This window comes from Canis lupus, chromosome 18 (genome assembly GCF_011100685.1).
Source record: "Canis lupus familiaris isolate Mischka breed German Shepherd chromosome 18, alternate assembly UU_Cfam_GSD_1.0, whole genome shotgun sequence".
In the NCBI taxonomy this organism is placed as follows: domain Eukaryota; kingdom Metazoa; phylum Chordata; class Mammalia; order Carnivora; family Canidae; genus Canis; species Canis lupus.
In genome coordinates, this window is record NC_049239.1 from 7,319,432 (window position 1) to 7,390,348 (window position 70,917).

The 70,917-nt window shown below is 42.7% G+C and overlaps 3 protein-coding genes and 1 long non-coding RNA gene across 11 annotated transcripts; 2 read left to right on the forward strand and 2 right to left on the reverse strand.

Moving 5' to 3' along the window:
• Positions 1-5,259: 5,259 nt before the first annotated feature.
• On the reverse strand, positions 5,260-10,665 carry MRPL32 (mitochondrial ribosomal protein L32). Its single transcript, XM_038562652.1, has 3 exons — positions 10,501-10,665; positions 8,230-8,411; positions 5,260-5,799 (listed from the first exon to the last, which is right to left on the reverse strand). Exons 1-3 carry the CDS (start codon positions 10,628-10,630, stop codon positions 5,545-5,547), a joined length of 567 nt encoding a protein of 188 aa, XP_038418580.1. The 5' UTR covers positions 10,631-10,665; the 3' UTR covers positions 5,260-5,544.
• Positions 10,666-10,834: 169 nt separating this feature from the next.
• Positions 10,835-21,439, forward strand: PSMA2 (proteasome 20S subunit alpha 2). Its single transcript, XM_038562651.1, has 8 exons — positions 10,835-10,919; positions 14,913-14,989; positions 15,684-15,816; positions 17,241-17,363; positions 18,085-18,166; positions 19,657-19,730; positions 21,007-21,064; positions 21,152-21,439. Exons 1-8 carry the CDS (start codon positions 10,879-10,881, stop codon positions 21,266-21,268), a joined length of 705 nt encoding a protein of 234 aa, XP_038418579.1. The 5' UTR covers positions 10,835-10,878; the 3' UTR covers positions 21,269-21,439.
• Positions 17,359-26,626, reverse strand: LOC102152203. 5 transcript variants are annotated; one of them, XR_005373062.1, is made up of 4 exons: positions 26,605-26,626; positions 24,601-24,691; positions 22,251-22,437; positions 17,359-18,710 (listed from the first exon to the last, which is right to left on the reverse strand). It is a non-coding gene; the product is annotated as an uncharacterized LOC102152203 (long non-coding RNA). The 5 variants fall into 5 exon arrangements; XR_005373058.1 differs by lacking the exon at positions 26,605-26,626 and adding an exon at positions 25,466-25,661; XR_005373060.1 differs by lacking the exon at positions 26,605-26,626 and adding an exon at positions 25,532-25,647.
• On the forward strand, positions 25,438-29,511 carry C18H7orf25 (chromosome 18 C7orf25 homolog). 4 transcript variants are annotated; one of them, XM_038562650.1, is made up of 2 exons: positions 25,438-25,573; positions 27,345-29,511. In XM_038562650.1, exon 2 carries the CDS (start codon positions 27,366-27,368, stop codon positions 28,629-28,631), a length of 1,266 nt encoding a protein of 421 aa, XP_038418578.1. In that variant the 5' UTR covers positions 25,438-25,573; positions 27,345-27,365; the 3' UTR covers positions 28,632-29,511. The 4 variants fall into 4 exon arrangements, with proteins under 4 accessions (XP_038418578.1, XP_038418575.1, XP_038418577.1 ...); XM_038562647.1 differs by lacking the exon at positions 25,438-25,573 and adding an exon at positions 25,869-26,015; XM_038562649.1 differs by lacking the exon at positions 25,438-25,573 and adding an exon at positions 26,573-26,699.
• The last annotated feature ends 41,406 nt before the right edge of the window (positions 29,512-70,917 follow it).

Genomic DNA, 70,917 nt, shown 5'->3' on the forward strand with positions numbered 1-70,917 from the left:
ATCTAGTGGTAGGAAAAGCAAAAGTACAGATCGAGCTGTGGTGAGGATTCAGAGACCTAGGCTTCTAGGCATATTCCAGAAAAGTATGAAAATGAATCGGTCTTCTCAGATTTCTTCCAGCTCTGGTCCCACTTCAGTGAACAATCCGTGTCTGAGGGAGGTGGAGGCACTCTGGCTAACTGTTGGAACACAATCTCTTCTCCACTGCCAACAGTTTGAGTCAAGGCCATTGGGGTGGCCCTTCCAATGAACGTGCAGGACTAGGTGAGGAAAACCAAAGAACCTTCATTAAGACTAGGAAATAAGATTGGAGTAAGTACAGAAAAATACCGTGTTGCTGTGTGGAAAGACTATGCCAAATTCATTAAGTTTTAGGGTTTTTATCTTGTGCAAACTCTCGAATACAGAAGTAGACCGCTGTCTGTTCTTCATTTTGTCAGCAGTCTCTTCTTTTACTGGGTGATTCCCATGAGCATAAGCACACGTTTGAGCTCTAGGTTTGCGTGTGTGCATACACTGGCCCCTTTGTGCCCTCTCCTCCTCTAGCTTTGACTTCATCTCTCTGCTGCCTTGCAGAGGAAAGCTTTCGGAAAGAACTATCCAGGAACAGTTTCCCTCCTCAGTGCACCCATGCTTCAATCCACTTCAATCTGGCTCCTGCCATCAATCCTCAAATGCTATGGGTTTTGTCAGGTCACAAGTGAGATTTGTCATGATCCTGGGGCCTCTTCTAGCCTCATCCCGGTTGCTGCATTTGACAGAAGGGAAAACTCTTCTTGACATGCTCTCCTCTCTTAGAGTCTATTGTGGCTGGACAATCTCCTGATTTCCTCCTTAGCTTAAGGTTCTCTCATCTCTCTTGAGTACGTGCTCAAGAGATAATCTTATTCATTTCCATGGCTTTAAATATGTGGCTTTGGTAGAAATGTCTCCTGCAATGCAGGATGAAATGTCTCCTGCAATGCAGGACCTGATGGGCTAGTAGTTCTCTGGAGAGGACGCAATGCAGTTCACCTGCTGCCCCCTAGTGAGGCGGCTTGGGATGCCTGGTAAGTTGTAGGTTTGGTTTCCAGGCTGAAACCCTCAAGCTGGTCCTCAGCTTCAGTAACCGGGTCCAGGAGACGAGATCATATTGGCCTCCTTGCTTTCCTCCTGTCCTGGCTCCAAACGGCATCCCTAACACTCACAAACATGGAGAAGGGGAAGGCACAGGAGGTCAAGGGGACAGGAGAGGAGCAGGGTGACCCCAGGGCATGGCTACTGCAGGAAGCATTTCCAATATAGTAAAAATAGCCCCTGGCACCAGAACAGGCTCTTTGTTGCCCTCTGCTGTAGAGACGAGTGAAGGCTGCAACTGGAAGAGACTTCACTCCATTAGAGGCACAAGCTGAAATGGTTCACGCGATATAGGCCACAGGATGACACTGCTCCTTGCAAGCTGCAGTAAAGGCAGGGCATCTATTTTTGTGTGTGTGCCAGGGAAAGAAACACTCATCATCGATAGTAGAGTTCCTGAGCACAGATTTAGAAATTCTGAGAGACTAATCCTGTCCCTGAAATATAACTGCATATGGTAGCATAGGGGCTGGAAGAGTTCTGTAAAAGGAGTAAAGTGATCCCTACGCCAGGGATGTCTGAAAGTCCCCTGTTCTTGTACTTCATAAAAGAAATCTTGAATTTATAAGTCATATCTCACGAATTATGAAAAAGTGATTCCTATTTTTAAAAAGATTTATCACGTGGGACACCTGGATGGCTTACTGGTTAAGCGTCTTCCTTTGGCTCAGGGCGTGATCCCGGGGTCCTGGGATTGAGTCCCACATCGGGCTCCCTGCATGGAGCCTGCTTCTCCCTCTGCCTGTGTCTCTGCCTCTCTGTATCTCTCATGAATAAATAAATGAAACATTAAAAAAAACTTATCACAATTTCTTTAAATGGGGAGTCATCCATAGTATACCTGTTTATCAAAACTCAGTTTACCCACAAAAATATATTACATAATGTAAATGTCCTCACATATCTGAATGTTTAAGGTTCTGAGCAAAGGAATTTGAAGAGACAGGAGTCATGACTTGCCCTGTTTTGAAAGGATTCTGGCTGCTGTGTGTTGGGGACAGACTATAGGAGACCAAGGTGGCAGCGAGGACACCAGTTAGTGGGAGACCTTGATATTCTAGACAAGATAATGGTGGCTCTGATTGGGGTGGCAGCAGTGCAAATAGTGGTGAGTGGTCAGATTTTAAGTACATTCTTAAATACAGAACCAGTGGGATTTGTGGACTTGCTCAGATTGAATGTGAGAGAGGAAGAGACAAAGAGACAGCAAAGTTAAGGACGACTGGGGTAGGTTTTGGAACTGAACAACTAGAACGGAGTTGCCATCAGCTGGGATGGAAGGGTCTAGGGAGCAGGAGAAGTAGGCCTGGGAGAGAAGGGATTCTGAGTGGAGATATGGAGTTTAAGATATCTGCTAGACATTGGACTGGAGATGCCATGTGGGCAGTGGAACATGAGCCTGCAGTGCAGGGGAGAGGCCCATGCCAGAAACATGACATTGGAAGGTGTCAGCAGAGAGTGTTACTTAGGGCATAAGACTGGATGAGATCATCAAGGATGGAGCCTTGGGCATTCCGAAGGCTAGGGAGAGGGGGAGGAACAGTAAGGGAGTTCAAAGGACCCTGAGGTGGAAGACAGTGAAGCCAAGTGGAGGCAGCGAGAGAGGGGTGAAGTCTGCTGAGGTGGTGGTCAACAGACAGCTCTGGAGGGTTGATTCCAACATTCGAGGGACGGGGTGCACACTGCACTGAGGAAGGGGGCAGACATGAGGCTTGGGCAGACTGTGAAGGCATGTGAGGGTTTAATGAGGAGGCTGGTTCAGACCAGGGGAGTGGTACAACCACAAGTGTGCTTCAAAGTACCTTGTGGCAGTGTGACGTATAGAAGCATATATATCAGGTAGTGTGGTGTCAGGTGTAGTGGCAGAGAAAGGATGTGTAACTTTTCTTATGTACTTTGCATTGCTTCATTAACTATAATGACAACACTTTTGCAATTTAAAAGGTATTAAAGAAAATTAGAAATAGGAGAGAAGTGGAAACTAATAATTAGAAAGTATATGGTAACAACAGCTCAGGAGAGAGATGATGGGGTTCAAATGAGGACACTGGCAAGGAGATGGTATGAAGTCAGACACCAGAGTTTTAGAAACTGGTAATCTGCTAGGACCTGGGTAAAGAGGAGCCAGGAAGATGGAGGGGAGTACCATTACGCTCGGAGGGGACATGCAGCTCCTCGCCAGCATCTCCCAACCATAACATGACTTGAATGCTGTGGAGACTTGTTCTCCAAAGTGCCTGGTAAAATGTCTCCACATCTTGAGGGCAGGGGGCAGACAGGGAGGAGGATAATTTCCAATGTTCAGAAAAATTAACAAATCAGTATACATGATTTAATTCAAATTCATCATGCTTTCTTTCCTGATAGTAAAACCTGGTAGTATGAAATAATAAAATGTATTTCAAAGAGAACTTTTAAGGGGACAACGTCTTCAACAAAATGACAAACACTCCCTTTTAGGACATGGTTTCCTAGGAGAAACTAGACATCCCATTTTGCTAATTTGGGGATGTACTTCATAGAACGTTTATCTGTCCAAACAAAAGCATATCCACATATGCTCACTAGGTCTACCTGCATGTAGAACAGGCCGCTAACTCAAAGGACAATGTGTTAGCGAGGGGCGCCCTGTGCAACGATCTGCTAACCAGTCAGCTGAGATGCGGAGTAGGCCTGGAAGATTCAGGGGTGTACTGAGCTGGCCTCAGCTTTCATGAATCACGGATTCAACCTGAAGTATATTTACGTTTGACACACTGTACTGCTAAAGCTTGTCAGAGTTTAAGAAATAATTATCTGTGGAGGATTGCCTTAGTATGAATACCGGATAACCAGTCCCTCTAGGATCCCAATTTGATGCTTACATAGAGCCAAACTTTGCAAGAGTTATTTAGTGGGATTCCAATACTTTGGAAGTTTTAAGGATTTGCTTTTACTAAATTGTACTTCAACACAGTATTGGTCTATACTGTACCTCATAAAATGGATTCATTTTACTTCTAGGAATACTAACATGGATTACTCCACCATGGAATCGTCATTATGAAGTCCCATGGGAGAAATAGCCCTCAGTTTCTAGTAGCAAGATAGTTGTATATTTCTGGAAGATGTGTCTAACCTTATGAAGATTTATCCATGAAGGTTCTTTCAAGGAAAAGAAAATTTAATTGAATTCATTGCCTATTTCCAGTAACTATTCAGGCTAATGTGGCATGTGTTTTATTTAAATATATCTTTAGGCTTTATATTATTTTACCTACTGATTTTCCATTTAACTGTAAGTCCCTTACTTACAAAACTCAGTGTGTGTATGTGTGTGTGTGTGTGTGTGTGTGTGTTTTAAAGATTCAAGAGAGCCAGCATGCGCACAAATGGGGAAAGGGGCAGGAGGGGCTCTTAAGGATGCCCCACTGAGCACAGAGCAGGGCTCATCTCAGAACCCTGAGATCATGACCGGAGTCAAAACCAAGAGTCTGATGCTTAATTGACTGCGCCACCCAGTGGCGCCTCTCAGTGTGCTTTAATAACTTCTCTCACCTCCCTCCCCACCCCCAATGAGGCAGGAAACATAAAATAGCAAACTTTCGCTTCCGGATAAATACAAGAATGGGGTAGAGAGAGGGAAATTTTAAATGAATTACGTTAAGTTAAAAAGGGCATCGCTTTATAGTAAATTATAAAAATAATAAAATAAAAAACAAACTAAAAGGATAAACTAGAAGAAAAATGAAACACACAACATTCGTAATACATGTTCTGTATACTAGTGAATTTACTCACATTTCCTTTTAAAAACCTCTTCCCAAACTATAAAATACAAATCCCATGAGCCATCTAATGAATTCTGAATGTCATTTTGATTTAGTGTAAAATGTGAAGAGCTATTTCTAAGTAAATTAACAGTAATACAGCCCATATAAAGCGAATTCTACCAAAGGCAATTTTAACTTGCTAAAACAAAACTGAACAGAACACAACACAACCGTCCTCTTACTGCCACAACCACCATCTTAAAAAAAAAAAAAAAGAAAAAACTATAATTCAAATAATAACCTACTTCTAAGTGTTACTTAAATGAAAGTATCTGTGTATTTTTGTGTAAGAAAAATCACTGGCAGACAAAATCAGAACCAAAACACGTAATTCTTATTATGAATTTTAAATCATTTATTTTCTGTACTGGAAATTTTATATTCAGTATAACAGAAACATATTACTCTGTTGTGTCTCTGTATAAACCATTATTTTCAGAGTTTACTCCTGGTTTATTCTTCAAATTACCCAAACAAAACTAACTGCTTCGAGAGATGTTTTAAACTAGATTGATGATTTAAAAACAAGCACAAAACCAACAAGAGAATAAAAATCTTTCCTCCCTTTCAGGACAAATGTTTTATATGAAGTTATCCTCTTCAAACCTCTTTGGTCTTAATTCTGGGTGAACCAGGATGGTCGCTTCCTGTCTCGTTCAATGATTCTCTTACCCTGATCTTGTATAGACGGTGCCTCTCCTGTGTACAGCACCACAGTCTCCACGGGAGGAGCCTTGAAAGGGCCCCCTTCTTGTTTCCCTATCTGTCTTCTGATTTCTGCAGTCTCCTTGCACACCTTCTCATAGCAAAAGCCGCAAAGGACATGTTTCAGTTTCAGGTGACCACATTCAGGACAAACGTCAATATTGTTCTTTAAAAAAACAAAAAACAACGAAAACATATTTTAACAAGCAAAATAATGCACATGTGACCATGCACAGGAATCATGCTTACACTTGAACTTTCTTGGGCTGCTCATGTTGCATAAGGTCATATGCCATCTAGTTCAACCTTACTTTATTTTTAAGCAGGTTCCAGGCCCAGCACAGAGCCCAACATGGGGTTTCAACTCATGGTGCTGAGATCAAGACCTGAGATGAGATCAAGAGTTGCACACCCAACCAACTGAACCACCCAGGTGCCCCTCAATGTCATTTTAATAAGGGAACTGAGGACAAACAAGTTTGAATTAATAGAAAAAGTGGGATAGAACTCAGCTCTACCAACTATGAACTTGGTACATTTTTACTTAAATACAGCAATCATATTATGTAAAATGATACTCTATTTCCCCACCTTCAAATACTAAACATCTAATAGGGAGTCCTTCAACACAATGGGGCAATCTATATAGTTAGCAAATTAGTAAGAGACCAGGGAAAGGGAACTCCCTTTTTCCTTCAATCTACCCCTGGGGAAAACAAGGTGACAAACATTACAGTTGGCTGCCCCTAATTCATCACTGTAACTTAAATTCCTGTATGAAGCCTATGGTGTAGTATAATATATGTATTAATAGTTGTTACATGGTGTCTTTTTTCTTTTTATGAATGAATACCGATTACTCCTTAATGTAAAAATCCCTTAAATATGCTACAATTTGAGAATGAGTTTTTACACACATCTACCCAACTTTAATAGGACAGTTGCAACCTTTAAAGAAATCTTTTCAGTATGTTCTAAAAGTAGATTTAAAGTAGAAAAGAAAATATTGTAAATAGGAACATCAAAGAAAGTCCAAACACTTCTTAAGATTAACATACAAACCTTTGTGAGGCAATGACAAAAAAGAATTTCATTTTCTGAAAGGAGGAAAAAAAAATCTCACAAATGACATGCCTCCCCAATTTCGACCCCAGGTCTAATTGGAAGTATGGGAGCCATACCCACAGTTAGTGCTCTCCTCCTCATTAAAGCACTAGCATTAATATACTATGTGTGGCCAGAAACAATTCAGTGAAGAAAATGAATCCACAGGGTACCGTTCTTTTCCCTCAGAATAAATGCAGTGAAGGGAATCATGAAACAGATTGGTATAAGCTCTCATTCCTAAAATCATAAATTCTCTCAACCAAATTGCATATATTATTATTTTAATGACAAACTTTTCAGTTCCAGACTTTAAGTCGAGTTCCAAATGTGACTCAGTAGTACTTTTTGGCTTAAGTTCTAAGGGTGAGGTTTAATACTGAAATGCTGGAAGTTTATGAAGTCAGTTCTCTGTTCTTGAGCTTCATCTACACTGTGCTGCTGCTGCGGAGTGTCATGGGGCAAAAAGTAACTCAAATCATGGCTGTGAAAGCCATAAGTTAACAAATGAAAGGTAATAAACACTATAATTTCTGTTTATTAGATCACTGAAGAGTATATCCATGGGGCAGGGAGAGAGGGAGAATGGGTGTGGAGATCTGGAATTGTCTGAGGACAGGAACACACCAGAAAGTTCTAAGAGAAAAATGTTAAGTTCAAGAATCAGACTGCCTAGCTTCACATCCTGGCTCTGCCACTTAGTTGTTTGTGACTACAGCCAAATTCTTTTTGCCATAGTTTCTTCATCCTAAAAATCAGCAGAGCTATATGTACTTTGGAAGGCTGTTTTGAGGATCTGGTGAGGTATAAAGCGCTTAGATACGTCACAAGCACTTAAATGATGTTAGCTATTTTTATTACCTACCTAAGGATTTTCTTTCACAGTATTTTGTCACAGTGAAGAACATAATAAATATGTAACAGTTAGTAAAACTTGAGATCCATAATACCTACCGCTGTTCTGACTTTAATTTTAGGCTCTAAGGATGCCTGGGTGGCTAAGTGGTTGGGCGTCTGCCTTCAGCTCAGGGCAGCTCAGAGCGTGATCCTGAAGTCCCAGGATCAAGTCTTGCATCAGGCTCCTTGCATGGAGCCTGCTTCTCCCTCTACCTGTCTCTGCCTCTCTCTCTCTGTGTCTCTCATGAATAAATAAATAAAAATCTTAAAAAAAAAATAACAATTTTAGGCTCTGCCATTATTAAGATGTTTACCCATATATGACTCCAAAACACCAGCTCATAACACACGTCACATGGGTTATTCACAACCTAATCCTCTGTCCAGACTCCAAACTCTCTCCTTGACTGTGGTCCTAATATTTAGGCTATAGGACAGCAGGCATATAAACATAGACAATGAAAATGCTCTTATTTAGGCCAGAGGAAAGTACACACAGAAGCTCTAAGAATGATTTACTCATAGGCTACGTAAGTACAAAGAGATGCAGCGATGGATAAGAGAGAAAGCACACCCACAAAAATCAATGTATTACCTTAACTTTAATAAGCTTCTGTGGGTTTCTTCTCCTACAGCGGTTAACTTCAATGCTGCGCCTGTTCTTTGGAGCTGCCATCCAGAAGATACTATCCAAAAGGCTGGAAATCTCCTTACTTCCACTGGTGTCATGTGCCGGTTCTGTAAATACAGCCGGACCTTGGACTGCTAATGCGGGTCCTACAAAAACATAACATGGAAATATCGGATGGATTTCTAGTTTCTAAATGACTCTACATCTATCATTCTCCTTAACAATCAACAGTGATACAGCAACAGACATATGTAAAATTCATAACATTACACTCAACAGACATTTGACAGAAGCCTTAGCTACTAACATACACTAAAACTCATACAGAAAGCAATATTAAACAACGCGAATCGACTTTTTTCTTAGGGGCACTGGCTGAAATGAATCTCTGAAATTTTACCAAGTTTCTTACCTTCTGAAATACAGACCCCAGGGGTTTAGTAGTAAACATGAATAAACCACTCAAACTGTCCACGTTCTACTCGGTAGGCAGTTCCTATTTACCTTACAAGGAAATCTAAGCTTGCGATTTCCAAAATGTATTTCCACCCTGGCCTCAGACAACTGCCTCCTGGCCCCTTTTTATTATATTCCAACTGAGCTGGTTCCTTTGTCATACAGTGGGTAGGCCCTTTAAGTCACTTAGCTCTTCTTATGAAGAAGAATAGAATATTATTCTATTAAGAATAATAATTCTATTAAGAATAATGTTCCATTTAGAATAATAGAATATTATTATTCTATTACTGTCGGTTCCCTGAAGAAAGGGACTGGCTCACCACTCTGCATAATATTTACTTATATGAGTTATCAGTTTCAGTTTTTTTTCTAAATTGTCTATAAAATCAAAGACCTTTTATCCTTTCCTTGTTCTTCCTCAGACCTGGAATCCTTTAGGAACTCTTAAAGATCCACAAAGCTACCAGTTAGCAACCGGTATTCCTTTCCAATTCACCTGTTAAAAATAACTGCTAAGCCTAGCTAAGTGGTTAACAGCACGGGCCCCATCCGCTGGCCTGTGTGACCTTGGGGACCTTCATGAGCCTCCTCCTTCGGCCCAAAAGTGGTGCTTCCTAACAGGATGGTGTGGAGATTTCCCAGGAAGCACTTTGGCATATCATGGGCTCTCCATTCACACTCCCTCGGTGTTATGTTCAGGATACCTTGGAAATAAGGGTAAAGGGGATCTCTGGGTGGGTGGCTCAGTGGTTTGGCGCCTGCCTTCCGCCCACGGTGTGATCCTGGGGTCCCTGATCGAGTCCCACGTCGGGCTCCCTGCATGGAGCCTGCTTCTCCCTCTGCCTGTGTCTCTGCCTCTCTCTCTCTCTCATGAATAAATAAATTTAAAAAAAAAGAAAAGAAAGAAAAGAAAGAAAGAAAAGAAGGGGAGGAAAGGAAGGGGAGGGAGGGAAGGGAAGGGAAGGAAGGGAAGGGCCTTCCATCCCCCCCTAAAAACCGCACCAGCTCCCCCCCCTCCCCTCACCTCCCCCACTACCCAGCCCTCCCCTCCCCTCCCCTCCCCGCCCCCTCCCCTCCCTCCCCTCCACCAGCACAAAAGAAAACAACACACAGGGTAGAATGGGGGCAGCCCGGGTGGGCCAGCGGTTTAGTGCCACCTTCAGCCCAGGTCGACCCCCGAGGTCGCAGGATCAAGTCCCACGTCGGGCTCCCTGCATGGAGCCTGCTTCTCCCTCTGCCTGTGTCTGTGTCTCTCTTGAATAAATAAATAAAATCTTTTAAAAAAAACTTAAATAAAAATATTTTTTAAAAAAATCAGAGAGTGCGCGGCGACCCTATACTCTGAATTGATAGGCTTGGGTTACATTCTCTCTCTGTTTTTTAATGCAGGACTTTATTTGCCTGAGATGGGGAGATGGTGAGATGGAGGGAGCGGGAGCGAGAGCGAGAGCGAGAGCGAGCCCGCGGCGGGGCCCGACCGCACGACCCCACGACCCCGGGGGCGCGACCCCACGACCTGAGCCCGAGGCAGACGCTGGCCGGACCCAGCCACCCAGGCGCCCTGCTTCAGCTACGCTCTGTGCGTGCACTGGGCCACGCAGAGGGCTTTTTCTGTTTTTAGGGTTGGGGGCGGGGGGTGGCCAAACCAGCTGCTTGTAGTCTCAGGTGGGGAGTCCGGCCTGGGGACGTCCCCTCCCGCGGTTATACGCCGCGTCCGCCAGGCTGCCCGGAGCCCCCTCCTCCCATTCCTCCCCCTCCGCGGCCTCTCTTACGTACCCCACGGAGGCCCGGGGAGGCCTGGCCGGCTCTGCTGAAGCGTCCGCAGTAGCAGCTCCCAACCGTTCCTGAGCAGCCCCCGGGCCGCCGGCCACCGCGGGACCACAAGCACCAGCATGGGCGACGCCATCTTTCCGGCCCGGAGACCACGCCCACCGGGCTGCTGGGGCCGCCCCCCCGCTCCCAGCCTCGAGCATGCGCACAGGCGCAGAGTCGGCCAACTTGACGGCTGGAACTACAACTCCCAGCATGTCCCTGGAGCGGCTCTTGACTCTCCTCCAATCAGAGAGAGAGAACGGGAGGAGCGGGGCGGGGAAATGGGAAGCAAGCGGCTCCAGTGCGCATGTGTGCGGCTGTGCTCTGGCACTCCAGGCAAAGATGGCGGAGCGCGGTTACAGCTTTTCGCTGACTACATTCAGGTATGGAAGGAGCCCCCGGGTCCTCCGTGGGGCCGGGGTTGTAGGAGCTCCCCCCTTGCCCGGTGTTTTTCCGTTCTAGCCTCGGGCTTGATGCTTCCCGGGCGCATTGCAGTAGGAAATAGGGACGGAAATGCGACTTTGCAAAGTCATTTGCGTGGCCCGCCCGCGGCCTGGGAGCAGCGGCGCCGGGAAGCCGGGGAGACCTTGGGGCCGCGGCGGGGAAGGCCAACACCAAGGGTTTACTCTCGCTCCGGGGAGCAGAGAATAAGGCACTTTGCGGGGGCGGCTGCCTCCGCGTGTCCCGTTGGGAACTCAGGATCGCCTCCCTAAGCCGAGTAGGCCTGGCGGGGGGGCTTCTGGATGGAGCTCGGGACCTTGGCCAAGCGCCCCGGGCCCCTCTTTCCATTCGGGGAATCTCCTCGTTGCAGTTTGGGGTGAGCCCCCAGCCTCTGGCGCTTCGAAGCCTCTTCCCGCTTCGGGCTCCCCCCACCCCCGCCAGTAGAAGTTTAAGGACTGAAGACGAGCGCGCTCATCCCGTCGCCCCTGGTGTCCGGGCCCCGACCCCTGGGCCGCTTGGCCTTTGGGGGGGGGGAGGGGACGGCGAGGGGTATGTTCACTTTACAGAAGGTCGCAGGCTTTTCCTTATTTCAGAACAGTGGGCCGAGAAGTATGTTTTTTTCGAACTGCACAGTTGAGATGGACTCCTGTTCCCAATGTAAGGAAACCCACGAGTGAAGGGTTTTTAACACATCGACCTGGTGATGCTTCAGTTGGACCGCTTTCCTTACAGATCCGAAGTCTCCTGTTGGGTTGACGGGTAGTTCTTCTCTCTGACAGCCGAAGGCTAAGCGGGATCCGACTTGTTGAGTTCTTGCGGGGCGGGTGCGACTTAACCTGCCCATGTCTTCTACTACCCTGTGGGATGTGAACGTTATTTCAGCGAATTACGGGTGAACTAACCCACAGGTCGAACGCATTATTACATAGCTCGTCCAAGGTCCTAGATGAGCAGCTGAGTTCACGTTGAAACTGAGTTTTCTTTCTTTTTTTTTTTTAAGATATTTATTTATAGAAACTGAGTTTTCTTTTTTTTTAAGATATTTATTTATTTACTCATTCATTCATTCATTCATTCATTCATGAGAGACAGAGAGAGAAGCAGAGACACAGGCAGAGGGAGAAGCAGGCTCCATGCGGGGAGCCCGACATGGGGAGCCCAACGTGGGACTAGATCCTGGGACCCCGCAGTCACGCCCTGGGCTGAAAGCAGACGCTCAACCTCTGAGCCCCTCCGGGCTGCCCCCCTGAGTTCTTTACAATGACAAGATTAATACACTATTATCACCACATGTGTCTTCTTAAAATACTCTCCTTACACTTGGCAGTTTTCAATAATAAATGAGGGCTTTTTTTTTTAAACCTTTGTCTGTAATGATACACAATGGTAGAGAATAAGAGTTGCTAAATAATCACTTCATACTTCTGGAAAAAGCAAACGTGGTTCTTTATCTTGAAGAAAGCATAAATCCTTTCTTTAGAATACGTGAAGCGGACACATAAAATAGCATCAGGGACTGAATCCATCTGTAATAATGTATTAAATTTGTTTTTTTAACATAATGGTTCAGTCGGTTTCATTTATGTATATGTATATTTAAAGATTTTATTTATTCATAGAGACACAGAGAGAGAGAGTGGCAGAGACACAGACAGAGAGAGAAGCAGGATCCACGCAGGGAGCCCCATGGGACTCCATCCCGTGTCTCCAGGATCACACCCCCGGCTGCAGGTGGCGCTAAACCGCCACCCCACCGGGGCTGCCTTGGTTCAGTCTGTTTTAGATTCAAAAATTTTGTTTCTAGCCTGTTGGTGATCAGAACTAAACTATTAATGAAAGGCGCTATATTATATTCTAGGATGAAAAAGTGTTGTTATGGATTACGTTCAGTTGAGGATATTAACAATGAATGAGTGAACAAATTGGTGTCTACTAATTCATTCTGAAAAAAAAGTTTTCAGGAATTTACTCTTACTCAGGAATTTTTATTAAAAGAGTAAAAAGAAGAAATATAACTTTAGATTGGATAGTCAGGAAAAGCCAATGCTTGGAGGTGAATTTTGAGACTAGAAGGTGGAAAAAAAAAAGCCAACTATTTGAAGACTTAGGGGTAGAGAGACTGGTGGACAGAGAAAAGAGGATTATGTAAAAATCCTGAAGCATAGTGAGCAAGGAGTCAGTGCGGGTAGGGCCACTCTTGCAGAGCCCGTAGGCCAGAATAAGAAGTTTGTATTTTAAGTGAACCAGGAAGTTATTACAGGATTTAAGTGAAAGGAGATATGGTACAATGTAGCTTTGGCTGGGGGGAGTGAAGTGGGGGTGGAATAGAGGAAAACTAGTTAGAAGGCTGTATCAAGTATCCCAGATAGGGATGCCGGTACTTGAATGAGCTGCTGGCGTAACTACAAAGATGGTTGGTTGATTGCTCTGTGAGCTCACAGACTGGTGAGCTGTCATATAGGAAGATGCAGTGGTAGATGTGTATGCAGGTGATTGTGCGAACGGAGAGGAGGTATATTAAAGCTTACCTGAGCCCTTAAAATGTTCCCCAGGAATATTTGAGCTAGATGTTGAACAATAATTGAAAGCTGCATGGATCCAGTGAGTCACGATACAATTGTTGAAATAGTGACTAATAACAGGAAAACATGTACAGCTTAATTTTAAAAATTTAAAGACCTATTGATGTTATTTCACTCAAGTTAACAAATTTTGTCATTTAAGACTCGTTAGACTGCCACACCTAGGCTTATTCCATAAGTAGGTCTAGTTGTGTTTCTGTCAGCCAGATGATTGTGACCCCTGGCACTAGGTTATATGCTAGAGGACTGACCAGTCACTGTTCCTCACGCTCTGTGGAGAATAATGGAAGCTTGATAAGTCTTAGCCAGAGAGCAAGTATGGAATTCAGTCTATTCTGAATGGTCAGGACGGCTTCTCTAAGAACGTGAAGTTTCTGCGCAAGAGTGAAGGATGACCAGGAGAGAGCTCCCCTGACAAGAGTGAATTGCATTACAGACAGAAGTGTTAACCTGTCAAAGGGGTTTTTGAATTCTGAGAGTGGTCTGTGTGTCTGGAACAGAGTTGAGGCTTGAGTGACAGAGTTTCCAATAATTTTATGAAGATGAAATGAATGACCTTCTGAAACTCAAGGTTATATTTTCACTAGTACACGGAGCTATGAAGCAAGCTAGGTCACTTTAGACAAATTACTTTCACTCAAAAACTTTATCTATAAAATTAAGTCTGTGACGTTTGATTTTAATTCAACAACTGGTGAAACAAAGTATGATTTTAAAAGCCATTTCAGGGCTAGTATTTGGCTATGAAATCCATGCAATCTGCTATGTTAAGTATCACCAGCTCATAGCTTTCTGTAGAAAATGTTTTGTCCTGGGTGATAAGTAGGTCTTACCTCTCCGGCCATGCCTACTTTCTAAAATGTGTAACTCCACCCATACAAAACATATGCTGTTGTTTGGTATTTAACAGGTACGTGTCTTAATAACATTACCATTTAGTATTTACTGACTGCTAATTTTGTGCCAGGAACAAAAGACATCACTTTATTTCATCTTCACAACAATTTTTTGATAGTACTATACTATCCCCCATTTTATGGATGTGAAAACTGAGACACAGTGGGGTTAAATAACTTGCCTGAAGTCACTGGTTGTGATGTGGTAAAAGGCAACGGTAATGATGCTGCTGCCTTAGGAAGCAGAGAAGTGGGAAAAAAGGAAAGATAACATGCTTCACTATGTGTTCAAACTGCCTGGTAAACTCCATTTCTGTACAGCAACAATATGTGAAAGCCCAGTTATTCCTTGGTATCTGGTTAATGGATTTGACCTATGTGTCTGCTCTAAGAAATATTTCTATTATACATATTTGAAAATACGTGGATTTAGCAAATGCCTTTGTTTCTTTTTAAGCCCATCTGGTAAACTTGTCCAGATTGAATATGCATTGGCTGCTGTAGCTGGAGGAGCCCCTTCAGTTGGAATTAAAGGTAATTAAATGCTTCATTTATTTCAGAGGCCTGTTAACAGTTATCCTAAAGTTCTTTTGGAATTAATGAGTAATTAATACAAATAAATAGCTGGGGGAGCATAATTTTTAACAGTTCTTTCTGTTGATTTATAGTATTTTGAAGTTTAAAGAAAGTAATAAGCCTAAGAAGCCTAAGTAATAAGTCTAAGAAGATGATTAATTTTTTTCAAAATAAACATAGCTCCTTTATCTCTTAGTTATAATAACCAACAGTCTTTCTGAATATTGAGAGAACTGAATATTCTTTTGTATTTCCACTGATATATACATCATTATTCTCTGGCAGTTTTTATCCTTTATATAACAGAAAATGTTAATTATAAAACTTAATCTAAAGATACCCTTTTTGAAGTCTGTATCATTAAATTTCAGATTATAAGAACAATAGCCAAATAGGCAGAAGTCTTTTAAAACACATGGACTCCTAGATGTCCTGGAATACTTTAAGAGATGTTAGGTAATGCATTTAGCTACAAGGATTCCTTAGCACAATATAGATGACCAGTAAGGGGAAAATGGATTTACCATTTCTTAGGTTTTATAAATAAGAGGAAATAAAGAGGTTTGGGTGAATTGCATCCGTAATTAGAAAACTGTGGAAGCAGGGTCTTTAAGTGATTAAACGTTTAGCACTTTTTTTTTTTTTTTTTAAGCCGCAAATGGTGTGGTATTAGCAACTGAGAAGAAACAGAAATCCATTCTGTATGATGAGCGAAGTGTCCACAAAGTGGAACCAATTACCAAGCACATAGGCCTGGTGTATAGTGGCATGGGCCCAGATTACAGGTACTTTTATACTATTTTTTTTTCACCACTTTATGAACTGTTTATGATTTGTACTTTGAGGAGAAAAATCAGGGATGTTTTTCCTTTAATCTCCCAACTCTTTATTTTTGTACTTTGTTTACCAACAGCAGCATCGTTAGCAACCGAATTTAGCTTGTGTGCAAGGAATACACTAAGGGTTGCTTTAAGGATAACTCAGTGCCGCACTGTGATAAAAGAGGAGATCAGTACTTCTCTTAACCTCTGTTTAGTGATCACAACCCCTCTTCTATCATCCAAAGGCTGTGCTGTGCTCTAATGCATTTTAAAAACAAAAGCAATACAAGTTTATAATAAACTATATTTTTAAAAAAGTTAACAGGAGCAAAAGAAAGCATTACCATTCAGAGGTAACCCCATTATATTTATTTTTGTTCTTAGCAAAGGAACAGAATTTACAAAGGCCACTGAAACGAAACATCAGGGCCTTTATGTCAGGGCACCAGCAAGTTGAAAGAGATTGGCAGCTTTCTATGTTTGTCATTTAACAAGTAAAAGGAGTATTATCACTTCATTCCTGATTTTTTGGAAACAACACAGGTAGAACCAAATTTTCACTTTAATGAGTCAGAAAAAGCAATAGTATTGCTTGAATGTGGTCAGGCTTCACTACAGTAGATGCTGTTGCTATTGTGTGGAAGGGATACCACAGCGTACTGATGGAATACACTGAGAGGACGGGAATCTTACAGACGGGTAATGTCCATGGGTCATGTCCGCAGTACAGGAGTGGGTAAAGGTACATCCTATTTGTCTTGCTAATGTAGTTGATTACTATGTGGAGTAGTAATATTTTTTAATGAAATTTTTAAACTTATGAATAGTTTCTGGCCGTTCCTTAATATCTGAAAGGTACTCTTTTGAAGTGCAGACTGTGGAAAGGATTGAAGCAGAGTGAGAAACATACGTCCCAGGTTGTGGGTTGTGGGACGTCCAGGTGTGTGTGTGTGTGTGTGTGTGTGTGTGTGTGTGTGTGTTTACACATACATACGTGCACCGTCATATGGGCATTTGTTTTGGCTTGACTGAGATAGCAAAACAGGATGACTACCCTTGGGAAACGGGGTAGAAGCCATGGAGGAAGGGAAAGTTCCCATTGTGTACACTAAATCTATTCCTGAGCTGCCTGGTACCCGTTGTCCTTAGTTTTCTTCCTTTTGCCTTATCCCTGTCCCATTTCCTATGGCTCAGCTCCTCTGTGTTGCTGTGATGTTTTCTTGTTAACTGGAATCAGATGTCAGAGCAAGACTAGCTTTGAGCTGATCGTTCCCATTACATAGATACATGTAAGACTTGTGCTGCAGGTATATGCCTATAAGAGAAGAGTCATTAGGTAGCCAAGTATAGAGGTTTTAATGAAATCTTATTTCTTCCTTGTCTGTTAGAGTGCTCGTGCACAGAGCTCGAAAACTTGCTCAGCAATACTATCTCGTTTACCAAGAACCCATTCCCACAGCTCAGCTGGTACAGAGAGTAGCTTCAGTGATGCAAGAATACACTCAGTCAGGGTAAGTTGATTTTATTTGAAATGTGTCATGAATTAGAGAAAAGAAACTGTTTTAGAAGAGTGAATATATTTAAAAAGAGGACTTAGCTCTATTTAATAAGTAAAGAAAATCACTCTGATGAATATATCTAATCTCAGTTGGATCTAGAATATTTTCTTAATGAAAAAAGTAGAGTGGTTTCTTGCTGTCAACACAATAGCAGAAGGCAGCTTCTAGATAAAGTCCTTTAGCCCAGGGATTGAAACACTTAATTATGGGAAGGCAGTTATTCCTGCTTCCAAATTTATCTTTCCAACCAGAATGATTATAAGCACATGAAGAAAGCAATAGCTCTCTGACACATCTATATTCTTTTAATTTTCTGGAATCTGGGCTACATGTGGATGAGGTAGGATAAAGGGAGTTGCTGATACGTAAAGCAAGTGGAAAAGCTGCATTTGTTGAAAGTTGTCATTCTGTTAAGACACAGAATGTTAACTCCATACTTAACTAACCCCAATATTTGTGTTCCTCCATTTACCAAAATGATTTGACTAATGTTCCTTAGCACCATAAAGAGAATTCATTTTGAATTGATTTGTTCAGAAAGGTAGGAAATACTTTTTAAGGAACTTCCAAGTCTAATTCATTCTACCTGATGATTTGCTTTATTAATACTTAAGAGGATTAGTAAATCCTTAGGTTGACTTCACACCATAATTTCATGTTTTCTTTTCTTTAGTGGTGTTCGTCCATTTGGAGTTTCCCTACTAATTTGTGGTTGGAATGAGGGGCGACCGTATTTATTTCAGTCAGATCCATCTGTAAGTATCATCAGACATATTGGAGGGATTTGTTAAAATACTCTGCACATCTAATAAAAACGACCACAAAGTTTAAAATTTAGCAGTACGTCCTTTTTTCATATTCATTGGGACTTTAGAACTATGGAGTAGTGTATATTCATTTCCATATTTAAAATGTTGGTAATTCAGTCTTCTGATGAAAAGGGTACACTAGTTCTGCCCTCAGTTCTGGTGCTTTCTCTTATCCATTAACTTCACATACTTGAATGATTTGTTGAAATAGTTATCAAATCTCTTTAAATCGGTGGAATTTTGTTACTTTGACAAATGTGGTGAAAGCTTTGTGTCTGGAGGACAGTGCTGTACTCCTTGCCATCTGTTTAATCCTGGGGCTGACTTCAATGTCTCTTCCTGCACACACACACAGATGTAACTCTTGAAGCCAATGTTTTGCAAAGTGGGTGAGTCTGTCTCCTCTAAGGCAAAAGATAGGTATCTGAGTTAGAAGGTGTTCGTAGATGCTACTCCTGCTCCAAAAGTATCCTATTTGCTATGAGGAAAACTGGAAGAAAAAATTTCATGATTAGGAATGGAATTTTTAGAATTTGTGGATCATGAAATAACTGCAAGTTCACTCTGAGTCAGTCTTACACTCTAACCTTGTAGCCTGGAAAAGAAAAGAAAAATATTTTGGTTGTTTGTTACTTAAATGAGAGCAGCATTTTGGGAGGTAACAGTGTCTGTTACCCATTTCTGAGCTGCTGAAGCTAAATGACAAACCCTCTTCCCTTCCTTTCCAGTGGGGTAACAGAAGGCACCATCCCTGGGGTCCAGGATTCTTTTTTTTGCCCTCTCCCTCCGTTCTATCTAAAAGGCGGTTATTTCTTTTAAAGTATGTTTGATATATTTCTTTCAGTATTTTTCTTGTGTGTTTGCGTGTATGTATTTTTTCAGTAGATTAGGCCATGTTATATAAAATAAATTGCTGTTTGCATTTAACGTTAGATTACAAAATATCAAAACTATGAAATATTTTTAACGAAATGCCCTCTTTTTAATTTATCCAGCAATAATAAAGACTTGCTCACCGTTTTTCATCAGACTTTTATTAGAGTCCTTCAACCATCCTAGTAAGCTGAAATAATACTTTTGCTTATTTGCCTTAGGTTAACCTGTTCCTTTAACTGACTTTTTCACATAAATTGTACCATAAATTACACATATACAGAGTGTACAATTTGATGAGTTTTGATAGGTGTAAATACCTGAATACAATCAAAATAACTGAAGTTCCTCCATAACCTCCAGAAGTTTCTTCATGTCTCTTTGTTACTTTCCTTTTCTAAAAATAGCCTATTTTCTGACATTATCCATTGCATTCCACTAAATATTCTGTGAACTTAGAAGTCAGATACAAATTTATAGAACAAAAAAAGAAATGGCAGGGTGCTATAATTAGATTAAGGATTTAAAATATGGTTTTATGGTTGTCTTCTCTTCCTGATTAGGGAGCTTACTTTGCCTGGAAAGCCACAGCAATGGGAAAGAACTATGTGAATGGGAAGACTTTCCTTGAGAAAAGGTAGGCTTACGGTAACTAGATTGAGCAAGCTTACTTTATGGTTCTCAATTCTCTTTAAATAATTAATATCATGAATCTGATAAACAGATTTTTTTTTTACTTTATATTCAAACACTCATTTGTATAGTGTGGTTATAAATAAACAAAAACTTCTCTCCACCTTGGCTCCCTGGTCTTCAATATATTAAGTGGTAATATTATATATTTTTTAAGAAATTTTCTTCATTCTTACAGTTGTTTCCTAAATGTTGTTTCTATTTTGACTTTGTTTCTCCTCCTATAATCTAAAAAGATTTGGAGTAAAGAATGTGGGAGGAAAGTTTAAGTGAGTTAAGTGATAACAGTTTACAGTATAGCAATTATAGAAAATAATTGTGAAGCCAAATACCTGGTATTCATGGTAGATTAAATATATGATGTATGTGCTTGAGAAATAGTGAGGAATTATGTAAAACTCCGCTGTCACTACCCTAGCACAACAAATTGCTCTTCCTTCCAGCTGTATTCAGACTCAGCATTAGTAGCCCAAAGCATGTCTACATTTCGAATGGCAGAAGTTTGTAATTGCCTGTAACCCACAGATGAACCTTCTCAGTACATTTTTCACATAATGTTGAGATTACTAAAAATTGGGGCACGTGGGGGGCTCAGTTGGTTAAGCATTTGCCTTCGGCTCAGGTCATAATCTCGGGGTCCTGGGATCGAGCCCCATGGCAGGCTTCCTGCTCAGTGGGGAGCCTGCTTCTTCCTCTCTTCCCTACTTATGCTTTATCTCAGTATCTCTGTCTCTTTCTCTCAAATAAATGAATAAAACCTTTAAGGAAAAAAAATTACTAAAAATCTTAAACCTGAGGTTAATTGGTAAATTTAAATAATTCTAAAATCTTTTTTTAAAGCACCTTAATAGTGAGCCTTTAAACATTTCTAAGAAAAAAATAAAAGAAATTTTAGCAAAGGTCTGATTTCTTTATTTAAAACAATTACCATATTGCCACCACATTCTGATTACATTAAAATATTTATACTCCTGTTATGGTTACAAGCTTCATGATAGGAATGCATGTCAAATAATTGTCAGTTTCTTATTTGGGGACAGCTTATTTCAGTGAATGGACTAAAAGAATTAATCTGTAGCTTATTTTTAGGAGTGTTTTAGATTTTTAAGAATTCTTATGCTGCTGCTGTCAGGTTGAAATAATCATAAAAAAAGTAAATTGTGCCATAAATCATTGTTTTTCTGTTTTTTGTTTTTTGTTTTTTCAAAAAAATTCTTTAGATATAATGAAGACCTGGAACTTGAAGATGCCATTCACACAGCCATATTAACCCTAAAGGTTAGCACAGTTTCTAACAATGGGACTTACAATGAGTTTATAATGAAGTGCTTGGAAAACTGACCTTTTGCCCTCTCTCTTCAATAGGAAAGCTTTGAAGGGCAAATGACAGAAGACAACATAGAGGTTGGAATCTGCAATGAAGCTGGATTCAGAAGGCTCACTCCGACTGAAGTTAAGGATTACTTGGCTGCCATAGCATAATAACCAAGTGACTGAAAAATCTGGAATTTCAGATAATCCCTCTACCTAAACATGTTTAAAGTATGTTTTGTTTTGCAGACTTTTTGCATACTTATTTCTACATGGTTTAATGGACTGATGTTTTTAAAATGATACTTATAAATCATAATAAACTGTTAAATCCAACTTCTAGCTTTTTAGGAGTTAGTAAAATTTTAAAATAGTGATTTCCTGCTTTTTATCACAGTTGACTTCTGGAAACTACACTGCAGAGCAGAAGGGTGAACTCATTCTTCATGCAATTTTGGTTCAGTCAAGTCTTGTTACATTCTTTACTGTCAGATATTTTCAGTCAGTAAAGCAGAATGCTGATTTTAGTAAACATCATTGCATTTAGAGCTGAGAGAAGCTCTAAGATTCATGAGATAAGACAGATAGCATAGGTGTTTTGTAGGCATCGTTAGATGTGGATCAGTGAAACCCCAGGACTGCACTAGAGCTGTGAAGGGTGCTAGGCTGAAGGGTTTCCTATGGGAGATCCGTGATGTAAGTAAATAAAAAATGGTGTATTGGTTCACGTTGGTTTCTCCATCGCAAGTAGGTAAATATTTAAAAAGAGCCCCTCAGATTCTACTAGACTTCTTACACCCAAGGATGAACGTTAAGTGCTGGAAATAAAATCCTAATACTTAAACATCAAAACCATGGCTTAAGGCTCTCCCTCATTCATGTAACCACAGTGTAATCAGAACCTTTACTGCAAATTAAGGCCCATACAAGCAGGCAAATAATGTGAACTCTGTTTTCATTATACGTGAAGACATACTGCTTAAGTTTTTTTTTAAAAGGCATTTTAGGATAAGTTATAAGTCCGGTCCACGGAACAGAGTTTATGAATATCATCATTTCTTACCAACAAACATAAAGTAGGCAGTTCCATGATTTGAATGTGGCTCAAAAAGTTTTAAGATTTAGCTGAGTGTAGGAGAAAAGTCTTACTTACCTTGGAGGATTTTGGTCAGGATTCCCAATTCTCCTTACTGTCACGAAGCCTCCTTATCTTACTTAGTACAGGTGACAGCAGCATTATTATGGGAGATGGCAATTTGATCTTTGATGTCAAAATGTTTTTCTTGAAGGCCCTATCTCATCTCTCCTATAGGCTCTTGGTCTATTAAGACTCTGGCACACTAGAAGGAGAACATAGTAAAAAGGAATGGCTTTTGGGTCAGGTCTTAACTCTTCCACTTACTGGCTGAATGACCATACAAAGTAATTATCTCAGAGGGTTTTCTAAGGACAAAATTGATGATGCAAATGAAAGGCCTGTAGGGTTCATGGCCAAGTACTCTGTAAGGTTGAGCTGTCTTTGACTTTGTTTTTAAATCTCTATTCAAAAACCAGAAGAGTGCCAAGAAAGGGAAAGAGAAGGCAGGCACGTTAAGGACATGTAGATTTCCTACTGGGGACTAACAGAAAAAGTCCACAGAATAAAGGGAGGAAGAATTCACTGAAGCAGATCTATGTCTGTCCATGTTCTGTTCTCTGGCTCTTGCTCCATTAAACGCAAAGCCTCATTCAATTGAAGCTGCCTAGAACACTTCTACCTTTTTCTCAGTTGATTTCTTTTCATTGACTCTAAATTTAAGCCCTTCCTTTCTATCCCAGTTCTTGGGGAACTCCGTTCTTTGGTCTTGTGATCCCCCTGCATCCCTGAATGTTCAACTCCTCAGTCATTCTAGCTTGTGCAGTTGGGCTGCTTCAGTCTCCTTAATCACCACAGTGTTCCTAATGTTCATAGCCTCTCTCTGTTCTTCATTTGTTTTGTATCTTCCCACTCTTAAGAATTTTGCCCCCATTTGTTCTGTCCTTTCTTTTCTAGTTCCTCACTAAACTGCGAATTTTAAGCTTGCAAAATAATTATTTAGTTATGAAACATGGAATATGTTTAAAATTCACATGTAGGGGCAGGAGGGAGCTGGAAAGGGGGAATAAGGAAGGGGAATAATACTGATCTTTATAATTATTGAGTGCTGGTTCACTGGGCTGTGGGTGATAAGGATCAAAGGAGTTTTCATCTGTTCAGTCATGTTTATGGACCCAAAGCACCACCTCAGTCCTTAACCTCACTTCTTTTTCAACACCCAAGTGAACGATAGCTTCCTAAGCGTGAGCATATTTGAAAAAGTTGGATAATTCTAACACCTCATTAAAGGCCATGCCCCTGAATTTCATGACTTTTAACTTTTTATGTATTCCAGCAGGTATTTTCCTCCATATTTTAAATAGGCTTAATCCGGTTCTCTTTGGATTCCTGAAGGTTAGCCAATACGTAAATTTTATATTCTGCAAGATGAGAATTTAGAACTCACAACTTCCTACCCCCCGCTTTCTCTCTGCCTCACTTTAATTAGATCACAATGTTGAGTTTAGAAGTTTTTATTATGGCTAGGTAAGTACACCGTGATTACACTTCCTGAATAATTTTCCTGGAGGTGATAATTGCCTCACTTTTTTGTATTCTGTGTAGCAGTCACCAAATCTCAGATTTCCCCAAAAGGACTGTAAAATCTTTTGCATACTGTTTTCCTCAGTATATCACATCAAGTGATCCTAACTGTTCTCTCCCTAATCCTCTAGCACCCCCCTCCTCTCCAAACACCTCCAGAAATTTCTCTCTTGGAACCCTCATTCTCTTTAATCCAGGCTAGTTACTGGTTTGAAACTATATTCTCTCCTAATTAGCTGGGTTTAAAAATTCTAGGTTAGAAATGATCTCCACGTTTTGCAGGCATTACTCCTAGATTCCAGTGTTGCTGATGAGAAACCTAATGCAGTTGTGTATTTGTGCCAAGTTCTTTATAACTTATTTTCCCCCTCTGAAGTTCTTAGGACCTTTTATCTGCAGCATTCTGAAATTTCGGTGACGTGTCATCCTATGGGTTTCGTAACATTGTGCTGAGCATACAGTAGGCTTGTCCACTGTAGAAACCAAGCTCTTTGTTTTGGTAAATTTCCTAGTGTTTGAGAAATTTCCTTTTTTGCTCTATTTTTCACCTGTCTTTTTTTTTTTTTTTTTCACCTGTCTTTATTGTACATTCTAGTGCAGTCTTACCCACCCTTTTCTACTCTTATTGATACATTAAAATTGGGGATATCATTTTTAATTTTGAAAAACTTTCTTACACTGTTACCTCCTCTTAAAGTCCTCATGTTTCATGAATGATATACCTTTTATCTGAGGATGCTAGTTATGGAATACTTGTAAGAACCATTTTGTTCTGCTTTCTGGTTTACTTCAAATTCCAAACAAAAATGTTTGGAAGTGCCATGTTTGTGAGCCCCAAACCTACCTACTGTGGGGATGCTGCTATAAGCCATTTCTCTCTGGTCTTTCATTTGCTCAGTTCTCCAGAGAAAAATCAGGTTTGGGGAGAGGAGTTTCTGGGAGGGGCACAGAAAACTGTCATTATTAATGTGTCCAGAGCCCCTCTGACTCCCTGCCTTCAGCATGGTAAACTCCAGGCTTCTGCCAGGGGAAGGATGGCTAACCGCCCAGCTGCACTGAACCTGAGGGAGGACCCAGGTGTTTGTTCTTGTAAGCAGACCTGTAAGCAGTGCCCATTTTCACTCCTGCCTCACTGCTTGCCCCCCATCTACCTTCTAGGCACCTGCAGTTCTAAAGCCTTTCTGGGTTCTGCTTTGTGAGTCACTTGCTGCAGATACTTCACTCCATGGTGGTGCGAGCTCCTCCATTTACAGAGACACTGCCTGGAGTTTGGTGGACTTAGCTTTAAAATAGATCTTTGTGAAGAGGATTAAATAAGTCCCTATGTGAAAAGCACTTAGAATAACGCCTGCCATACGATAACTATCCAGTAAGTGTTACTATTGCTCTTTGTCTAACAAAAATGTGTTGACAGCTCACGTGCAGTCATTTGTTTTTGCGAGTTTCTTCCGTTTCCTTTCCTAAAGCGGTCAAGTAAGGTTTGGAAGCAGGGACACGCAGGATTGTTAATTTGCAGTCCCTTTCAGTTTTTACAATCCGCCTACTAGGCTAATACAAGCTTCTCCCTTCCCTTGTCCTTATCAGAAAGGCAGCGCAGGTCTGGTCTCCTCCCACTTTGTGGGAAGAGCCCAGAATTGTGCAGGAGGAAGTGCTGGCTTGGAATCCCGAGTCCCCGCTCTAGCACCTAACCGCCCTAACCGCCCGGAGACCTCAGACGAGCTTTCTGCCTGTTTCCTCTTCTATTAAAACGAGCCCAACATTTTTGCAGGACCGACCCCTGCCTGCCATTCGGCAGGGGTGTAAGCTCGACAGCGGAAGTAGGTGGCCGGGCGCTCCCGGGACGGGGTCCACCAAACCGCACGACCTGTGCCCCGAGGGCGCGGGGTCAGCCCGCCCCGCGGTCCGCGAGCTTCGGCTGCGCTCCTCCCCCCGGCGGGGCGGCCGCGAAACCGCAGCCTCAGCCCGCGGCGGGAGGGGGCGGAGCCGCCTGCCCTCAACAAACATGGCGGCCGCGTTAGCGTCAGCCACGCTCGGGAGGCCACGCAGCCGCCGGGGACTCGCGGATTCGGCGTCACCCGGCGCCGGGCCACGTGACGCAGGAGGCTCCGGCGGCGGCGGCGGCGGCGGCGTTCGCGCGGGCTGAGCGGCGCGGCGGCCGGAGCGGGGTGGGGTCTCCCGGCGGGGCTTCCCGGCGGGTCCCGGCCTCGCGCGCACGTGCCTCGTGCCTGCCTGCTCGCGCTCGCGGTCCCGGCGCTGCCGGTGAGGAGCCCGGGAGGAGCCGGGGAGGAGCCGGGGAGGAGCCGGGGAGGCGCCGGGGAGGCGAGGCGGAGGGAGGGAGGGAGCGGGCCGCGGCGCCCCTTCCGAGGCCCGGCGGGGGTGGGCCGGCCTGGCCGGGCGGGGGCCGCGAGGGGCCGAGGGGGTGGGGGGGCAGGGATGGGGGGGAGGCTGGCCGCGAGGGGGGAACGTGGGGGGCCGCGGGGGGGGGGTGGGGGGGTCGCGAGGGGGTGGGGGGGCTGGGCGGGGGCCGCGAGGGGGGACGTGGGGGGGCCGCCATGGGGCCCGTGAGGGGGGACCGCGAGGGAGGGGGCCCTCCCCCTGTCCTCCCCTCCGCCCGCCCCCGTCCTGCTCCGCCTCTCCTTGTCCTCCCTCAGTCCTTCCTTCTTCCCCCTCCCCTCCCCCTGTCCCCCCTCCCGTCCTGCTCCCCCTCCCCTCGTCCTCCCCCTCCTCCCTCCCCTCCCCTCCCTCCTCCCCTTCCCGTCCTCCTCCCCCTCCCTGTCCTCTCCCCCCCTCCTCCCTCCCCCCTCCTCCCCTCTCCTTCCAAGCCCCCCTCCAGGAAGGCCCCGCCGACCTCCTCCTCCTCCGGGTGTCCGCTCCCTGGCGTTGGCCTGGCCGGTGGGCTGCAGCCAGTCCTCGGGCTCTTCCTGCCCTTGGGCGGGAGCCGAGGTGGGCGGGGCCCTCGGTCTTGCAGGCGTCCCAGGGGGACGTGGAGCGGGTTCCCTGGGGGGGGGGGGGCGGGACACCGGGGTACCGAGTGCCCGTGGGCAGCGCGAGGCCGTTGGGCCAGGGGACCCGCTCCCGCAGGAGGAGACGAGGACACGGTCGGGAGGGCTTCGACTGGTCCCCGTGGTCCCCGATTCTGGTTTGGACAGTTTGCTGACCAGCTAGCCGTGTGCATGTTGTAATGTAATCACGTTCTCTTCACTTTCCAAGCCTTTTTATTAAAATTGCTCTACCAGCAAACAGTAAAGCTGCTGCTGAGGGAAGCCCTCGTGTCGTAGATTGCCTATGACATAAACTCCCGCGGTTTATTCGGACTGGAACGCGTTGAACAGGACTTTCAAAGGGAAGAAATAAAGCTCTAAAAAGTGTGTCAGAACCCCGCATACCGGAAAAAAAGAGTTCAGGAGTAGAGGAGTTACCCTGTCCTGTTGTCAGAGGAGGGAGTCACTCCAGAAGCCGTCGTGCAGAAGTCTAGGTTCATAGACTCAGACCCGTTGCTAGATGGAAGTTTTATAATCTTCAGTGAGGAGTCCATTGCCCTAATTGTTGGGACTGTTTCGATTTCCCTTGTTTCTTTTCTTCTCATAGGAAAGGAATAATGCTGTCAGCATGTCTGCACACTCCATGCTCTGTGAACGAATCGCCATTGCCAAGGAACTGATCAAGAGAGCAGAGTCCCTTTCTAGATCAAGAAAAGGCGGCATCGAAGGTGGTGCAAAGCTGTGCAGCAAATTGAAGGCAGAATTGAAATTCTTACAGAAAGTGGAAGCTGGGAAAGTAGCTATTAAGGAATCCCATTTACAGAGCACCAATCTAACACACCTACGAGCCATTGTGGAATCAGCAGAAAACTTGGAAGAAGTTGTTAGTGTCCTTCACGTCTTCGGCTACACAGATTCCTTGGGAGAGAAGCAGACCCTCGTCGTGGATGTCGTCGCAAATGGTGGTCATACGTGGGTGAAGGCCATTGGCCGAAAGGCAGAAGCTCTCCACAACATTTGGCTGGGCAGGGGCCAGTATGGCGACAAAAGTGTCATTGAACAGGCTGAAGACTTCCTCCAGGCCAGTCACCAGCAGCCGGTGCAGTATAGCAATCCTCACATCATCTTTGCATTTTACAACAGTGTCTCCAGCCCCATGGCAGAGAAGCTCAAAGAAATGGGCATATCTGTGAGAGGAGACATAGTAGCGGTTAACTCTCTGTTAGATCACCCTGAGGAGCTCCAGCCCAGTGAGAGCGAGTCGGATGACGAAGGCCCAGAACTTTTGCAGGTGACCAGAGTGGACCGAGAAAATATTCTAGCAAGTGTTGCATTTCCAACAGAAATTAAGGTCGATGTGTGCAAAAGAGTCAATCTGGACATTACTACTTTAATTACATATGTATCTGCCCTTAGCTATGGAGGCTGCCACTTTATCTTCAAAGAGAAAGTGCTTACTGAACAAGCAGAGCAAGAGAGGAAAGAGCAGGTTTTGCCGCAGCTGGAGGCATTTATGAAGGACAAGGAGTTGTTTGCTTGTGAATCTGCTGTCAAGGACTTTCAGTCTATTCTAGATACCTTAGGAGGACCCGGGGAGAGAGAGAGGGCCACTATGCTAATTAAGCAGATTAATGTGGTGCCAGACCAGCCTTCTGAGCGTGCCTTGAGACTAGTGGCCAGTTCAAAAATCAATAGCCGCTCATTAACCATTTTTGGGACAGGAGACACTCTAAAAGCCATCACAATGACTGCCAATAGTGGTTTTGTCAGAGCTGCCAACAACCAGGGTGTTAAATTTAGTGTGTTTATCCATCAGCCCAGAGCACTTACTGAAAGCAAAGAGGCTCTAGCCACCCCCTTACCAAAAGACTACACAACTGACAATGAACACTAATGATAGCCTTTAACTATTGTCATGGAAATAAGTTATTTATACCAAAGGCTGGGTCTTCCCGTCTTTAAATGGGGAGGAAGAAAAGGTCTATAGTAAAAATAATACTTAAAGCTCTTAAACCAGTGGAGTGGATTGTGTGTCATCTCTAAAATATATAATCTAAAGTAGAAAAAGCACAAGAGGCAAGCTTATTTATCAAAGTGTCTACATTATAGCAATTAAGAACAGAAATACATCTATATAAAGCTTTTAGCTGTATTGCAGTACTTTTATTTGACTCAGTAAGGGCAACAACCCCCTAGTGGTAATCAGCATTTCTTGGAATAGGGCTACACCGCGTCTCACATTAAATATCTGGAGAAAACTGAAGCTTGTTTTTCGTTATATTGGTTCATCAGTTGGTCGAGGCTGGGAAGTAATAGTTGATAATTAATTTTAGATTATAAGGTTTTGGCTATTAATGAAAAACTTCCTTGATTGCTATGTGTCAGGCATACACTTGTTGGTGCATTTACAAAGAGTACAATAACAGAAGAAAATAAAGTGAATACTGGTCTTGTGAGTCCCATGAACCTATGGATACACCTTTGTGAAAAGATAGTCCCACTACTATAAAACTGGGACATTTAATGTAAAATGTTAATTTGAATAAATTGTAAAAGAATCATAAAAACAATTTTAAAAGAATTCAAATTTTACGTTTAAGTACAAATAGTTCCCATACTGCAAGTATTTGACTTATAAATACTGCCTTTACTCTTTGTTTTGCAAGTGCAAGTGACAACTGCATTACTTCACTCTTGTGAAACGGTGGTAGGGGAGATTCCATGCCTGTTGCATGACAAGTTGTAATTAAAAATAAATTTTTTTTAAGTCCACATTGCCCTAGGTGCTTTATTTGCAACAAAACAAAATAGATTAGCAAAGTAGATATGTATTGACCGTATTTTAAAAATTGGGACATTTAGTCCTAGAGCTTAAGTATTAATGCAAAGCCAAGTATAGGAGCCAGTATCAGAACACATTGCCACAGCCTGACCTCTTTGGTGCCAACTTTGCTATTTTGTGAGAAGGGAACTCAGTTTCCAGCCACAGTGTTGGGTGGGGAGGGTCGAGGAAGGGGTAGAATTGATTATAGAATGTCCATGAGCACTGAAATGAAATGAAAAAGTAAACTTGGGGATGTTTCTCTTGGGAGAGATTGCATTACTAGCTCAGAACACAAATCCTGGGGGAAAAGGCTGTGATTGGGATTCCAATTTAGTATACCTTGTATTGCAATGGAAATTTTACACTGTTAAAATTGGGCTTGGACCTCTTGGAGCAGCTATTAAGGTACTAAGGTGCTTGGTACTGAGCATTATAATAGTTTGATCTGAAAGAAAATGAATAATTGGTCTTTGCTCTAAGGAATTGTTAGTCTGAAATGGAGTTGAACAATTGAAGTGTAATTAGTTTATTGAGTGTTGTCATGCACCAGGCACAGTACAAAAGGCTGAGCTTTCAAGGAGTAACAGAAGGTAGATTTCTATCCCTTTCCACTATGAATTAATATCAAAGGACTTGAATCTTTGCCAACTAGAATGTGTACAACCACAGTGCTCTTTGAGGAAACATTTCTGAAGTGGCCATGGCTGTGGTTCTCCCATGATCATTTTCCTTTTCTAGACATTCAGTGATTACAGTTCCTAACAATATAATCAATAATGCAAGGGATAGATATGGACACCTGGTGGGACCTTGAATCCTGGAATATAAAGAAAGGATTAGTACCTTCTCTAGAAACACACATGGACTTGACCCACACATATCCTAGACCTGTCACTGACCAAAATTTGTATATATAAAGATAATAAAAGAATGTTGTCAAATACCAGTTTAAAACTGTCAAGTTTAAGGAATCATATGAATCATATGGCTATAAAGCAAAGCAAATGTCCAAAAGATTATGAAATGTGAAGATGTGTAACGTAAAAGCAATGGTTAGGACCAAGACTTGGAAGTGGTGGGTGAAAGTAAAAGCGTGTTAAAAAAAATCCTCATCTTATTTAAAAAGGAGTTAACAACTTGATGATTTTTGCCTCTGAAAAATAGCACAATGTAATTTGAGGTGTCAAACAGGAAATGTGACTGATGGTACAAGTTAAACCAAGCTGATCTCGCTTTCAAATGAATGGTGAATTTGGAGAATAAATGCAGTCCATATAGGGAAAGACAAATCATAGGAGTTCTCAAGGAAGAATAAAAGCCAGGAAGCATAAAGTAAGAGACATAAAAGATCAAGAAGGGCATAAAATAGCTGGGGAGAAGATACGGAAGTCTCAATAAAATAGGAATTAGAATGGAAGAAAGAGAAAATGTAAATAACCAATAGCCATTGGAAAAAAATGTTAAAGTTATTAAGTAACCACCTCTAAGAAATGTCCAGGTCCAGTTAGCTTCATTAGATAAGTTTTTGCTTATTTTTAAATATCAATTAATGCCTTGCTTTAAAAAGTAATGTGGAGCACCACACCATTAGGGTGGTCAGTATTCAATATGGTGGCTATGTTCTTACCGCTCCGCCTCTGTCCTAAGAGGAGAACTGTGGCCCACTCCTGCTTGAGATCAGAGCCTCCGTGGAAGACTGGAGCCCGTTTGTGTAATAGGCTGGTCATCTCAGATCATTGCTGTACTGGGAATGTTTTCAGATTCATTTTATGGAACATAAGCATAACTCTGATACTCAAACCTTGACTGGTATCCTAAAAGAGGAAAGTTGCAGCAAAATCTCAGTTTAAGAAGATAGGCACAAACATCCCAGTTAAAAGGGAACCCAGGCAGAGAACACCTCACCCTATGGGAGTTTTGTTTCCCAGAGGATGAAAGGCAGAGATGAGTCCCCGACCTTAACTCTGGGGGGCTTGAGGATTAACCTCCGTGCTGGGATAGAATCAGAGACATAAGGCTCACTTGAGCCGAAGTAATCCCAAGACCCCTGCGTGAAGCCAGAACCTTTGAAAATCTGCGGCTCTCATGAAAGAAGATCTTGCAAGCATTGCCCAGGGAGACAGCAAAGAAATTTGACTCTCATGGCCCTGAGTGGCATAAGAAAAATCCAGCCTAGCCCATGCTGTGCATGGGTTTAGAATCCTAATTCTATCAGTAGCTTCCTGGGGAAGAGCCAGTGATGTGAAATAAGTATAAAAATTGTCCCAGGCAAGTTACTATCCCTCAGACGCCTGATGGAAACATACATGGCGTCATTCTGGACTTGGGGACACTTTAGTTTCCCAAGCCTCACAGAGTCCAGTGGAAAAATGAAACCTTGTTGGATGAGCTTCCAGTGAGACCTGGTATAAACATATGAAGAAACCCACCCACCACCAGTGAGTTCTTCGGTATTGGGGTCTTTGATACATTCCACATGTATGTTCTGGAAAAAAAAAAGAAGAATCCAGAATGGCAGATGGAGGCTAAAATACCACTTGCAGCAAGACATTCCATACAGCTAAGTTGGAGGATGTAGTTCATATTTACGGAAAGAGCAGAACCCCAGAGTCAGGTAGATGCTGTCTACCCAGTCACAGGTAGTGCTGGGCAGGTGACAGGAGAGCTTGTCCCCTGCAGAGAACACCTCGCCCATGAGAAGCTTGTTCCCGAGAGGAAAGGGGACAGAGAAGAGCCATCCATTCCAGGCAGTCCTCTCACATTTGATGATCACCTAAATGACTCTATGGTCCCATAGCAGAAAAGGGACAGGAGTGTACTGGTAAAGGAGGGAGTCTCCCCACTCCCCCCGTCACGGAAATCACAGTAGGGAAAAGGCATTCCTGTCTCCACATTAAAAGAAAAAAAAAAAGGATTAGAAAACATAAGATAAACAGAGCATGCAGGCAAACAGGGCTTCCAGAAATGAAAAACTATCACTAAAATAAAAGCTGAGAACTAGACTTTTAGAAAGTTACTTCAAAGACAAAACTAAAGATTCTGAATTGAAATCTAGATCTTAATAGACTTCCCAGAATTCAAGCAAAAAAATGGAATGATGGAAAATGTGAGAAGATGACACAGAGGACATGTAGGAAGGTTCCACAGAGGTCACAGTAGACCCGGACTGGCCCTCGGGCCGGTCCCGGCTCCCGCTTGCCCGCCTGCCTGTCCAGTAGAGGCCGGAGGCCCTCATGCCCCCAGCCTGCCATTTCTCCAGAAGTGCCCGAATTCCTTGCTGCTGAGTCAGCAGTGGACCCCAGCGCCGTCTCCTCCTCGGGCCTTCTCCCTGGGCCCTGAGGGGACCGCAAGGCTGGCTTACAGGAAGGGTGAGAGCCACCGTGTTGTCATTCTGAGTGAAGTGACTTGATGAGACCAGGGAAAGGCCCAGGGGGTCTTGTAGACTCCGGTGCTGACTGGCATATGCTTCCTTCAGGATTTGTTGCCATGTCCGAAAACCCCCATTTATTTAAGCCACTTTGGCTTTCCAGTTACGTGCAGTTGAAATATTTCTGACAATAAGTTCAGACAAGGTTGCCTTCTTTTCTATGACTAAATGATATTCCCTTCTATATAAATATGCCACGTTTCCTTGATTCATTTCCCCCAAATGGACACACAGGTTGTTTCCGGGCCTTGGCCGTCTACACAGTGCTGCTAGCTGTGAACATTGGGGCGCAGATACTTTGGTGAGTTTCTTTCTTTCTGATAAATACCCAGAAGTGAGATTTTTTTTTTTTTCCAGAAGTGAGATTGTTGGATCATATGGCAGTTCTATTTTTATTTATTTTTTTGAGGAACTTCCATATGGTTTTCCATAGTGATAACACCCATTTGCATTCCTACCAACCGTGCACCAGGGGTTCCTTTTCCTCCACATCTTTGCCAACACTTGTTATCTCTTGTCTTCTTGATGGTTGCCATTCCGGCAGGCGTGAGGTGGTCTCACCGTGGTTTGATTCTTGGTCTCCGAGGCAAAGTCTGTAGCTTTTCACCTTTGAGGAGGATGCTACCTGGGGGCTTGCCATAACTGGTCTATATTAGGTTGAGGTGCATCCCCTCCAAACTCAGTTTTCTGAGAGTTTTTATCATGAATGAATGTTGGAATTTGTCAAGTGCCTGTTCTGCATCTACTGAGCTAATCATACGATTTTTAGTCTTCATTTGGTTAGTGTGGCATATCACGTGGATTGATTTGTGGATGTTAGACTATCCTTGCATCCCTGGAATAAATCCCACTGAATCACGGTGTGTGATCCCTTTAAGTCTTGTTGAATTTGTTAGGTGTATTTTGTTGAAGGTTTTTGTGTCTATGTTCATCATAGAGGTTGGCTTGTAATTTTCTTTCCTTGCAGTGTTTTTGTCTCATTTCGGTATCAGAATAATGCTGGCTTCATAAAATGGGTTTGGAAGTGTTCCCTCCTCTTTAATTTTTTGGAAAAGTATGGGAAGTTAGGATGCTTTTTATTACTAATTCAGTCACCTTATTTCGTCATGAATCAGTCTTGGTAAGTTATACATTTCTAGAAATTTTCTTCATTTTTTTTAGATTGTTCCATTTGTTGGTTTATAATTAGTATTGTAGTCTTTATGCTACCAATTCCATAGTAGCAGTTGTAATGTATCCTCTTTCATTTCTAATTTTATTTATTTGAATCCTGTCTGTTTTTTCGTGGCAATTCTAGATAAAGGCATATCTACTTTATCTTTAAAAAAAAAAAAAAACCCAGCTTAGTCTCATGATTCTTTTCTATGGTCTTTTTTTTTTTTTTTTTTGAGATTTATTTACTTATTCTTGAGAGAGAGAGAGAGAGAGGCAGAGACACAGACAGAGGGAGAAGTAGGCTCCCTGTAGGGAGCCCAATGCAGGACTTGATCCCGGGACTCCGGGGTCACATCATGAACCGAAGGCAGGCACCAAACCGCTGAGCCACCTAGGCAGCCCTGTGTTGTCTTTTTAGTGTCTACTTCTGTTCTGACCTTTGTTATTTCCTTCTTTCTACTAACTTTAGGCATTGTTGGTTCTTCTTTTTCTAGTCCATTGTGGTGTAACGTTAGGTTGTTTATTTCTGGATTCACAACTCAAAGGGTATCTCTTCTGGTGTTGTATAGGTAGATGCAGTTTCTTTAATATATTGTGCCACAGATGTCTGCGGGTGGGTGGGTACGTCCGTTCTGGAACCCTATAATTTTTGAAAGTTACCACATTTTATGAGGGCCATTATCATCAGCTTCTTCCTTCCTTCCTTCCTTCATCAGCAGATTCTCTCTCCAAGCCATTCACAGCCTTGCTCTCTCCCTAACCCCACCTGCTCAGTACTCCCACTTCAGGGAAGGAGTCCTTTCTAAGTCTGATTCTGCTATTCCCAGGCCTCAGACCCCCCTGGTCTGATGGGCTCTCCTGGTTCCCACTTCTGGTGCTGCCCTCTGCTTCTGGGAATGAAACTTTTTTTGTTTTTCTCTTGGGTCTATTTCCCCCAAGACCCCTTGCACCTCTGCTTTTCCATGAAATTTCTACCAAATCTGCTTAGGTATTTCCCCATTCACTTCTAAAGTGAGATATATGTTCTCTACATTCTAGTCATGCATGCAAGTAGGTTGTAAGTGTGTGGTTTTGGTTTTTTGTTTGTTTGTTTTTTGTTTTTTTCTCTCCTTTCTGTCCCATATGGTTTAGAGAACATGTACTGAGAATGACTCTACATGGCTATCACTAATTGCTTAATAGCCTCCCCCCCATTGAACAGGTATATCATAATTTTTATGAACTTCTATACAATCTATTGATAGACTTTTAGGAAGTTTGTTGTGCTTTGCTATTATAAATAGTTCCGAAAAAAAAAAATCCAACACTAGGGCTATTGTCATATAATTTGTTTTCTAAACTAAGAAATTTGAAAATAAAAGAAGATGCTAAGACAACATGGCTATCTTGTTGAACCTGGCTGTCCTGGGAAAATTGGACACTCTAACCTTGCGCAACACATAAATTCCTAACAATAGAATTAAAGTATTGAATGACACATGCCTATGCATTTTGCAACTTACTGCCAACTTCCCCACCAGTAAGTTTCGCCAATTTACAGTTGCAGAAATGGTTTGCAAAGGTGTCTTTAACCCACATACTCACCAATGTTGAATATCATACAAACTTTAGAAAACTTTAATAAATATGATAAAAAGAATTTTATTATCTAAAAGAACGTGTATTTCATTGTGAGTCAGGTTGCTGATAGGTTATTTGCCATTTACACTTCCCTTGTTCTGAATTGCTTTATATTTTTTAGTATTCTTCTTATGTTTTTCTGTTTCTTTATGGATTTGTAGGTGCTTTTTGTGTAAGAAGGAAATTGGTATGCTATGTTATTATATATTGCTAAATCTTCCAGTTTGTCATTTGTTTTTTTCTGTTGTTGTAACTTAGGGATTGTGAGAGAGTGTGTTCCAAGAGGCAGGAAGTGAAAGCCTGTGGTCTCTTAAGGCCCAGGTAGGCCCAGAACCAGTATAGCATCTTCCCAGCACCAGTGGGAAGGGAAACAGGCAGGGCCCAGCCCTTGATGGGGAGCCTGTTAAGAATTTGTGGCCATTTTTAATCTGTCATGAGGATTCAAACCTTTTCCTGTTAAATACATTGCAGGTATCTTTTCCTGAATTTTTTTTTTTTTTTTTGTCTTTCTATGTTGTGGGTTTATTTATTTATTTATTTTTTGTCACACAGATATGTTAAATTTTTATGTAATAAAATATTTTGGTTTTTGTCATTATGGCTTCTGGATTTTATATCATGTTGAGAAAGGCCTTCTCCATCCAAAATTATTTTTTAAAAACTCCCCTATACATCTTTCTTGGTATTCGGTTTTATTTTAGTGTGCGTGTGTTCGATATATATGTAACTTACATATGAAGTCAGAACCTATAAAATATTTTCCAAAATAAGAAAATGAATATCAAACTTTTAGCTCTAATTATATTATTGCTCCATGAACAGAATTGTTTTATGCTTCCATATTATGCTAATAAAATAGCATTTTACATGTACCTCAACATAATTTTGAGGACCAGCCCAATATAAATGAGTTCTTCCCGTAGATGTTTAAAGTCTGTATTCTGCTAAACTGTTGAAAACTGTTTTAAGAGCATTTCTACTGGGTCTAACTGAATTATGCTTCCAGTTTTTCTTCATTACTGAACTCCATGCACTGTTTAGGAGTATTACCTTCATACCTCATGGTATCTTGAAAGGAATTCTTTGGATGTGATCTGTTCTTTTCTCTTTCCAGACTTTTGGCTGATTGCTTGGATCATCCATCCTAAGAAGAAAGCAATTACAGATACCACTATAAAAGATATTCCAACTTGGGTTTTAGGATTAGCCCTGGAGACAAACGCTTAAAAAATTATTTATTTATTTGAGAATGAGAGAGAGAAAGAGCGCTCTTGCATGTGTGCAGGAGCATGACTGTGGGGAGGGCCAGAGGGAGAGGAAGAAGCAGACTCCTCACTGAGCAGGGAGCCCCAAGGCAAGGAGGGACTTAATCCCAGGACACTGGGATCAGGACCTGAGCCAGAGGCAGACACTCAACTGACTGAGCCACCCAGGCTCCACGACAAACACTTTTACTAACGAAACATTTCATTTTAGGAAAGAAGTTCTTTTTGCACTTCCAACTAAGGATATGTAAACAGAAGGGTCGTACAAAATGACTATAGATCCAAACTGAAATTAATTTCAAAATGAGCATTTTTGTCCTTTGTTTTGATCCACAACTGCATCTACTAGTGAACTCTGGAGCAAACACAACACACACCCACAACACAGACATACACAGCTATGCACATGCACACTTTGTATATATTTTGCATAATTTTCTCCCTTGAAATAAAGAAGCAAAATAAAACTTTTCTACAAAATTTTCTTCAAAAAAATCTCTCTAAAGAAAAGAATTGTCCATAATTTATGAATTAAGGGTGGAATCATTTTCGAGTGGTGTGTGTATGTGTGTGTGTGTGTGTGTGTGTGTGGAGCAATCCAGGTAGGCAAAGAGTTGTGGTTCTTAAATCTCTGGCTCAGAAGACAAAGCAAAGAGCTTTTGAGGCTTCTTTTCCTGGGATATTTTGCAGTTGATGAAAATAGAATTCTCAGCCAGGAGGACTCCCTTAGAAGGTTAAGATGGTGCTGATAGTTAAAATGTTACTAACAATGGCAATATAAATGACAAAAATGTCCTCATTGGGCCCAACTCAGTCACTTACAACACAAAGAGAGTGAACTCAATACATTATTTTTAACTTCAATTCTTGCTCCATTGTTTTCAGTTTTTCTTTTTCCACCAAAAAAAAAAAAAAAAAAAAAGCGAGCACAGAAGTGGCTTAAGGTTTCATGATCCTACATTAATCTCTAAGGATGCACTGCTCTTTGAGGAGCCCCTCTGGTTTGAAGGACACTGTCCTTCATGCCAGGAATGCAAAAGTGAATGAGATCATCTTGGTTCTGGTTCTCACGGAGCTTTAGGTGTATCCCAATAATTACATTCTCAGGACTAACATGCAAGACACACTGATTAGCCTTAATATGGAATTTATAAATCCAGGCTGAACAAATTGCCATCATTTTGGTCCTAAAGTCAGGATACTTAGGAGTCAGTTTGCTATGTGAACATGTTTTCCTATCTCTGGTGCAATTAGAAATGCTAGAAAAAGAAAGGACTCTGGGGATCACAATTTCCCAACCCATCTCTGAGGTGAAAACAGTTGTGGGAGAGCCAGAATTCTGGTTTGCTAATCCCCAGCTCCTCCCGCTGGAGGGCAGCACCACGCAATGGTCAGACCTTGGGAATGCACAGGCCCTGAGAGGATTCCTCTTTGCACTCTGTGTGAACCCTGGTAAAGGACTTAACTGCACCAAACTTTAGTTTCTTTATCTGTAAAATAAGAATAGTATTTCTTTTACAGGATCATTATGAGGAGTTAAAGAAAATAAAATGTATGCACAACATGTATTTATTTATTTGGTTTTAAAGATTTTATTTATTCATGAGAGACACAGAGAGAGGCAGAGGGAGAAGCAGGCTCCATGCAGGGAGGCCGACGTGGGACTGGATCCCAGGACCCTGGGGATCACGCCCTGGGCTGAAGGTTGACGCTGAACCGCTGAGCCAACCCAGTGTCCCAAAATATTGTATATGCACAGTATTTAAAACAGAATCTGAGGCCTAGCAGCCATCAGTTCTTAACGATCATACTTCCTATACCTTTTATATGTAATTGCCCTTAATTTTTGTGCTAGTTACAGGTGGTGGGTCCCCTAACCCCCACGATGTCCAAGGGTCATCTGTACTCCCGTTTCCTTGACTCCTGGTGGTGATTCTGGCGACAATCAGACATGGCCAGTGGAAGACCTTGTGAGGCTTAGATTGGCACTCCGCAGCCACGCACCTCCCCAAACGGGCTCCTAACGAGTTTTAATGAGGGTCGTTTTCATTTTCTGTGCTAAAGAGCACATTGGCTCGGGATCTTTTCTGGATGTCTTTGTGTGTTTGAGGGTTCAGGGATGTGGAGTGGAGGGGAGGATGGGGCCTTCGTGGGAAGATACACTGTATGTGTGTGTGGGGGGCACTTTCAATGCAGGTGGCAGACGATTCAGACGCCTAGATACACAAACAGCGTTCCCCAGTTTTAAGACTGTTCATTTACACGTGTGCTGCTCGCTACCTGTTGAACCAGTTCTGGGTTCTACCTCTGCCCACCACCATACATGAGCCCTCTGGTAGGCAGGGCTGGGAAAGAGGATGCAGCCCCTTGTCAGCTGTGGGCACCGATGCCACCCAGAGGAAGCATGGAGAGAGCTATGGTGGCACCTAGTCCTTGGAGGAGCTGCCCTTCTGGTTCCAGTTAAAGATCTTGTCTTTGGTTCGGTTATCATTTGTCCTTCTCATCGTATATACCTCTTGAAATCCTTTTTTGAATCAAAGTGGTGATACAAGTCAAATAAGCTCCTACTAAATATTCTGTGATTTTCATATCAATTTATTATTCAAGGGCACATATGACAGAAAGAATGAACCACACAGTGTCACCAGCAGAGCATTTTTAGATGTGATATGTGACTCCATGTTCCCTGTTTTACCATGAACAATCCAAAGGAAATGGAAATATGTGGCAAGTAGGCTAAAAATAGGCTACTTTGGGATGGAGGGAGGCACCTCACCATGTTGATATTCTTCGTGTCATTCTCTAACTTTGTCATTCCTTCTATTTGCTCCATTATTAATACCACCATCTGGTGAGACTCTAGGCCTCTTGGCCTTTCTTCTGTTGAAGATTCTTGTGATCTCAGTCTATAAAAGCAAAACAAATGGGTAACGTGTGAGTTGGGACCAGAAAGTAAATGTAGTTCCTCCTGCTTAAGAGGGTGCCTGCGCGTTCGCGGCTGTGCTTCTTTCTCTTTCAATTTTGCACAATGCGTGTTGAACTAAGGGAACTTACTCTTCTTGCATAATTCCTAGAATAAAGAACACTGGTTCAAAAGAAAAAAAAATGTGACAGTAAGACAAGGTTATAATCCTTAAGAAAATCCTGCTGCAAGAAAATCAAATAGGAGATGCTAATAGATCCTATTCATGTTTGAATTTCTGAGAACGGAGGCAGAGCAACCCCAGAGGGGTTGTTCTTGTTTCCACATTTATCAAGGGGGAGGGGATGGGAGCCAAGTGGAGTGGGGGTTGTAAAAGGTGCATGAGTGAAGAGAGAAAACCAACAGCAAGAGGCTAATGGAAACCAAAGCAAAATTTGAACGGGAAGGTCAACCAAGTGTCTCTGGGTCAAGTCAGGGAGCAGAATGTGCTTACCAGAGAAAATCCCCACACGGGTCTATTGGTGGTGTTTCCTCAGTGTTGTCACTGGACCCTGAGCAGCTGTCACCCAACTCAGTAGCACTGCCGGCACTCGGTGCCTGGATTGGAGCTCGACTGGTCTCCTCAGTAGAGACGGCAGGTGGGCCTTGTGTGGTTGCTTTGTTTCCAACTGGCTCTGCAACCGCAGCCTAATCATCCATTGAGCCTTGGCTAGGTGCAGTAGTTCTTTCTTCTGGAAGCATCGGACTTACAGTCTTGGGTGGCAAAGTTTAAGATAACTGAAGAGTAACCACGGTGACAACAGCTATAAGGACAACAAATGACTGTATTTGTAAGGACAACAAATTTCTATATGAAATTGTTTTCTCCATTCTGCTGAGTTTATCCTGTTTGTAAATAATAGAAAAGGGCCAATAACAAGGCATTTCAGGAAAAAAATCTGCTTTCACTTCAAAATCATGCCTATGTCACAATGGCCCAGTTAACGTAAGCCCTCCTCCACTCTCTTTCGTAAGGATTGTTCTTGGCCTCTAACTGTCAACCCAAACAGTCAAATCACCAGGTTTGGAAGGTAATGAATTTATCAAATCTGTACCTCATAGATATTTTATATGTGAAGTCAAGGCACTGTCTGTCCATAAAATCAGCCCTTGTATTTGAATGTGTCCTAGGAAGAGAAATAATTTTTCCCACGTCTAGAAATCGAAAGAAATACCCAACAATCAATCCAGCATAGTTCCTTTCCCTCACCACTCTGGCTTTTCCTGGTTCAAATCTATTCAGACATTGGTTTAGGTGATTGGAGTGATCTATGCTTTGCCATCAACGGGGCTGTTGCAAGCCAGCCCCACGGAGAACAGACTTTTCATTGGGGAAGAAACAAAGTCCTATTGGGCATATCTTCTTATTAATGAACTCCTAAACTGAAGACTGTAGAATGACAGAAAGTTTTCAACTTCAGAATTAGCATAGCAAAATACAAGCCCGTAAAGAGAAATAAAGGTTGCACCTCCCTTGCTCTTTTTACTGATTCCATCCAAATCAGAATGGTTGAGCCTGAAAGATTCTTCAAAGATGCTTCAGCATTTGGGCCAGGTTTTAAAAATATGAGTAGTAGGACGAACCTGAGGCTTGTGACAGCTTGTGGAGTCAAATTAGTCATCTTTATTTTTTTTAAAGATTTTATTTATTTATTTGAGAGAAAGTGGGGGGGGGGTGGCAGGGGCAGAAGGAGAGGGAGAATTTCATGCAAACTCTGCGCTGAGCATGGAGCCCAATGTGGGACTCGATCCCAGGACCCTGAGATCATGACCTAAGCCAAAAGCAAGAATCAGATATTTAACTGAATGAGCCACCTGGGTGCCGCAAATTAGTCATCTTTAGAGAGACTCTTGTCCTTTAATATTTTGAAATATCAAACATGAATATGCTTTGTAAGCAAATGTGCACATTCCTCTAAGTCCCATCACCACAGACAAATCTAGAAGTTTCAGTGCCTTTGCATAGGGAAGGGTGGGAGGGTGTAATAGAGGTAAGAGTATGAGAGAGAGGACCACAGGCATGACGGGCAGTTTTGGAAGAGGACAGGAAGTGGGGCTGGTCAGAGGGCAGGGCATCTTCCTGGGTCCTGCTGTCTGCGGCTGAGCACCCGTCCTACCCTGGATGAGGGAGGCCAAGCTTCTGGAAAGCCAGCACCCACCTGTTGAGAAATGGTCCCATCTCGGCATTTCGGCTCTGCCTCTGGGTGACCTCCACCTGGTTGTTGAACATCTCCTTCTCGGACTCTGTCCCCTCTTGTAGGACCTGGCCGATGACAGCTGGGGGTATAATTCAAAGACAGCAGGACTGAGTTTCCAATGATGCGTTTTTTTCTATAATTTATGGAATCTACACAACGTTGAAAACTGGGCACACATCTTCCAGCTTTTGGTCTCTGGTAATGGGCATGGTACCACAGTCCTGATTTCCTCCAACCTTCTGAAAGGTAAAGGAAAATGACTTGTAAATGATGCTGACGGAAATAATAATATCGCCGTGAAAGCCAATGCTCTCACCCCACAGGCTCCCTTTCCTAAGACTTTCCTGGGGGTGGCTATTCGGGGAGGTACTGATGGCCAACAAGAAGAGTTCCCATGACTGTCCCTATAGCTCTACCACCTTCAGACCTTCCCTCTTTTGCTGGTGCTCGTCTTTAACTCGAGAAAGAGATGTCTCCTGTATCAAATCGGCTGGCGTATGTCAGGAAGCTGTGGTCTACATACACGGTCCCGAGGCAGGTCGGCACCAGGGTGGAGAGTCACAGGTCACGCTGTTACGGGTCTAGGACAGACAATCGGTGAAACTAGGGCCACACCAGTAACTGAGAGCCGGTTGTTGAATAGGACCATCTGATTTTACGCGTGAGTATTAAAAAGGAGATAGTAATGATTACCGTGCAATTTAATATTGGTCACAATAAGAGGTGTGATAACTAAGTCTAATGAGCACATACCCTAATATTTTAAAACTACCTGGAATTCCAAAATCCTCATGTAGAGTTTGTTGCCTGACTGATGGGGCGCGGGGGTGGTGGTGCCGGGGGACTAGGTTTGCAAAGCAAACTAAAACTGCAACAGGGAAGAAAACAGGGTGTGCTGGGCGCATTACCAGACACTCCTCTGCCTCATTCCCTCCTGACAAAAATTCTGTGAATTGTGATCTGTATCCATTTTTATATAGATGACAAAACTGATGCTCAGAGAGGCAACTCACTGGGCCAACAGTCAGCGGACCCCGAAGCCCAGGCTTTCTAAGTACAAGGCCCGAGCCTACTATTTTAAAAATTAAGGGCAGCCTCCTGTTTCTAGTGGCTCCAACAGTGGCCTCTACCTGACAGCGCGGGAGGTTCTGGAGGCAATGTTCTAAAATGAGGTGGAAAGAAAGTTAAGAGGCCTGGCGGTCCAAAGTCAACTAGAGGGTAGAGGCATGACGTTTTTTGAAGGACTCAAGCAGAAATCTATTTGTTCTGAAAATCTGAGCCTCACTAAAGGGTTCCCTAAAGGAAGTTAAAAAATTCAACCTCAAATTTGGGAGGAACCAGACAAACCCAGGTGCTGGGCTGGAGGCACTAAAGCCACCCAACGTGGAGGAGAGGCGTGACCTCGCCCAGCAGCTGATAATTGACACTGTGTTTGGGTCCCCAAGTCTGTGACTTCGTCAGCCCAGCATTGGTTGATCATCCACTTTCCCTCCACCTTCCCTGGCGGGGCGTGGGGGGACACCTCCACTTGTATCCTGGGGGATGCATCCAGCAGGCAGGGGAACGAGGGAAGTGGATGAGCTGTATCTTCTGAGCTCACCCTGCGTCCCCACTGCTTCTCTACTTGGATATTTCTTCTCAGATCTAGTTAATCATCTCCCCGGCCTTTGTACCCTTCCTCAGGCCCCTCCGGAGTTTGGGCCTTCTCCAGGGTTCAGAGTGTTTGGGCATCTGCAGCAGCGAGGCGGCCCTCCCAGGACCTGGGCTCACCCTTCTGTGCGCCACGGCCCTGTGCCCTTCCTGGGTCCCTGCTGGACCCGTCGCCTCTAACCTGAGTGACCCGGTGGCCTGGGCTTGGAGGCACGCCGCTCTGTAGGAAGCACAGGCCAATGGGCAGGAGTCATGAGCAGGGACGTTGAGGGTGTCCAGGGTTTCAACCCCAGAAGCACTTTGAATATCTCCTCGAGATCCTTCCTGTTTTACCACAACCCCCAAACGATAGACTCTTTCATTTGGCATGCACCACCCTCTTCCTCCTCTTCCACCCTTTCTCCACGCCCCAATTCCTTCTCGATCTCAGCTCCCCAGCCCCTTTCTTCTTGCTGCCTTCCCCGGGAACTGGTCCTGTGGGGTAGACCTTCCCCCAGACCAGAGGGGCGCCTGCTGAGAGCGGGTGCAGTGCTGGATCAGGGCATGCAGTGGGGACCAGAGGCTCACAGGCCCATGACCCTCTGAGGCAGGCAAGAGTTGGGGAGACTGTGAATGCCCCCCCTTTCACCCCATTAATGAATTCATTAACAAAGGCCTGTTGGCAAAGCCAGTTTGCTCCTTCCCTAGCTGGGCTCTGTCCCACTGGGTGGCTGTCCTGCTGTCCTGCTGAGTGAACTGTGGTCCCAGCAGGGCTGGGGAGCAGATCTGTGGGGCACACCGTCGCACCCTCTCTGTACCTCCGCACAGGGCCGAGCCTCTCCTAGCATAAGTGGTTATCAGCCACTGTTCTCCACTAGCTTCACTTGTGAGGGCAAATCTATCCTTTGAAATGAGATTATTATAACCTATTTCCAATACCCAGAGCATAGGGCACCTCAAAGGAAAGCCAACTTTTTGTTCTGATTATGAAAGCTTAAAAATGGAAGCTTCACAGAAATATGTAAAACGAGATTTTGGAAGGTCTTTGTCAACCACCCGGTTTAACGTCCACCTGTATGTGTTCATCTCATGTGCTGCGCAGTTGTCTCCAATGAGGGGAACGGGACAGACATCAGCTAGGAATGAATGTGCTCCTCCTCCCAGCCCCCAGCTAAAATGCATATATTTGGGGCATCAATCATGTCCGTTCCAAAAACCTGTCTTCAGGCATCTCAGGGGCAACAGGTTAATTTTTTCACACACACACATAAATGTTTCACTTTGTTTTGTTTCTGTAGAAATGTACCTTTTCTCTTAGATCAGGTCTTTGAATTATGTGAACAAAATGATTCGGGGAAGAGGTCGCCACCGCTACCTGTGTGTTTCCCTTGGATCTTCAGGATAAAGAGGCCCGAAGAAATGATAAAGCAAGAGCTTTTCCAAAGACAGAGCCCACCACCTCCCCTAGAACCTGTGCTGCCTATTTCCAGAAGTTTTATTAGTTTTCTTTCCTTGGAATTTCAGGATGCCGTTAAGGATTTAGAAATACTGAAATCCCAGACTCTGGGTTTTGTCACATCCATGAAAAGGAATTCATGGAAAAGTCTAAGTTGAGAAAAGAACCATTGTCCTACCCAAATAACATTTGGTTTCTTTGCTGGAACTTCCATTATCTCTTCCGTTCCGTGCATCTGTCTCGGCCTGTGAGACTGTTCCAGATCCTGCAGGTCCTGTCGGAGAAGCCGCCTTCTTACGGAGATTATTCAAGATGTCTTTACCTAAACAAAAAGGAAGCTCAAAAGGGCCTTGGAGCCAGGCAGTGTGCAGTGGCTCACGCATCAGCCATCTGGGTTAGTGCTCAGGAAATGTGAGGGAGCAGATCTGGGTCACTTTTCCCCTGCAGGATTATTGTTGACATCCCTGGGCCCTCATGTGCATCTGATCCTCTGCAGGGTTTCAACGGTTGGTGGGGTGGGGGGTCTCTCTCCATAGACATAATGGGAACCTTTGGGCCCTTTGGTCGGACAGGTCCCTGCTCTGACCAGCCCTGTGGCTCCGCTGAAAGGTTTCCTATTTCCGTTTCTTCTAGGCCTGTCTTGCACCTGGGAAAATACACCCGGCCTACATCCCGGGAAGGCCTACGAGCAGCCTTCTTATCACAATATTTTAGTAAGGGGTCCGAGGAACTGGGCGCAGCAGCTGCAGACTCTCACCTGCAAGTGGCCCGGACACCTGGCCCGTGTCCCCTGGCCGCGCAGGCTCCCTCCCGTCTGGGTCACCCACAGGAGCTGGGCCAGGCGTAGAGCTGCCTCGTTAAGGACTTCACCAGGACCGGAGGAGCACTGGCTGGCATACGGTAGGCTGGCACATCGAACTGCAATAAAAAAATATAGAGAGGGCAGCCCGGGTGGCTCAGCGGTTTAGCACCACCTTCAGTCCAGGGCCTGATCCCAGGGTCCCAGAATCGAGTCCCAGGTCGGGCTCCCTGCAGGGAGCCTGCTTCTCCCTCTGCCTGTGTCTCTGCCTCTCTCTGTGTCTCTCATGAATAGATAAAATCTTAAAAAAATTTTTAAAAAGAAATAAATGATGAAAATATACGTGTGTCTCTAGATTAGGAAGTCCACCAGGAATGTAACACTTGACCAAGTGAAGTGACTTCCTATTACTTGAGATATATATATCTAGATAAGGGTTAGTTTTTGTAAGAATTAGCTGGAGTTTGTTTCTACCACAGATAATCCCTGGGAAGATAACTTCTCAACAGACTCTTAATTATGGGTTTCCACCCCTCTGACAATTCCTAGATTCCTGTCGTATTTTAAAGCATTGCAGTAGATATTCCTGTTTTGGGAAATCCCAGTTTGGAATATTGCCTCTGAAAGTGCCCTTGTTTTACTTGCTTCAGCCACATTTCAGAGTGAATAGGCATCACCATGTAAAAATATAGAATTACATGTATTTTTATATTTCCAATTATAAAAGTAGAGTGTGTTACGAGGAGAAAGTTGGGAACCACAGAAAGCAGAAAGAATTTAGAAATATCCCGTAATTCTAGTCCCTTGGTTAACATTTTGATACCTTCTTTCTGGTCTTTTTGCCTTTTTTGGATATGTTTAATATTACATATGTATAACTTCTATATTGTATGTAATAAATTATATGCAGTTTCTTACATGTAAATTTCACATATATGAGGATCGCTGTAATAAACATATATATGGTGATTTGTACATTTGTAATAGTAACACTAATGAAAATTATTTAAATGTAATTATAAAAATGTAGGTAGGAAAGACAGTTGATTTTTAAAATAAGGGATATGGTTAAAATGATGGAGCTTGTCTTCAGGTGTAAATAATTACACTGAAAGAGTAAAACAGCTATATTTCATATATGATAGAAAATGTTTTGCTTAGCATGAAGAATAAATATATGTGCACTGGAACTTAAGGTGGAATTTATTTTTTTATTTTTATTTTTTTTAATTTTTATTTATTTATTATAGTCACAGAGAGAGAGAGAGGCAGAGACATAGGTAGAAGCAGGCTCCATGCACTGGGAGCCCGACGTGGGATTCGATCCCGGGTCTCCAGGATCACGCCCTGGGCCAAAGGCAGGCGCTAAACCGCTGCGCCACCCAGGGATCCCTTAAGGTGGAATTTAAATGGTATCTCTTTACAAAGCAGTGTTTCAAAAGGTCACCTGTAGATTGTGCTGGGAGAGCGGACCTGGGAGGCAGAGAATACTTCCCCTGCAGAAGGCAGGTCCTTGCATGTCTGTGCTCCGGGTGAGGGGCCTGGGCTGGGGTGGGGGGGGCTCCGCAGGTAAAAGTGAGGAACAGGTAGATGGAGAGGCTAGACGGGGGCCCCAGGGAGGGTGCTCCTCCGTGGGAGCTTCTCTCTTTCCTTTTGCCTTCCTCTTCCCCTTCCCCGTCTCTTCCAGGCCACTACAGAGGGCAGCCCTGAGTGAAAGGGGGTCAGGAAAGGCAGATGGTGGGGAGGGGGGGTTCCCTTCTCTTTCTTTCATTGTCTTCTCTCTTTCTTCTTCTTCCCTTTTTCTACTAGATCTGCTTCCAGGAGACTAGCAGGGCCGGGCCTCAAGACCCAGGGATAATGGGCAAAGAAGAGTAAGTAAGGTGAGGGTGGCCTTGAGTCTGTACAAGGGTAGTAGGTTGTGGTACAGGATGGAGACCCTCTTAGCTTCTGAGAGACAAATGATAGATGCTTGTCTGCCGACAGCCACTGATATGTAAGGGGCATACGTGATCTGTGGCAGGCGATCTAACTGGATCACTTCGATTCAAAATTCTGGTCACATCAGTCAGTAGAGGTACATCCAGCTGTAGGTGGTAAAAAGAAAAAAAAACTAAATTCTACAAAGTTCAGGAAATTGAAATAGTCTTTCTTTTGTTAAATTGAAGAAAAGTTAACATACAGTATTAGATTCTATGAAATTCTATGCATTACTCAGTGCTCATCATGATCATTCTTAATCCCCATCCACCTATTTCACCCCCCTCCCACCTCCCTTCTGGCAACCAGCAATTTGTTTACTGTATTTAAGAGTCTGTTTTGGTGTTTCTTTCTTGTTTTCTCTGCTCATTTGTTCAGTTTCTTAAATTCTACCTATGATTGAAATCATATGGTATTTGCCCTTGTATGATTGACTTATTTCACTTAGCATAATACCTCTAGATCCATCCATGTTGTTACAAAAGGGAAAAATCTCATTCTTTTTTATGGCTGAGTAATATTCCATTGCATATATGTACCACATCTTCTTTATCCATTCATCTATTATTGGACTCCAATTTGCTTCCTTATCTTGGCTATTATAAATAATACAGAAATAAACATAAAAAAATTCCTGTCACATTTGGCCAGGTGACACCAAGTAATTAAGTGTATCCATGTTAGCTCTCCAACACCATTGAGGGCCTAGGTGGTCAACTCTTCAGGTGTGTTACCAAGCATATATCTTTTCAAATTAGTGTTTTCATTTTCTTTGGGTAAATACACAGTAGTGGAATCACTGTATTAATAATAATTTTTGACTTTTTGGAGAACCTCCATACTGTCTTCCAGAGTAGCTGCACCAGTTTATATTCCCACCAACAGTGCAAGAGGGTTCCCCTTTCTCTACATCCTCACCAACACCTGGTATTTTTTTATCGTTTGGTTTTAGCTGCTTTGACAGGTATAAGGTGATTCCTCATTGTGGTTTTGTTTTGTATTTCCCTGATGATGAATGATGTTTAGAATCATTTCACTTGTCTGTTGGTCACCTGTATATATCCTTTGGAGTAAAGGCTGTTTAGGTCCTCTGCCCCCTTTAATAGGGTTATTTGTTTTTTTGGAGTTGTGTTTTATAAATAAGTTCTTTATATATTTTGGATTCCAACTCCTTATTGATATGTCATTTGCAAATATCTTCTTCCATTCAGCAGGTTGCCTTTTTGTTTTGTTGATTGTTTCCTTCACTGTGCAAAAGCTTTTCATTTAGGTGTAGTCCCGATAGCTATTTTTGTTTTTCTTTCCCTTATCTAAGGAGACATACCTAGAGAAATATTGCAACAGCTGTTATCAAAGAAATCTCTGCTTGGGTTTTTCTTCTAGGGGTTTTATGATTTTATGTTATATATTAGGTCTCTAATCCACTCTAGAGTTTATTTTTGTGTGTGGTGTAATGTAAGAAAATGGTTTGGTTCTACTCTTATTTTTTTTTTAAGATTTATTTATTTATTTTGGGGGGAGAGAGAAAGAGAGATAGCGTGAACAGGGGGAGAGTCAGAGGGAGAGTGAGAGAGAGAATCTCAAGCAGACTCTCTACTGAGCGGGAAGCCCAACTCAGGGCTCTATTTCATGACTCTGAGATCATGACCTGAGCTGAAGCCAAGAGTTCAACGCTCAACTGGCTGAGGCACCCAGGCACCCCTAGTTCCATGCTTTTGCATGTAGCTGTCCAGTTTTATCAGCATAATTTGCTGAGAAGATTGTCTTTTCCTGGGCAGCCTGGGTGGCTCAGCAGTTTGAGCCTTAGGCCCAGGGCGTGATCCTGGAGACCCGGGATCGAGTCCCACATTAGGCTCTCTGCATGGAGCCTGCTTCTCTCTCTGCCTGTGTCTCTGCTACTCTCTCTCTCTCTCTCTCTCTCTGTGTGTGTGTGTGTCTGTCTGTCATGAATAGATAAATAAAATCTTAAAAAAAAGATTGTCTTTTCCCCATTATATATTCTTGCCTCCTTTGTCATAGATTAGTTGACCATATAAGTATGGGTTTATTTCTGGTTTCTCTGTTCTGTTCTATTGATCTATGTGTCTATTTTTGTGCCAGTATCATACTGTTTTGATTTTTATATTTTTGTAGTAATATCTTGAAATCGGGGATTGTGATACTTCCAACTTTGTTCTTTTTTTCAAGATTGCTTTGGCGATTTGGGGTCTTTTGTGGTCCCATACAAACATTAGCCTTATTCGATTTCTGTGAAAAATGCTCTTGGGAGAATTGAGATATTCTTATTCAAACAGTTCAGAGCAAATTAGAATGTTCATCCGTTTAGAGGAGAGTCATTCAGACCACACACATTGACTTGGAAAATTTTATTTTATTTTATTTTATTTTATTTTATTTTATTTTATTTTATTTTATTTTATTTTATTTTATTTTATTTTATTTTATTTAAGATTCTATTTATTTATTCATGAGACACACACAGAGAGAGAGGCAGAGACACAGGCGGAGGGAGAAGCAGGCCTCATGCAGGAAGCCCGATGTGGGACTCGATCCCAGGACCCCAGGATCACGCCCTGAGCTGAAGGCAGGCGCTAAATCCCTGAGCCACCCAGGGATCCCCTGACTTGGAAAATTTTAACATTGGTTCTTCCTCAATGGTTCTTAGACTTCCAACCTGCACACCATTTTCTTTTAAGAGGTTCTCGTGTGTGTCAATTCCTTTTTCATAGAAGCTTCCTGTCATGCTTGGCCAGGTGACATCAAGTAATTGAGTGTATCCAGATTAACTCTCCAACACCACTGAAGGCTTAGGCGGTCAACTCTTCAGTTGTATTACCAAACATCAGAAAAAAATTATGGTGGTATAGTTGGAGGGGAAAGGTTATACAAAACATATTATTTCCAGATTATCCTGAGGGTGGAAGGAAGGCAGAGAACAAGTGATGATGTGACTGGGCAGTCAAAATTACAGAGCTTTTGGGGAAGAGGTTCATTTGCAAAGTTGAATTGGGACAGACATAGAAAATGTGAAAATAATCAAAATCAGGCATAAACAGCCAATAAGTCTTTATTAAGTGCCTACAGTATGTTTAATATTGTTCCAAAGATATGATATAAAGTGTGAAAAAACTGTCCTAACTAAATCTTTCTAAATGATTTGGTTGGTTTTCACAGGGTTAGGAAGAAAAAAGGCCTGGCATCTGTAGTGACTCTCAGTCCTGAGGCAAGCAGATTTTGTTCTTGGCTGGAAAACCCAAGTGAGTAAGTCAAGTTCCATAACAGTAAGACCTTGAGAAAAGGCCTGCGAACTGCTCGGAAAGATGGGCTGTCTCTGATGCAAATGGACCAGGCAGCCTGTCCCCAGGGAGCAGTTGCCACAGCAAAGCATTGGGTTTGGGTCTAAACTTGTTAAGCCTATAAATTTGGTCTCATCCATGTCAGGGGCCCCAGCAAGGGCAAGATTCCTAAGACCAAACTCACAGGAAAATGATGACAGCCAGAGACACTCATGCGCTAGACTTTATGGAAGACTGATTGTCCAGCTGGCCAGGAGGCTCTTGTCAGCTGGTCACACGGTGTCAGGGAGGTGATGACGCCCACGAAGCCCAAGTTCCCCTACAGGCAAGGACGCCCTAGTTCCCTGAAGCCTGTGACGGCTCATGCCACTTCCCAAGGGAAGCAGGAGGCAATCCTGGTGCCCTGACTCGCTTTTCTACCTTCCATCCCTTTAGTTCACACGGCCTTTCTCCAGATTAACAAGAGTCTGTCCTCTTTTCTGTGCGGTCATTTCTTTCCTTCCTTAGCCTGGCTTCTTCGGCTTCTGCTTGGGAGGAGGTGCGCTTTATAAAAGTGCAGATGACACTTGTGAACAGATCTGCATTATTTTACCAGTGAACCCTCAGATCAGGGGCTGGGCACGCGCAGTCACCAACCCTGGGTACTGAGGATAGGGAGCACAATCACGGAGAATGAATGTATCCTCTCCAATGACAAGAGGCAAGCAGAGCAGACTCAGATCTGCTGCCTCACAGCCTGGAGCCCTTTGCCCCACATGAAACAATTGCTTGTTTGGCCGAGAAGGACAGAGTGGAGGCCAGTGGCTATGGAGAAAGATCTTTCTGCCGAGGAGAGTCAATAAGCTCTGGGAAAATGTAGGGAAAGCTCTAGTACGCCAGTTTCTTGCTGGAGACTCATCAGGAAAAAGTGAACAAATGAGGATCACTGACAGGTGTGCAAACCAAATCTGGGGACTCCACATACCACAGGGTAGCAGGAGCTCCTCAAGGCACAGCTCCAGGTGGGCGTTAGTAGACATTAGTAGAGCTGTAAAAAAGAAGAGTTGATGGGTGATAAGAAATCATTTAGCAATATACTCTGTTATCTTGCTAGAGTCCTCCATGATCCTGTACCTCAAATCTTTGCAGTTAGATGTATTTTGGATTTCAGAATATTTTGGATTTTAGGAAAAGATGTTATAGCATGGATTATGTGCCCCCCAGTAGCATCTGAGACAGCGCTCTGTTAAAAAAAGCACATTAGTATTTCAACAGTGATATATATATATATATATATATATTTATATTATTTATATGTTATTATATATATATATAAATAGTCACATTAAATGCGATATGCAAAGGATATAAACATTTCTTCTCGGTCCAGTCCAAGTTTTGTGGTCACTTGAGACTGTTTTTATGCAGTGTTAAAGGGCTTTGTGGGTCTCAGGATTTTGGATGAGGGCCTATGGACCAGAGTTTCTGGTTATGCACCATTTGAATCCTTATCAATCTTATCAATAATGAGCTACCAAATTAATATTTTCAAACATTTTCCTGAATAAAGCCCCAGAGTTTTTTTTTTAATACTAGGGTGTTTTAATTCCAGTGTCCTCTTTTTCTCATCCTGTAACATTGGTTATAGGGTTCCCAAAGTATATAGTACGTGAAAATCATCTCAAGAGTTGGCTAACCATGTTTATTCCTTGGTTCGACAGCCAGGAATCTGCATTTAAAAAATATGTCAGGTGACACTGATGCAGGTTGAATGGACCCGTATTTCTAAAAAATATGAGTAGAACTGTGCTATAAAGCTTCCATTTTGGTTCCTACTCAGTACTCTTTTGATCATCTATCTGTGCTGCTTTATTCACATTTGTCTATTTTCCTGCAATGGACCTCTCGACTGCCTCCAACTTCCCATGACTACAGAGAACTCTGGGATGAGACTCCTGGTGTGCTTCAGGACCTACCCGTGAGAGTTCCTTGGGGTACATCCCATGGAGTGGCATTTCTGGGTCCTGGGAAAGGAGAATACTTAAACTCCAGAGTGACTGTTCCCTTTTACACTCCCTAGTTATGCCTATCTAGGTTCTCAATAAACACATTCTCTCTTCACCAAATTCTGTGATCTTCTGGAATAATGTGGAAACCCCCTTTTCTAGAATGGAGCTCTTTTGGCTGGCAGTGTGGAAATGTCAGTTTAATCCCTTCAGATCAGGGTCAAGGCTAGACCCTGGAGCCAGCTGAGTCTGTAGGTGGGCCCTCAGCTGGATGAAGCCATGTGCTTGGGGAAGTTTCCTCAAAGTACTGTCCAGGGACCTCTGTAGCACCCTGGCCTGTCCTAGAGCCACTAAAAGACACTCTGTGCCCACCCCTCTTTACTTGCTCTGCATCAGAGCTTGGGAACCACTAGGTTAGGTCAAGGTTTGAAAGAACAGAAATGTTAACCTGATGGGTAGGATATTAAGCCATTAACTTTCATTCATCATCATCATCATCACATCATCATTATTGTCAATGTCAACACCATGATATGATAATATTATAAATGACAAAACTGCTATTGAACTGTCCATACTATAGTCTTATTTAATTCTGATGAGAGGCCTACACCCAAGGATCCCTCTAATGTTAGACATGCAGACCCCTGCCCAATGAGATAAAGGTCTCAAAAATATGACTAATACGCCAGGCTCCCAGGACTCCAGAACCTGACTCGTTTTCCCTTGGTGCTGTCTTTAATGAGCTCCTTCTGAGATGGAGGTTTGTGTGCCTAAGGAGGCCTATTGGGGTGTGTCCTTGATCCCAAGCTATGAGTCCCTCACTGAGAGAAGTAAAGGAGGTAAGATTGGGCAAAGGGACTAGTTAAAATTTGACAAGTCACAATTGAGGTGTGGGAAGCCCTGGAGCTAGGGCAGCCCTCTATATGGGGCAATGAGGCCTGGACTCTGTACCCCTCCTGGAATCATGGGGTGTGAGTTGCTCCTGCGTAGGGGCATCCCTCTGGGCAAGGAGGGTCCCCTGGCCCAGAGCAATTTGAGGAAGGGGATCATGTCAAAGAAAAGCCAGAGCCGGACAGTAGTTAGAGCAATAAAGAAAGATTTTATTCAGGACTGTAGCAATAGGGGAAAAGAGACCTCAGTTTGGAACCAGGCTCGATTCTGCATGTTGCATGTATGGGGTCAGTGGATAGAAGACCACTAAGAGGAAACACCAGAGGTGGGGGGTGGGGATTCTGGCTCAGAGGGCCTGGTGGGGTGTTTGCTGAAGGTAGGCTGGGGTGCTCCATCTCTGGGGAATGGAGGAGGGTGGGGACCAGATCAAAGGTAAGGGTGGAGGGTTCTTGCTAAAGTACAAGAAAGCTCAGGAGCCCGACTGAAGTTTGGTCAAGCGAAGAAACGTGGACTCTACAAATGTTAGAGAAATGATAAAGGCTTAGCTTTGGAACAGAATGATCATGTAGCCCAGTGCCCTCGTTTTGCAGAAAAGGAAGTGAGGCTAGAAGGCAGCTGTGACCTCCCTGAGGCCTGGTGGAGAAAGGGAACTCCCCGGGGAGGACAGGGAGGACAGTGCTGCGGGAAGAGCCACCTGGGGTGAGGAAGGCCTGGCCCTGCCGGTCTTCTCTGCTGGGTGTTCCCGGGGCAGGCCGCGGCCCTCCGCACCACGAAGCCAGAAACACGGTCCCTCTAGAGCTGCCCTGAGGCCGGGGTCCAGAGGGGTCACCCCCCTTCCTGTCCCAATTCCCAGGGACATAGAAAGTCAGGGCTCGCAGAGATAATCAGGATTTTTTCGCATCCCTCACTTTCCAGGATTGTTCTTTCTCCATTCGGACACGTTGATAATTTATAATGAAGCAGAGCAAAGTGTCTACACCCTTGGCATGTCAGAGTTCAGCCAAAGTCACCCGAAACCTCTGCAAAGACGGACACCCAAGACCATACACGCATGGGAACTGTCGAACCCCCTTGGGCATGTTTTTATTGAAGAGTTTTTGATTGTTGTTCTCTGACAAAGGAAGCTTATTTCTTTGGAAAAATCTGTTTTATTGCTCTTAGGATGGGCGAGCTGGAAAAGCACCCGGGAGTGCGTGGGGCCTGGCAAAGCTCACCTGGACCCAGAGGGAGGCCCCGCTGACTTTCTGCGGGGAGTCGGGCACGGCTTGCTTTAACCCGTACCGGCCACACGGGGGCGCCCTCGGCCTTTTCTGCACAACCCGGCGGCCCTTCCGGGGGAACCGGTGCAGACGCGGGAACCCAACCACGTGTAGACCAAACGGATCATCCCCCTTCTGGCAGGACCACCAAATCTGGTCGTGCGAGGTGGCCTTGCCACTAAAAATCAGTGTCAACTTACAGTTTTGCAGGAAGACCGTGCAGACGTTGCAAGATTCCCTTGGTGGAAATGGCTTGCGTGCAACACAAAGAAGGAATTTTTGTAGCCAAAGGAAGAGTTAAGCTTGCAAAAAAGCCCCAGACTGCATGTGTTCTGTTTCACAGGATCAGTACGTGTCATTTGTCCCCAAGTTTGGATGAGGGAAAAGATTTGTGGGGGGGTCTTTCGAGCTCCCGTAAAGCTTTTGTGTTATTGAAAATTTCCAAACGTACGTATCTATGATAGAAGAGAGAACCTGATAGGTCATTATTTACTTACACATATCATGCACAAATGTAATTATTAATTTATCAATGCCTGGACAATCTCTGGATTGGAACTATACTCTCTTCAGTGTTGTTTTGAACCCAAATCCAGACCAAATCTTCTAGTTTTATCTGAATATTTCACTATGCACCTCTAAAAATGGAATAATCAAAATCCTACTATCCTAATCCAAGTGATTAACATTATTTCCCTAATGTTACCAAACATCCAGTGTTTGTTCACAGTTTCCTGATTGTCTTGTTAATTTTTTAATAGTTTGTTTTAGTCAAAACCAAAATCTAGCCCGTACATTGGGATATTTTGGTATTTCTCGTGTCTTTTATGATCCACATGTTCTTTTTTGTTGTCGAATCAACTGAGTGTTTTTTGTCCTGGAGGATTTTGCACAGTTTTGGTATTGCTATTGACTTTTAGTGGTGGTGTTTCACGAATTTTCCTATCCCCTATAATTCCTATAAATTGGGAGTTTGGAGATACAGGCTTGGTTAGAGGCAGATTATCCATCCATCCAGTCACTGCTTGGATTCATTAGTACTGAGAAGTTGCAAAACAGAGATACTCCCTTTTTCTGTTAATTAGCTGGAATAAAGAGACTTTCCCTCTCATCAATTACATGGATAGCTTAGGTTCAGATTATATAAAAAAGACAAACGACTGAGGATTTCTTTTCTATTTACCAATTTTCTCAACAATGTGTTGATTCCCCAGCATCCACTAAAAGTGACCAATAAGTTTTTGTTATTTTACCATTGTTAATTGATGGATTTGAACACAGTTAATGGGTTTCAACCCATTGCAGTTATTTGTGTTATCTTTACCATGTGGGGGCTTATTCATGTTGACTTCTGAGCCCTTTTGTCACAATCCTAGTGGTCACCAAGAGCTGTTTGGTGAGGCAATATATCCAGGCTCATCTTAGACTCCTGGTTCCTTGGGTGAGATGATATTTATAGACCACAAGCTGGATGTGCCACACATTTTATGAAGAGAAACTATTTTTCACCTCCTGATAGGGCACCAGCCATCATCAACCACTTGGAGACTTACTGGTAAGGTCAAGTGACAGTGTGCCTTGTGCTGTCCTTACATTTCTTTCTTTGTACAGCCAGCTGACATCACGAGACAATGTCCACCAGAGAGCCACTGGACTGAGGGCTCCTGGTCAGCTCTGCCCAACACACTGGGTGCACTTGTTTCCTCCTGGAAGCTAAGGGGAGACCAACGCAACTGCAGGTGGTAGCTTGACCTGGCAGGAAGAGGAGAGGCGGACACCGGGCTCACTAACACATAAATCCAGATCCTGGCCAGCCACTTACTAGGTCTGTGCCATGGCCAAGCTATGTCAGCTCTCTGAGCCTCAGTCTCTTATTCTATAAAATGGAATCAATAGCATCTACATAATATATTTTTATGGGGATTAAATTAGATGATCTTTTCTAGCTTACTGCATTTAACCTGGAAAGAGCCTAGCATAAAACTGGACACATTAATATAGGCTATTACCTCCTACCCCAAACGAGTAACTCGGAAATGATTATTTTAACCCTAAATAGTCATTAGGTACCCTACTCCAAATTAAACCAAACATAGCAGTTGTGAAAGCAAACAATGAAGAAGAAGTCTGGACAAGGAGGCTGGTGAGCTATTGGTTAGATTGGTGCTAGTCATCAGAGAAAAGTCTAAAACATTTTCTGTCTTTAGATACATTTGTAAAGGGTAAGGACCTTTCTATTTCTCATCTCCCCCAAAATTAGATGCGAACATCTAATACACCTTCAGTTTATGATGTAGGGCGAGAGTCCATCTCATAAATATTAAGCTAAAAGGACCATGTCTGGAGGGAAGGGCACCAGAGACCACTGGGTCTCCTAGAGTCTCTGACATGGTGCCATCTTTGTTTCTGTTTGGTGATCTGGGAAGTCACCTTCTCCCACACCCACTTTACCTCTGCCCAGTGACAGCAATCTTACTTTCTAAAGTCTTATTCTTTGACCCTATTTCTCACATTTAGAAAAATCTCCAGAAGTGGGGCCCAGGTAAACATCTCTTTGTGAAATCAAGCCTGTGACCAGCACTCTTCTGCCTTTTGGGTACAAAAAAAAAAAAAAATCAGAGAAATAAATAGGTAGAGGTATTCTTGTATGTTGCATCATCAGCATGCAGATAATATATTATGAGGATTATTATTACATGTTACAATATATGTATAATTGTCAGAAGTAGTTCCCTCAATGGTGGGGCCCCCACATATGCGCACACATCCTGCACACATAACTCACATCACTGTGAGTGAATTCTTTGCTTAGTTGACTGAAGGTAAAGACAATTTTTCTTTTAATGTTAAGTACCTAGGGCAGTGGCTATTACATAAGAGCTTAGAGATACTTATTTAATGCTGATCACTGGAGTCTGTTAAGATTCCTTCAGAAAGACTTATTTTCTTTTTAAAATACCACTCAAACTGTACAAATTTTAGAAAATAGTGACAAGAAAAGATAATAATCTCATCACCTATGTAACTATTGTGAACACTTTCCTCTCTTTCTCTACATAATGACATTTTAGAAGGTATAGTTTGCATACTTTTTAGGGAGAGAGGGGCAAAGGGAGAGGGAAAAAGAGAATCCCAGGCAGGCTCCATGCCCAACACAGAGCCTGATGTGAGGCTCGATCTCATGACCCTGAGATCATGACCTGAACTGAAATCCAGATACGCAACAAACTGAGCCACTCGGGCGCCCCTAATTTGCACATTGTCTATATTATATTTTTCTTAACCTAACATGATGTCATAAGCACTATGTCATTACATAATATTATAATCATGTTTAAATAATTGCACTATTTTAAACATTTAGATTGTTTCCATTTTTCTGATATAATAAATAGCACTATAATAACTGCGACGGTACATAGAATTGTTAAATGAAGTTTGAGTTACTTATCTATGAAAAAGTTAAAGATGTAGCATACTTATATCAAAGGCTATGAATATTTCTATGGATTGTTTGACACCTATTATCCACTTACTCAAGAAAGTGTTATATCATCTTATAAACTAATCGCATGTATATATGAAATGAGTATCTTTCTCATCACACCTTAATGTGATGTGGGTGTTTTTAAAAAGTGCTTTCTATAATAATATCATGAGAAAAATGAAATTGTTTTTGTTGTTGAGGGCAAGTTTTTTTCCATGTTTTGTTACTATTTGTGTTTCTTTAGGTTATGTGTAGAATGGTGGATCTTAACCAGGTCTTCACAATCATCTGCTCCACGCTTCTTCAATTTTTTTTTTATAAGTGGTAGTATGCATTTTTCAAATGAAATTTTACACACTCTAATTTCGAGAACAGATACAAATATAAGTGCTCTGGTTGGAGTGACTCTGGAGGCCCCCTTGAGCCCTATGATTCAACTTTCCCTCAATCCATGAGAATGCTCTACAAAACCCTAGCCCTCTGTGAAACAGTTTGCAAACCCCCCATTTGCCTCTAATGCAGACTTATCCCCTTGGCAGATATCCCTGCTGAATCCCCGCAGAGGTAATCATAGTGATGTGTGGAGTCACAGCCTTATGTGATCTGGGAGGGAGCAAAGTGCTATGCGGACGGCCACGGACCATCCACAAAATCCCTGTGGATGCGTGAGCCAGAGGTGTACTGGGAATATTTCTGTTGAGAAGGTGTGACTTTCTCTAATAGGATAGCCTTTTACATTACTGAACAGTGTACCTAACAGTGGTAACTAAGCGTCTATCTCACATGTGGAACAGTAGAGGGTGTAATGACTCATATTATAAAAGGACCACAGGGTCTCTTTATGTGGCATCTTCTCAGGAGTTTATTTGCAGATCATTAAATACTTAATAGAGGGAGAAAGAAATAATTGATGTGTTCTGGGCTGCTGGTGTTTAAATAGCAATCAAATATAAAAACAAAGCAGATCTGAAGTTACACTGATTTATGCATCTGATTTGGAAATTTTGCCTTTACTGGACCGGGAGCTAAAGAAAGAAAGTATGCAACTCAGTAACTAGGTAGTTGCCCATTAAAAGCTGTCTCTCCAATCGACATACTTGTGCTGGTTTCGCCTCTGCAGTGCATCTTCACTGTGTGCACCAGACTCCTGGGGATTTTGTTAAAATGCAATTCTGATTCAAAAGCTCTGGGGTGGGAGTAGGGCATTTTCACTTCTAACAAACTCCCAGTGCTACTATTGGTGTTGCTTTCTGAGCCACATTTCTAGTAGTGAGGGTCTAGGGAACATTTCAACAAATTAGTAAGAGAGACAAAAATCTCTTTCATCTTTGGTGTTTTAGAACAAGTGAGGACCACTCCCCGCCCCCATACAGAGAAGAGCATTCAAAAATTAGAATCACTTAAGTTAAAAGAAGAGATACCACTGACCAACCTACCAATAAATCAAACAAATATCAACATCCCAGGAAGTTTTTCTGTGCCTTATAATGCTCTCATCCTCTTCTCCCAATCCCTTTCATATTTGTTATCTCTTCACCTTGAGGTTAAATATAAGCAACTCACAGAGTTAGAGAGCCACTTAATGAGCAGATATTGAACATATGAAGTGGTTCTGGGGTTTCTCAACCTTGGCACCACAGGCTTTTTGGACTGGATAAATGCTGTGGAAGGATGTTGAAGAGCCTCTCTGGCCTCTACGGACCTGATGGCAGTAATATTCTAGCTGCACCAGCAACAGGTTGGCTCCAGACAATCAAATATGTCTCCAGACAACAACAACTGTCCCCAGGGGGATGGGGAATCACCTCTGGTTGAGAGCTGGGCATGGCTTGGGAAACAAACAAACAAACAAACAAACCTTTGAGTAGAGCAAGGAAGAAAGCAACATTTTTTGATTGCTAATTCTCAGCACCAATGATGTCAGGGACTGGGCACTGGGAGTCCTGCTTCAGCCACTGCAGAATAAGGGCAACTGCGCTTTAGGATCTTCACCGCCACGTTCCAAATGTTGTATGTGTGCATCTCATTGTTGGCACCCAAATCAACTTGCTGAACCCATTACAAGGGGCGTTCAGAAAGTTGATAATGTGGGGGTTAGATTTTCCTCTCTGCAGTGAAGGAAGTCTTGCTAGATGCATCTGGAATGCACATGGTTTGTGCCAGTCCACAGATCCATCCCTCTTCCGAGCCTTAGACTTCCCAGTTGTGACCCATCCTGGAGAAACTAAACTTGGGTTAAGCAAAAAGCCTCATTAAAGCTTTTTATAAATAGCAGGGCAATTCTCTTGAAAAGCTTTATCATGATTATTTTCTTCTTTACAAAAATGATTACAGCTCAGTAGGATTAGAATTAGTAGAGAAATATAGAAGGCCTATACGAGGCATCTCTCTCCAGGTCCATCCTATGGCTGATTCTTTATAATTACAAAATCGGCAGACTTTCCATCAATAAAATAACCTTCCAAAAAATAAATAAATAACATAACATAACCTTCCTCATGAAAGATTAACAATCATTGCTAATGCTTATAGAATGCTTCTTATGTGCCAGGTGCTTTTAAGAGCTTTTTCTAGATTAACTCAGCTAAACCTCACAACAATCCCCAAATTATAGCTTTTATAGAAGAGAAAACCGAGGCCATGAGAACTGAACTGTCTTACCCAAGGTCACCCAACCATGCAATGGCAGGGCTGGAACTCCCAACTCACGGAGATCTGGTTGCAAAGTCTGTTTTTAGTAACTAGGATTCAATTAGACATCATTTCATTATTTATAACGATCATGTGGTCATAACAGGGAGAATATTAAAAAAATGTAAATCTATGAAGTTCAAGGTCTTTACGCTTGTGAAAAGACATTTAAATATTTGTATGATGGAAATAATAAATAATAATAAAGTAATAATAAATAATAAATAAATAAAAGCTAAGTGATATAGCAACATAAATGGGGGTAGCAGATTTTCAACAGAATTAAGTTAGATACAACTTGAACCTAAGAGACACGAGCTCTCTGTGATGCCAACTCATTCACCATGCTATGGAGTTCCTGTTGTAATCTATATGTATGATGGAAGGGAAACTATTGGCGTCTTTAACGAGAGTTAGTCAGCTTCTTGCCTGATAACTCTAGCTGTTAAGAACTGCTAGTTATTCCCTAAATTTTGGAGAGTGATGTAATTGCATTTTGGTCGGATAGTGTATTTTAACTTCAAAAAGATTTAGATTAAGCTTAAAAATATTTACAGAATCAAGATGATTGAATTAATATTTTATAATAAGGGATCTGAATATGTTTATAAGATTTCATCTATTAAGATAGTAGTCAGCCTTGTCAACAAATTAGAAATGTATGATTGAGTATCTAATTTAGGCTTATAATTTCTAGGTTGAAATTGTTCTAAGGTTGTAAATAACACTAAATCATCTAAGAAAACCTAAGTTCCTGTTTATAAGTTTAACTTATTAAACTTCTATTCCAATATTTATATACTTAGGAAAAAGTTCTTTGTTCAATCAGACAATTGATTTAAAAGGGAATCACTTGTCTGAAGTTTATAAGTGCCGTTATACATATTTGAAGAGTAAAAATTATGTTTGTAAATAAAACCAAATATTAACCAAAGATCCCTTAAAAGTGATTGTTGAAGTGTTGGCAAGGATGTGGAGAGAAGGGAACCCTCCTGCACTGTTAGTGGGAATGTAAAGTGGTGCAACCACTATGGAAAACAATGTGGAGTCTCCTTAAAAAATAAAAATGTAGGGATCCCTGGGTGGCGCAGCGGTTTAGCGCCTGCCTTTGGCCCAGGGTGCGATCCTGGAGACCCGGGATCGAATCCCACGTCAGGCTCCCGGTGCATGGAGCCTGCTTCTCCCTCTGCCTGTGTCTCTGCCTCTCTCTCTCTCTCTCTCTCTCTCTGTGTGACTATCATAAATAAATAAAAATAAAAAAAAATAAAAAATAAAATAAAATTTATAAAAAAAAATAAAAATGTAAATAACATATGACGCAGTAATTCCACCACTGGGTACTTACCCAAAGAAAATGAGAACACTAATTTGAAAAGATATATACACCCCTATGTTTACTGTAGCATTATTTATACTCACCAAGATATGAAAGCAACCTAACTGTTCATCGAAAGATGAATGGGTAAAGAATATGTGGTCACACACACACACACACACACACACAGAATATTACTCAGCCATAAAAAATGAGATCTTGCCATCTTGTACAACATGGCTGGATTGAGAGGGTATTATGCTAAGTGAAAGAAGTCAGACTGAAAAAGACAAATACCATATGGTTGCACTTATATGTGGAATCTAAAAAGCAAAATAAATGAATAAACAAAAAAACACACAGACTCTTAAATATAGGTAACAAACTGGTAGTTGCCAGGGGGCCAGTGGATGAGTGGGGATGGATAAAACAGATAAAGGGGATTAAGAGTATAAATGTCTAATAAATAAGTCAAGGAGATGAAGAGCACAGCATAGGGAATATAGACAATAATATTGCAATAGTGTTATGTGGTGACAGGTGGTGACTGTACTTATTGTGGTGAGCAATTAGTAATACATAAAATTGTTGAATAAGTTCAGCAATTATTGTACACCTGAAACTAACAGCGTTTTCTGTTTATACTTCAATAATTTTAAAAAAAGGTGATTGTTAAAACACTTTAGACCTACATAGTGAATAACATGGATAGGTTGAACTTGAAATTGTAAAGAAGACCTAAATGTTTTGAATTGGTGACTTTAACAACTTGAATATTGATTTTTAAATGCCAAAACAAAGCTCTGATTAATGCTCTCTGTCTTAGGCACTCTCCTTGAAGACATCATACCTCCCTTCTCCCCTCCCCCACCCCCACCCCCACCACACCCGCAAAACTTCAAATGCAAAGTTATTGAAGAAACAGCAAAAAAGTTTTAGGATAACCAATAGAAAGGCAGATGAGTTTAGGAAAGGATAAGTTAAGGCAAGCTTTCTCTAAATTAGGAGTCCAAGGTTTCCATACAAAAGAGAAAAATCAGATGGAGTATATATATTTTTTAATTTATTTATTCATGAGAGACACACACACACAGAGAAGCAGAGACATGGGCAGAGGGAGAAGCAGGCTCCGTGCAGGGAGCTCAATGTGGGACTTGATCCCGAGACTCCAGGATCACACCATGGGCCGAAGGCAGGCGCTAAACCGCTGAGCCACCCAGGGATCCCCAGATGGAGTATTTTGATCAATAAAGTATTTCAACACTTTTGCAATTTATGTTCTGCTCTCTTCTTTTAGAAACATCTGGGTGAGTTTCACCATTCAAAGATCAAAACAGTGAAGCAATTTTAAATAGCAATTATGAAGCCGATATGTTTCATAATAGACTCTTCAGTGTTGACTGTAAGTGCTTTTCAGAATATTTCCTAACCTACCAGTGCAAAGGAAGGCCTTCCACTTTGAAAACTTCAGTCTTGCGGACAGGGCTATATATTGCTCATGAAAAATTCAGAGTAAGATTTGATCCATTTGGCTTAGAATGGAATTGTTGTTTTATTATAATTGACCCATATCTATTTTATAGATTCTGTAAGCTTCTAACTGTCGAACTGGTTTTTATTACCAAAATTAGCAAATGTATTCAGTGGAAAGACTAAACAATATAATGAAAATGTCAATATATGAATATTCTCCAGTTAAACAAATTAATGTAATTGTGGAATTATATACACACAAACACGTACCTATTTCCTCACTGAAATTGTGAAAATGTGTGTCTTCCAGCTATGTGCATTTTGATTTCTTTTCTAGAATCAAGATTGGCTGTTGGCACAGCCCCATAAAGGGTAGGTAGAGGTGGTGCATCAGATGAGGTATACTGCTTTGTGTTGTGTCTCTTACCCCATCAGAGCCTCAGATTCTTCAAATTTGAAGGGAGAGGATTAGAGATGACCCTTGAAGGATGTCCTGCATTCAAACAATATTGTTCTGGGGTCTAAAATCTGGTTTGCTATTCAGAAATAGTTTGGTGGCAAAAGCAGTGGAGAAATTGTAATGTCTCCATTCCTGGTCATCTGAGCAGTTAGAGGGTACAGGCTTTTTCCCAGAGCAACACTACTTAACTCCAGGTGAGATACTCAACCTTGGTTTTCTATCTGTGAGAAGGCAGGATTCACAGCTCCGCAGGACTCAGTGATCAGGAACTTAGCTTACTGGCTGACTCCTAGCACAGTGCTTCAGCCCATGCTAAGGAAGAGCCACCGCTAGTCATTACTAACAGAACACCGCGTCCTTGCTCCGCAAGACTATAAGGTGGTCCAAGGCCATTTCAAGACTCTCCTTTTCAGAAATCTCCCACTTGGTGTTGTCACCCCTCCCCCAACCTCTCTTTACATTAGATGCTCAATATCTTCAGGCCCATTTTTCCCTTTCCTTCCTCTTTTTCTCTTAAGAGAGAGTCTCATGGTTTTAGTCTCTTGTACTAAGCCTTTGTATTTAACTACATCCAGTCCATGGGTCACTCGTAACTGGTTCCTCTAGGGTACTTATGAAATTGAGATTCCTCGGCATCAGCTAAGACTTGGGGTCAGGCTCTTATTTTTAACAAACCCTTGAGCTGTTTCTTTGTGCCCCAAACTTTGAGGCACGAATGACGTCACTACTTAAAATAGAAAAAAAAATTCTTCAGATGGCTACATGGTTTTAGGCCAAAAAAGCGAAGCTTAATTCTGCATTTCAGGCATTAGGAATAAAGTAGGGCAGGCAATAGCGTGAGACACATGTCTGGAACTTGGAAAATCTCACCCAAGTCATTTATTCACCTTTGCTACCACCTTGCAAAACTGGTCTCAATAGACCCGAGTGATTTCTGGCACCCTCCCACCCCCACAAGCCATTTCTGAGGTTAGACCGACCTCTTAGGAGATGAGTTATTCAGGAATGACAATCTTGCAAAATCTTCGGGCAAGAGCAAGGTGTGCAGTAATCACCAAACTGAATTCTAATTTGTAATTCGAATATGCTGACTTTAAAACTTTGGAAAATGCAAAAGCGCTTGATTGTGTGCGTGTGTGTGTGAAGTGTGAGTATGTGTGATGTGTGTGCAGGCTCGCATGTATGTGGTGTGTGCATGTGGCATGTGTTGCCCGTCCCCTGAAACAGCAGTTCAGGTGATGCAAGCCTCCTGTTCAAGCACAAAACAGATTGGTTTCCTCCCAGGGCTTTGGACGTTGCTGGAGCTCCGAGCCAGGATCACTATCTTTACCATGGAGAGGGAGTTCATTCCAAATAAACACTGTCCATAAGGCTGACAGATTCCTGAAATGAACTTTAGTTTGGGTTCCTATTTACTATAAGAAACCAGTTAAGAAAATGGTATGAGAACTAAGAGCATGATTTCAGAACATAACATGCGCACAAAACACTTCCGCTGGAGTGAATCATAGGATGGTAGAGACGAGTTGGGTAAGTTGAGTGTCCAATCTGTGAAAATACCATATCATGTCTTTTTTTTTTTTTTTTAAGATATTTTGTAGAAGCAGCTCAGGCTACATCTGCAGCATTTTCTTCCCTGCCCAAAGGCCACTTGGTTCCTTTCTTCTTTGGCTTCTCTTTCTGAACCACCACCCGTATTGGTAACCCAGCACGCACTTGCCATCCAGTGACCACATGCACTTAGATGGGGGTCACTGGGTGGACACAGCTTGCTGCCAACGCTGCGAGTAAGGCTCTCTGGGCCAGCAGAGGGAGCTTTCCACCCGAGCTGGAACTGACTTTGCTGCATGGATTCCTAGTCTCTCTCCTTTTAAACCTTTAGAAGCAATTTTCAGGAAGCTGAACTTGAAATTCCTGCGTGGCTTTGTGATCAAGTGTCACGTGTGATGCCATCCCCCAGGCACATCTGTGATGCTCCTCATGAGCGCCTTCCATGTGGTCATGTGCCGCGGAGAGAGGATGCTTGTCAGTCTTCTGAGCTGACCTCAGGGTAACTTTCTGAACCTTGTCTACTGTCCTGTCCTCATCAGAAAGATTGGACTTTTGATGAACTTTCTTGTTCTTAGATCCTTCATTTATGAAACGAGGCTGCTCCAAGCACGCGATAGGATAAACAATGACCTCAGCAATATAATACAACTCAGTGCTAGAGCCAAACCCAGGATCAGAGGATCACAGCACCTCCAAGCTGGAGACAGACCGAGGGAGGGGGCACCTGATCCGAGCCTCCATCTGACGAGGCACAGCAGCTTCCAGGGTGAGAGAGTGGTTTTCACTTGGCGGGAGTCCCAGGGCTTGAGATCACAGCCTATTGTTGTCCAGTTTATTGAGTTTCTGCAGCCTTGTGTGTGTGACTCTGAGAAGCCACAGTTTTTGACTCCAGGGAAAGGGAAAATGAGCTCTCTGATGTGGCTTACGCAGAAATCCCAGTCCTTCCATGAGACCGCATCACTCCACGTAGAAGCAATGGCCAACCTTGCTGTGTTTTTACTCCATCTGCAGAATTCACTTGTTTATGTTCAAAAACTTTTCATGTTCTTCCTGAGTATCGGTTTCTGTGCCCTATGGTGGGGCTGTGGCCCCAAGACAAGCATTGCCTTTGCACAGCAGACAGAGAATGCTGGGATGACACAGTTAGTCGGACACTCTTACATGTCTGCCTCATGCCATTTCCTTGCATATAGTGTCCTGCATTGCCACATTGCACTTTGATGCCTAGGGAGTTACTGTTACATTTATTTTTGGTGATACCATTTCACATAATCCAATATTCCCAACTCTGTGCCCCGCAGGCCCATGGGAAGGCTGTACATCCTGGCCCTTTGGGATTGAGTAGGACCATGTGACTAGTTCTGGCTGGTGACCTGTGAGTGTGATGTGCTTTGCTCCTAGACCACAGTATTCATTATGGGTCCCAGGCCCTCCAAACAGGAGTTCTGGAGAAGGGAAGGCAGTTGCTCTTCAGCCTGAGACCCTGAGTGACTATAACGAGCAGAACCACCTGCTGACTTACAGGGGCCGCGTCTCCGGAATGAGAAATAGAGCACCCGGGCTCTTTCTTACTAGGAGCCTATCCCAAATGATTATCCTTTTATGGAACTTAGCAGTATGGCTCCTGCTTTCTCTGGGCTAATCACCAGGATAAGATCATTTATCTAGTCATTAATTAAAAAATAAGCAGTGAGTCCCCTCTGTGTGTCAGGCAGCACTCTGAGGAGGCCGCGTGAATGCAGAATCGATAATTTGGCCTCTCATTGAGCGAACCTTCCAATGGAGAAGAAGCAGTATGATCACAACAACCTTGGAATAAACACGGAAACACAAAGCCCAGTGGGCTTTGTGGTTAACGAGACTGTTTCTGATAAATCCTGGCATTTCAGTGGATTGTGCAGGAAATAAGTACATGACAATACCAGAAACCCAAAACTGTCATCCAAGGGGATTGTGCTGGAAGGAAACCTCACAAAAGGCCAGAAGACCGGAGCCTATGAACTTGCGGGGGACTGCTGGCGAATGCTTCAATGAGAGAAACACCACAAACACTGCAAATCAGTACCTAAGTTCCAAGGCAGAAAATTCTCTCCATTCTCCCTCTTCCCCATGCCTGCCCTCACTCAGCTCCACTGAGCCATTCTTTTGCCACAAGGGACTTAGTAGGAAACAAAAAGGAAAGTGATCTCAGAAGACCATCTGTGAAAGGTGGGGTGGTCCCTTCCCCCCCTTCCTCAGGGTCAAAGGGAAGAATCAAGCTCACAGAGAATGGGACACTATACAGTCAGCTTCAGGCCGAATCCCAAGCCTCTGTTTTCTAGTTTATGTAGTGTGGCAAATCTCTTACCCTCTAGGAGCCTCCATGTATTCCTCTAAAATGGGACTAACGGCTCCTTTACAGTATCGTTGGGCAGATGAGAGGCAATATGAAGAGTGTCTGGCGCACACAAAGTGCCAGTAGCTGGTATTTCATGGAAGTAGGATGTTCTTTTCCAAGGGTGTTAGGATCTATTGTCTCCTTTCTTACTCACAACACTCCTGAAATGGATGGTGAAGAGGAGCTCACCATCGTTGTGATCCTCCAAGTAAGACGGGTGCACATGGTCTACAGAATAGCACCTCTTTGTTATTAGGTCACTCTGGTTAATTCTTGATATGTCTGCTTTCTATTGAATGTCAATTTTTATATCTCAAATGAAACATCTGTAAAGATGATGTCTGATTGAGCATAAATAAGACAAGCCCTTTAAACACATGGATCATGTGGGTTTTGAATTCCAAGTTCTGGGTTATACTTGGAGCTCATGAATTAAGAACTGCTTCCTTTTTTAAAAAAGATTTTATTTATTTATTTGACAGAGAGAGAGAGAGCACACAAGCAGGGGGGAGAGGCAGAAGGAGGAGACATAGACTCCCTGCTGAACAGGGAAGCTGACTCAGGGCTTGATCTCAGGACCCCAGGATCATACCCTGAGCTGAAGGCAAACGCTCAATCACTGAGCCATCCAGGCACCGCCTAATACTTCCTTTTTAAAAATATTTTATCATCTATCTATCTATCTATCTATCTATCTATCTATCTATCTAATCTATCTAATCATGAGTGGAGGGAGGGGCAGAGAGTGAGAGAGAATCTCAAGCAGATTCTATACTGAGGAGGGAGCCAGTCATAGGACTCAATCTCATGACCATGAGATCATGACCTGAGCTGAAATCAAGAGTTGGATTCTTAAAAAAAAAAAAAAGAGTTGGATGCTTAACTGACTAAGCCACCTAGGTGCTCCAAGAAATACCTCTTTAAAAAAAAAAAAAACTTTTTTTATTTATTTGAGAGAGAGAGAGAGAGAGCAAGAGAGTGCAAGCAGGGTGAGCAACAGGTAGAGGGGAGGGAGAAGCAGGCTCCTTGCTGAGCAAGGACCCCTCCCCCCAACCAACACAGAGCTCGATCTCAGGACCCCAGAATCATGACCTGAGCTGAAGGCAGATGCTTAACTGACTGATCCACCCAGGTGCCCCCTAAGAAATAGTTCTAATGATACTTGTTTGTTTGTTAGGACCTTGAGGAGCACCTGTTCCACCTTCGGTTGTGAGTCGTGGGCTCCTAAGGACTGTGTCACCTTGTAAGTTGTGAAGCTGTCACTGCTCATCTGTGCTGATTTCTGCTGGACCTGCAGGCTGCCCTTACTCAAATTATTACTAAGTTTATCCATTTGGGAGGTATCCTAGAACCGAAACCCTGAAACAAGCATCCATCCGATTAGTGTTTATGGTAGTTTGTGCATGGAAACAACGCTGACCACTTGCCTTTTCTTTTTGAAGTGTTGGTTAAGGCAAGGTGGTGCCTTGGGCACATTTCATGGTAGAAGACCTACTGCTTTTTATAAAATGGTTCCTTCTTTTCCATATGCCACGAGGCCATATGTGAGTGTCAGCATTTGGTATTTTAGATGATGAATAATAAAAGATACTAAATCAAGTCAATACTCATTGCCGTCACTCCAGCAGAGTGCTGGACGTTATTGCTATAATGCCCTTAACATAACTGAGTAAAAAACAAAGAAGAATCTTCTTTTGGTCCAACAACAGCCAGTTAACTTCCTTATATAAAAACATAGGTTCTTTTTTTATTGGGCTACAAAATTATTCCAAGCAAATGAAAACCATATGTATACCAGAAAAGGCCATGTGTATTTGCAAACATATACCTCAGTGGTCCACTCCTTTGGGCTCTGGAGCAAAGAGCAGCCAAATCTCCCTCCTTCCTTTGTGCTGTCATAAGGGAATACAATTCATACCTGTTGAGAACATGTTTGTGTCATGTATTAAGTAAATGATATAGATAGCTCCAAGCATTTTGAAGAGAACCATTCCAACGTTTGGTAAAAAACTACCAAAATAATGAATACATGATCATTAGGCTCAAAATACTTACTACAGAAGAGATAATTTCATTATAA

Bases quoted from the DNA above. Each gene is read 5' to 3' on its own strand.
- MRPL32 (XM_038562652.1), bottom strand. From the start codon at position 10,630: ATGGCGTCGCCCATGCTGGTGCTTGTGGTCCCGCGGTGGCCGGCGGCC. The intron at 8,412-10,500 runs GTACGTAAGAGA...ATGTTTTTGTAG, and splicing joins CCTCCCCGGGCCTCCGTGGG to GACCCGCATTAGCAGTCCAA. The intron at 5,800-8,229 runs GTAATACATTGA...GTTTTTTTAAAG, and splicing joins AGAAGCTTATTAAAGTTAAG to AACAATATTGACGTTTGTCC.
- PSMA2 (XM_038562651.1), top strand. From the start codon at position 10,879: ATGGCGGAGCGCGGTTACAGCTTTTCGCTGACTACATTCAG. The intron at 14,990-15,683 runs GTAATTAAATGC...TTTTTTTTTAAG, and splicing joins CCCTTCAGTTGGAATTAAAG to CCGCAAATGGTGTGGTATTA. The intron at 17,364-18,084 runs GTAAGTTGATTT...TCTTTTCTTTAG, and splicing joins CAAGAATACACTCAGTCAGG to TGGTGTTCGTCCATTTGGAG.
- C18H7orf25 (XM_038562650.1), top strand. From the start codon at position 27,366: ATGTCTGCACACTCCATGCTCTGTGAACGAATCGCCATTGCCAAGGAA.